This window comes from Triticum aestivum, chromosome 6D (assembly GCF_018294505.1).
Source record: "Triticum aestivum cultivar Chinese Spring chromosome 6D, IWGSC CS RefSeq v2.1, whole genome shotgun sequence".
Classification (NCBI taxonomy): domain Eukaryota; kingdom Viridiplantae; phylum Streptophyta; class Magnoliopsida; order Poales; family Poaceae; genus Triticum; species Triticum aestivum.
The window spans coordinates 195,914,577-195,986,665 of NC_057811.1; the positions used below are offsets into that span (position 1 = coordinate 195,914,577).

Here is a 72,089-nt window from a genome sequence, read left to right on the forward strand (position 1 = left end):
CACAGCATTGCATACATGATAGAGCCTATGGCTGAAGCCTAGGGAACATCTTTCATTTTCTCTCTATCTTCTGCAGTGGTCGGGCATTGAGTCTTACTCAACTTCACACCTTGTAACACTAGCAAGAACCCTTTCTTTGCTTGATCCATTTTGAACTTCTTCAAAACTTTGTCAAGGTATGTGCTTTGTGAAAGTCCAATTAAGCGTCTTGATCTATCTCTATAGATCTTGATGCCCAATATATAAGCAGCTTCACCGAGGTCTTTCATTGAAAAACTCTTATTCAAGTATCCCTTTATGCTATCCAGAAATTCTATATCATTTCCAATCAACAATATGTCATCCACATATAATATCGAAATGCTACAGAGCTCCCACTCACTTTCTTGTAAATACAGGCTTCTCCAAAAGTCTGTATAAAACCAAATGCTTTGATCACAGTATCAAAGCGTTTATTCCAACTCCGAGAGGCTTGCACCAGTCCATAAATGGATCGCTGGAGCTTGCACACTTTGTTAGCTCCCTTTGGATCGATAAAACCTTCAGGTTGCATCATATACAACTCTTCTTCCAGAAATCCATTCAGGAATGCAGTCTTTACATCCATTTGCCAAATTTCATAATCATAAAATGCGGCAATTGCTAACATGATTCGGACAGACTTAAGCATCGCTACGGGTGAGAAGGTCTCATTGTAGTCAATCCCTTGAACTTTTCGAAAACCTTTCGCGACAAGTCGAGCTTTATAGACAGCAACATTACCGTTAGCGTTAGTCTTCTTCTTGAAGATCCATTTATTCTCAATGGCTTGCTAATCATCGGGCAAGACAACCAAAGTCCACACTTTGTTCTCATACATGGATCCCATCTCAGATTTCATGGCCTCAAGCCATTTTGCGGAATCTGGGCTCACCATCGCTTCTTCATAGTTCGTAGGTTCGTCATGGTCCAGTAACATAACCTCCAGAACAGGATTACCGTACCACTCTAGTGCGGATCTTACTCTGGTTGACATACGAGGTTCAGTAACAACTTGATCTGAAGTTTCATGATCATCATCATTAATTTCCTCACTAATTGGTGTAGGTGTCACAGGAACCGGTTTCTGTGATGAACTACTTTCCAATAAGGGAGCAGGTACAGTTAACTCATCAAGTTCTACTTTCCTCCCACTCACTTCTTTCGAGAGAAACTCCTTCTCTAGAAAGATTCTGAATTTAGCAACAAAAGTCTTGCCTTTGGATCTGTGATAGAAGGTGTACCCAACAGTCTCTTTTGGGTATCCTATGAAGACACATTTTTACAATTTGGGTTCGAGCTTATCAGGTTGAAGCTTTTTCACATAAGCATCGCAGACCCAAACTTTAAGAAACGACAACTTCGGTTTCTTGCCAAACCACAGTTCATAAGGCGTCGTCTCAACGGATTTCGATGGTGCCCTATTTAACGTGAATGCAGCCGTCTCTAGAGCATAACCCCAAAACGATAGCGGTAAATTAGTAAGAGACATCATAGATCGCAGCATATCTAGTAAAGTGCGATTACGACGTTCGGACACACCATTACGCTGTGGTGTTCCGGGTGGCGTGAGTTGCGAAACTATTCCGCATGTTTCAAATGAAGACCAAACTCGTAACTCAAATATTCTCCTCCACGATCAGATCGTAGAAACTTATTTTCTTGTTACGATGATTTTCAACTTCACTCTGAAATTCTTTGAACTTTTCAAATGTTTCAGACTTATGTTTCATTAAGTAGATATACCCATATCTGCTTAAATCATCTGTGAAGGTGAGAAAATAACGATACCCGCCGTGAGCCTCAATATTCATCGGACCACATACATCTGTATGTATGATTTCCAACAAATCTGTTGCTTGCTCCATAGTTCCGGAGAACGGCGTTTTAGTCATCTTGCCCATGAGGCACGGTTCGCGAGTACCAAGTGATTCATAATTAAGTGGTTCCAAAAGTCCATCAGTATGGAGTTTCTTCATGCGCTTTACACCGATATGACCTAAACGGCAGTAGCACAAATAAGTTGCACTATCATTATCAACTCTGCATCTTTTGGCTTCAGTATTATGAATATGTGTATCACTGCTATCGAGATTCAACAAAAATAGACCACTCTTCAAGGGTGCATGACCATAAAAGATATTACTCATATAAATAGAACAACCATTATTCTCTGATTTAAATGAATAACCGTCTCGCATCAAACAAGATCCAGATATAATGTTCATGCTCAACGCTGGCACCAAATAACAATTATTCAGGTCTAAAACTAATCCCGAAGGTAGATGTAGAGGTAGCGTGCCGACCGCGCTCACATCGACTTTGGAACCATTTCCCACGCGCATCGTGACCTCGTCCTTAGCCAATCTTCACTTAATCCATAGTCACTGTTTCGAGTTGCAAATATTAGCAACAGAACCAGTATCAAATACACAGGTGCTACTGCGAGCATTAGTAAGGTACACATCAATAACATGTATATCACATATACCTTCGTTCACCTTGCCATCCTTCTTATCCGCCAAATACTTGGGGCAGTTCCGCTTCCAGTGACCAGTCTGCTTGAAGTAGAAGCACTCAGTCTCAGGCTTAGATCCAGACTTGGGTTTCTTCTCTTGAGCAGCAACTTGTTTGCTGTTCTTCTTAAAGTTCCCCTTCTTCTTCCCTTTGCCCTTTTTCTTGAAACTGGTGGTCTTATTGACCATCAACACTTGATGCTCCTTCTTGATTTCTACCTCCGCGGCCTTTAGCATTGCGATGAGCTCGGGAATCGTCTTATCCATCCTTTGCATGTTATAGTTCATCACGAAGCTCTTGTAGCTTGGTGGCAGTGATTGAAGAATTCTGTCAATGACGCTATCATCCGGAAGATTAACTCCCACTTGAATCAAGTGATTGTTATACCCAGGCATTTTGAGTATATGCTCACTAACAGAACTATTCTCCTCCATCTTGCAGCTGTAGAACTTATTGGAGACTTCATATCTCTCAATCCGGGCATTTGCTTGAAATATTAACTTCAACTCCTGGAACATCTCATATGCTCCATGACATTCAAAACGTCGTTGAAGTCCCGGTTCTAAGCCGTAATGTAACACCCACGATGCGGCTATATCTCCCACGTGTCGAGGCACGACTTAGAGGCATAACCGCATTGTGGTTTTGTCGCAAGAAGGGTCATCTTCACACAATCCCATGTAATGAACAAGAATGGGATAAAGAGTTGGCTTACAATCGTCACTTCACACAATACATAAATAAAACATACATCATTCAGAGATACACACATAGGTCCGACTACGGAACCAAAATAAAAGAAGACAACCCAACTGCTAGATCCCTGATCGTCCCAACTGGGCTCCACTACTGATCAACAGGAAACGAAACAACACAACGAACAAGAGCTTCATCGGGCTCCCACTTGAGCTCAGTAGCGTCATCTGCACTGGTCTCATCGGCACCTGCAACTGTTTGGGAAGTATCTGTGAGTCACGAGGACTCAGCAATCTCACACCCGCAAGATCAAGACTATTTAAGCTTAAAGGAAAGGATGGGGTAATGAGGTGGAGCTGCAGCAAGCACTAGCATATATGGTGGCTAACATACGCAAATAAGAGCGAGAAGAGAAGCAACAGAACGGTCGTGATCTAGCAATGATCAAGAAGTGATCCTGAACTCCTACTTACGTCAAACATAACCCAGAAACCGTGTTCACTTCCCGGACTCCGCCGAGAAGAGACCATCACGGCTACACACGCGGTTGATGCGTTTTAATTAAGGTCAAGTGTCAAGTTCTCTACAACCGGATATTAACAAATTCCCATCTGCCACATAACCGCGGGCACGGCTCTCGAAAGTTTATACCCTGCAGGGGTGTCCCAACTTAGCCCATTATAAGCTCTCACGGTCAACGAAGGATAAACCTTCTCCCGGGAAGACCCGATCAGTCTCGGAATCCCGGTTTACAAGACATTTCGACAATGGTAAAACAAGACCAGCAAAGCCACCCGAATGTGCCGACAAATCCCGATAGGAGCTGCACATATCTCGTTCTCAGGGCACACCGGATGAGACATCCTACGAGTAAAACCAGACCTCAAGTTTCCCCGAGGTGGCCCCGCAGTCTACTCGTTTCGGACCAACACTCGAAGGAGCACTGGCCCGGGGGGGTTAAAAATAAGATGACCCTTGAGTCTGCAGAACCCAAGGGAAAAGGGGATAGGTGGTAGCAAATGGTAAAACCAAGGTTGGGCCTTGCTGGAGGAGTTTTATTCAAGGCGAACTGTCAAGGGGGTCCCATAAATCACCCAACCGCGTAAGGAACGCAAAATCAAGGAACATAACACCGGTATGACGGAAACTAGGGCGGCAAGAGTGGAACAAAACACCAGGCATAAGGCCGAGCCTTCCACCCTTTACCAAATATATAGATGCATTAATTAAGATAAGAGATATTGTGATATCCCAACATAAATAGAATCCAACATGGAGCAATCTTCATCTTCACCTGCAACTAGCAACGCTATAAGAGGGGCTGAGCAAAAGCGGTAACATAGCCAAACAATGGTTTGCTAGGAAGGGCGACAAGGTTAGGGGCTGACATGGCAATAAGGGAGGCATGATAAAGCAAGAGGTAGGTAGCGCGGCATAGCAATAGAGCGAACATCTAGCAAGCAAAGATAGAAGTGATTTCGAGGGTATGGTCATCTTGCCTGAAATCCCGCAAAGAAGAAGAACGAGTCCATGAAGAAGACAAGCGGACGTAGTCGAACGAATCCTCACAACTCCGGAACGAAACCGAAGCTAACGAGAGAAGCAACCCGGAAAGAAACAAACAACATAGTAAACAACCACCACATACACATGGCATGATGCAAAAACGAATATGATGCATGTCCGGTTTAATGAGCATGGCATGGCAAAGTGCAACAAACAACACTACAAATGAAGTGGAGCTCAATATGCAACGAGTTGCATATTGACGAAACACCACATCAATTATTTAGTTCACTCTCATTATGTACTCGACCATATTAAATGTTGATTACCATGGCAAGAGGTGAAGCATAATAATCTACCTATTTAGGCAAGTTTAAATGAGGCCGGAGATAACAAACAACAATTCCGATAACTCCTCATGTCAATTAGCAATTTTAATGCAAACATCAATTTTAGACATTTTACATGTTGTTATCATGATGCGGATGACATAATGCAAGGTATATGCAATTTTTATGAAAGCGTGGACATGAGCATGTAATGAAGCGTTTGTTACCGTGGTGGAACAAAAAGGGTGCCACGGCAACGAATCCGAAAATGGTGCCACGGCAACATGTCGGTTCCGGTAGCTCGTGGAGATACCGGCGCAAAAGAGAATTGTGCGGATGTGTGAGACACGCAAGAGAATGGTGGGGTGCTCCCGGATTCCGGGCTCCCACGGTACGATGGCATGGCAACGAGGAGGAACATGGAATGACAACTCGAAAACGGTGCAACCACGAGCATCTCATACAACACACACGCATTCGTTCACGGGCGTCGTCTCGGGGTTATACCTTTGAAGCGTGCGTTTCGGAACGGATCAAGTTCGGTACGAGGTAGAGGAAGTAGTCGTTCTCGCGACGGTAGTGGAAGTAGCGGTACACGCGGAGGTAGTCGAACTTGACTGTTCCGTTACACGGGTCTTCGGCGACGGTAGTGGAAGTAGTGGCACACGTTTGTTTTCGGAGAGGTACTTGACGGGTCCGAGGTCTTTAGGGCGACGGTAGTGGTACACGCAACGTTGAGGTACTTGTCGTTCCGATCTTGGCGGTGTAGATGTGCACGTTTCGTAGATGAACTTGGCGGTCCTCGTTGACCTGGTACTTGACCTATCCAGTCTCCGGGATCGTCGCGGTTCTTCGTGCCTCGTGTAACTGGTGTCCTTTCGACCTTGAGAGAGAAGAAACAGAACGGCCGCAGTGCACGATGGGAAGGGTCCTGCAGCAACAGGAGGTCGATGGCGGAACAGCAGCAAGATGAAGTGGGGCCGGCGTCGGTCTTAGCGTGGAGCAAGGGAAGCAGAGCTTCTGGAGGCTGGAGAGGCCATGGACGTCGGGCGCGCGATGCCACAGGGAGGAGGCGAGACCTCTGTGGCGCGTGGAGAGGGTCGTGGTCGGGCTCGACCACGTCGAGGAGGCCGTGGCGGAGCGAGCGGGAGGCGCTGGACGCGGGCACACACGCGCCCAGCGGGGCACGCGGGAGGCAGGAGGCGAGGCAAGGCGACACGACGGCGAAGGGGCATGGCTCCGGTGGCCATGGAGGCAAGGCGGCGCCATGGGAGGAAGCTTGCAGAAGGGAGGAGGCACGGCGGGTCGACGACGAGCTGGAGAGGGAGCTGCAGCGGGGGTCGCGGAGAGGCAGGAAGCGCGGCGCTCGACGGAGGAGGGAGGCGAAGCAGCTCGGGGCAGCGGAGCGCCATGGCTGAGGGAGCAGAGGAGGGGGCGAAGCAGAGGAGGAGGCTCGCGAGCGGCGGAGCTTGGGCACGGGACGGCGGCCGTTGCCAGAGGCGGGGAGACCGGCTCGTGGAGGATGGAGGCGAGGGGATCGAGCGGGCTCTGCTCGATGCGTGCGTTTGTGTGCGGCGGCAGGAGGAGAACGAAGAGGAGAGAGGGGATCGGGCCAGAGCGTGGTGAGGGCTAGGGTTAGGAAGCTGGTGAGGGCGGCTGGGCCTTAGAGGCCGGCCCAGTGGAGAGGAAAAATTGACCAGAGGCCTGGCCTAGTGGGATGCGGCTGCTGGGCTTCTCTTCTCCCTCTCTCTTATTTCTCTTTTAGCAGAAAAGTAATAGAGAGAAGAAAAAGAAAGATAGGGTTAGGGAAAGAATTTGCACATGCGGGTAATTTTCCTGGACTCACAAAAATATGCTCGTTCCAGGAAAAATAGAGGTGGCCTGATTGGAAGATTATAAATTCAAATGCATTTGAATTTAATTCAAATGATTTGAAAGAAGTGAGGGTTGGGAAGGTCCAAAAATGTTCGGATTTTTGGTGGGGCTCTGGAATAAGATGAAAAAATATAATGCGAGGTTGGAGACCAAGAATTAAGATAACAAAGGCATTGGGATATTTGCAAGTGTGTTATGGTGAACTCCAACTAATGGAATATTTTAATATAGCTCCCTAAATATTAGGAGGATATGTTATAAAGAGAAATCACCATGTGAATTCCCTCGATTTAAATGGACCGAAGATCCATGCAATTTATTTAGGTGGATTTTTATGCAAAGATTAATGACATGATGGCATGATGACATGATGCAATGCAAAAATAAAAGAGCAAGCACCGAAAGAAACACGCGGTGATCACGAAAATATGGAAGTCTTCTGAAGCGTCGGTCTCGGGGCGTTACAACACTCCACCACTACGAGAGGATCTCGTCCCGAGATCTAGGATGGCACCGGAGAAAAACGGAAGAGGAAGAGAAGAGGTAAAACAAGTTGCTTCTTTGACAAGTGAGTGAAACCACGAACCTTGAGAGGTTGGACAACTTGAAAGAAAGAGTACAACGGAGAAAAACAAGATTGCAAACACTCTGTTTGCAAAGAGGAACAAGGAACATTACGAGAACCTTGTAGGTTGAAAAGCAAACAAAAATGGTTACGATGGACAAAAAGGACATGCAAGCACTCTGGTTGACACGAGATGTATAAGGAACGACAAAGATCAATTACGACAACACTCCGGTTAAAACAAGATAGAGAAGGAATAAGAGTGAGATAATTTGGACAGCACTCCGACTGTAAATGGAAGGAATTGAACATGATCTTGACAAGATGAGAGGATACTCGATGAAATTAACAACACATTTTCTCCGGAACTAATGAAAGAATGGCACAAGGGGTAAGAAAGATTTCAGACAGCACTCCGGTTGAGGAAGGAGACAAAACTTGATAAGATGAGAAAACTCGAATGAAAACACGACACTTCGGCTAAACGGATAAGAAAGGAAAAATTACATGATCTTGACAAAACAAGATGATTGGTCGAAGAGAGCAACATCACAATGCCTTTGGGACGAACGAATAGAAGATAGATCGTCGGAATAAGATAACGGAGAATAAAATGATAACTTCCACCACAATTGAATTTGGGAAGCATCCTTCCAAGAAGGTTAGAACGGAGTTGTTGGAAAACCAACAACGAAAAGAACAAGCTTGTAGTGGGCTTATGGAAAACTTCTCAAAATTATGAGGTGACAACCCGCCACTAACGGAAACAAATGATTGGGTTGATATCAACAAGGAGATGAAAACTTCTACACCGAGACGAGAAGGAGAAAATTTGGATCATTGATAACCACCACAAATAGCTACATTCCTTAGGGAAGGCTTTAGGTGAATTATAACCCAATATAACTCCAACAAAAAGATTGATTGGTTGAAAAGATCTCTTGAACGAAACAGAACATGATGGAATTTAAATATGTCACCCTTGAAAACTTGTGAATCATGAAACGCGAAGGGAAATTATCAAGAATGACATAACACCACCTCAAAAGATAAGGTAGAAAGAATTGCACTTCGGAATGCAAGAATGCTTGAGCTCCAACAAGAATCTTGAAGAACACTTCGAGAATGAATTAAATCCTTGATGAACCACCATGTATAGCCTCCATGAAGAACTCCGGTAATAAAAGAATGATCAAACGAAAGGTAAAATTGAAAAGAACTCCGGGAGAAGCCTTGCAATGATTTAGATGGAGCTTTGAAATGATATAATTGAAATAACTTGGAGCTCCGGAAAGAAAAGATGAACAACTTGGAGCCGAAAATTTGATATCATGAACGAACTCCGGAAGAAGGAATTAATCACTTGGGGAAAACAAGAATAAGAATTACATTACGCGTATCCTTCACCAATTTAGATTGATGACAAGCAACGGATCTTGCATACTACTTATTCTCGTAGAAAGGATTAAGATAGATATTGCGCAAACTAGTGAAGGTCTTCATCGAAACACCGGTAGGATTTGGAAACAACGAATGAATTGATATGGTAACGGGGGAAGAGAAATCTTGAACGAACCACCGTAAGAATTGGAAACGAAAGTAGCAAAGGCACAATTCAACGGAAAGAATTAGAAAATGAATGAAGATACTTGATAGAATTTAGATACACGAGAACGAAGAGATCGTGAACTGATTAGAGGATATTTGAACGATGCACCGGAAGAATTCGAGAACGAGAGCTGAAAGCTGAGAACGAAGAAATCTTCTGAAATGATGGCCTTTGGATGATCAAGAAGCGAAAACAACTCATGAAATGCTCCGGATGGGTGAAAAGAATTCTCTTAATCGAAAACAATTATGAGAGGATGGCATAAGCTAGAACTATGAATTTTCAAGAGAACGGACCAAGATTTAGGAGAAATTCTTCTTCGGTCTTCACATGTTGAGAATGATGACGAGAAACACCACCATGAATTTATGAGGCACTCCAGAACCATGAAGAATAGAAAGGTTGAATCAACAATGAAAAGAATTTGAAAGATCTGGGAGAAAGACATATGACTGATGATAATTCATTCTTACGTCAAACTTTGCAATGAATTTGGGAATAACTCCGGAAAGAATTAGAAGAGTCAGGTAAGATCCTGGAAAAAGACCTGTGGGTAAGAGCCCACTGAAAAGAACCACCGTTGAAATGATTACTTGGAAAGGAGATTGCATCGGTTGAATTAAATGGCTCGAATGAGATAACAACCTCAAAATAGTTAGGATGGATCTTGAATGAAAACACGAATCTCCTGAGATATCTTCAACAATCCGGAACAAATGAATGACGAGAAGTGGATGATTAAGAGGTACACCGGCATGAGAAAAGATTTGAAACAGGGAAAGGAATGTGACCAACATTGAAGGCTTGAATTTAGTCCACCGGAGAAGAAAAAGAATGAAGAATGATAAATTTGAAGAACATCTTCATGAGAACCACTTGGTAAGAACATTGATTGAAAAGAATGAAGGGACTTCACATGAATAAAATGGATACTTGGTTAAGAAATCTGAGTCCTTGAAGAAAGAGGGTGGGAGGGCGGGAAAAACAAAGGCAACTTGGGACGGATGAAACAAACAATGTTGGGAAACTGAGAGGTGATCTTGCGGATGGGGAGAATGATGGGATCATCTTGAAGAGAACCACGCCGGTTGGAAAAGAATTAACATGACGATCTCGATGATCAAGAATGATTATCATCCACATAGAAATATGAGAACACCGTTTAGGAAAGGTATGGATTCAACATTTGACTTCGAAGCAACTCGAATACCACGAAACAAAACAACAACAAAGGATTGGCTTGCAAAATAAGCCGGAACAAACATATGATAGAGATTTCGTCCGAAGTTTTTGTGGTGGGGCCCACACGGGCTCGATCGTACAGCACCATCATGTACAAGGCAGTGCACATGACATACGAAGCGTCCCCGAGTCGGCATAGCCAAGGACTCTTTAAGACACTACGAGACCACTGTAAAACCAACCGTGGAAAGGCGGACCACTAGACGTCGAACCCCAATCTCATATCATGCGTCTGTCGGAAAGATATCCTAAGAGCTACTTGAATGTCCGATCATCACGTGAGATGGAGTAGTTTCAATGGTGAACATCACTATGTTGATCATATCTACTATATGATTCACGCTCGACCTTTCGGTCTCCGTGTTCCGAGGCCATATCTGTTATATGCTAGGCTCGTCAAGTTTAACCTGAGTATTCCGCGTGTGCAACTGTTTTGCACCCGTTGTATTTGAACGTAGAGCCTATCACACCCGATCATCACGTGGTGTCTCAGCACGAAGAACTTTCGCAACGGTGCATACTCAGGGAGAACACTTATACTTTGATAATTTAGTGAGGGATCATCTTATAATGCTACCGTCAATCAAAGCAAGATAAGATGCATAAAAGATAAACATCACATGCAATCAATATAAGTGATATGATATGGCCATCATCATCTTGTGCTTGTGATCTCCATCTCCGAAGCACCATCATGATCACCATCATCACCGGCGCGACACCTTGATCTCCATCGTAGCATCGTTGTTGTCTCGCCAATCTTATGCTTCTACGACTATCACTACCGCTTAGTGATAAAGTAAAGTATTACAGGGCGATTGCATTGCATACAATAAAGAGACAACCATATGGCCCCTGCCAGTTGTCGATAACTCGGTTACAAAACATGATCATCTCATACAATAAAATTTAGCATCATGCCTTGACCATATCACATCACAACATGCCCTGCAAAAACAAGTTAGACCTCCTCTACTTTGTTGTTGCAAATTTTACGTGGCTGCTACGGGCTTAGCAAGAACCGTTCTTACCTACACATCAAAACCACAACGATAGTTTGTCAAGTTGGTGCTGTTTTAACCTTCGCAAGGACCGGGCGTAGCCACACTCGGTTCAACTAAAGTTGGAGAAACTAACACCCGCCAGCCACCTGTGTGCAAAGCACGTCGGTAGAACCAGTCTCGCGTAAGCGTACGCGTAATGTCGGCCCGGGCCGCTTCATCCAACAATACCGCCGAACCAAAGTATGACATGCTGGTAAGCAGTATGACTTATATCGCCCACAACTCACTTGTGTTCTACTCGTGCATATGACATCTATGCATAAAACCAGGCTCGAATGCCACAGTTGGGGAATGTAGTAATTTCAAAAAAATTCCAACGCACACGCAAGATCATGGTGATGCATAGCAACGAGAGGGGAGAGTGTGTCCACGTACCCTCGTAGACCGAAAGCGGAAGCGTTAGCACAACGCGGTTGATGTAGTCATACGTCTTCACGATCCGATCGATCAAGTACCGAACGCACGACACCTCCAAGTTCAGCACACGTTCAGCCCGATGACGTCCCTCGAACTCCGATCCAGCCGAGTGTTGAGGGAGAGTCGGCATGGTGACGATGGTGATGTTCTACCGACGCAGGGCGAAGAGATGGTGATACAAGTGCAATATGGATGGTAGATATAGGTTTTTGTAATATGAAAATATAAAAACAGCAAGGTAGCAAGTAATAAAAGTGAGCGTAAACGGTATTGCAATGTGTTGAAACAAGGCCTATGGTTCATACTTTCACTAGTGCAAGTTCTCTCAACAATAATAACATAATTGGATCATATAACTATCCCTCAACATGCAACAAAGAGTCACTCCAAAGTCACTAATAGCGGAGAACAAACGAACAGATTATGGTAGGGTACGAAACCACCTCAAAGTTATTCTTTCTGATCGATCTATTCAAGAGTCTGTAGTAAAATAACACGAAGCTATTCTTTCCGTTCGATCTGTCCTAGAGTTCGTACTAGAATAAAACCTTAAGACACAAATCAACCAAAACCCTAATGTCACCTAGATACTCCAATGTCACCTCAAGTATCCGTTGGTATGACTATACTCTATGCATCACACAATCTCAGATTCATCTATTCAAACCAACACATAGAACTTCAAAGAGTGCCCCAAAGTTTCTACCGGAGAGTCAAGACGAAAACGTGTGCCAACCCCTATGCATAAGTTCACGAGGTCACGGAACCCGCAAGTTGATCACCAAAACGTACATCAAGTGAATCATGTGAAATCCCATTGTCATCACAGATACGCACATGCAAGACATACATCAAGTGTTCTCAAACCCTTAAAGACCGATCCGATAAAATAACTTCAAAGGGAAAACTCAATCCATTACAAGAGAGTAGAGGGGGAGAATCATCATAAGATCCAACTATAATAGCAAAGCTCGCGATACATCAAGATCGTATCACCTCAAGAACACGAGAGAGAGAGAGAGAGAGAGAGAGAGAGATCAAACACATAGCTACTGGTACATACCCTCAGCCCCGAGGGTGAACTACTCCCTCCTCGTCATGGAGAGCGTCAGGCTAATAAAGATGGCCACCGGTGAGGGATCCCCCCTCCGGCAGGGTGCCGGAACAGGGTCACGATTGGTTTTTGGTGGCTACAGAGGCTTTCAGCGGCGGAACTCCCGATCTATTCTGCTCCCCGATGTTTTTAGGGTATACGGATATATATAGGCGAAAGAAGTCGGTCAGGGGAGCCACGCGGGGCCCACGAGGGTGGGGCGTGCACAGGGGGGCAGGCGCGCCTCCCTGCCTCGTGGCAACCTCGAAGCTTCCTTGACTTCAACTCCAAGTCTCCTGGATCACGTTCGTTCCAAAAATCACCCTCCCGAAGGTTTCTGTTTGGACTCCGTTTGATATTCCTTTTCTGTGAAACACTGAAATAAGGGAAAAAAACAGAAACTGGTACTAGGCTCTGGGTTAATAGGTTATGTTGGGGAACATAGTAATTTCGAAAAAATTCCTACGCACACGCAAGATCATGGTGATGCATAGCAACGAGAGGGGAGAGTGTGTCCACGTACCCTCGTAGACCGAAAGCGGAAGCGTTAGCACAACGTGGTTGATGTAGTCGTACGTCTTCACGATCCGACCGATCAAGTACCGAACGCACGGCAGCTCTGAGTTCAGCACACGTTCAGCCCGATGACGTCCCTCGAACTCCGATCCAGCCGAGTGTTGAGGGAGAGTTTCGTCAGCACGACGGCGTGGTGACGATGATGATGTTCTACCGACGCTGGGCTTCACCTAAGCACCGCTACGATATTATCGAGGTGGACTATGGTGGAGGGGGGCACCGCACACGGCTAAAAGATCAATGATCAATTGTTGTGTCTTTGGGGTGCCCCTGCCCCCGTATATAAAGGAGCAAGGGGGGAGAGGCAGCCGGCCAGGAGAGGGGCGCACCAGGAGGAGTCCTACTCCCACCGGGAGTAGGACTCCCTCCCTTCCTTGTTGGATTAGGAGAAGGGGGAAGGAGGAGGAGGAGAAGAAGGAAAGGGGGGCGCCCCCCTCCCTGTCCAATTCGGACTAGAGGGGGAGGGGGGCGCGGCCTGCCCTGGCCGCCCCTCCTCTTCTCCACTAAGGCCCATGTAGGCCCATTAAACCCCCGGGGGGGTTCCGGTAACCCCCGGTACTCCGGTATATATCTGATAACCCCCGGAACCATTCCGGTGTCCGAATATAGTCGTCCAATATATCAATCTTCATGTCTCGACCATTTCGAGACTCCTCGTCATGTCCGTGATCACATCCGGGACTGCGAACTATCTTCGATACATCAAAACATATAAACTCATATATAACTGTCATCGAAACTTTAAGCGTGCGGACCCTACGGGTTCGAGAACTATGTAGACATGACCGAGACACGTCTCCGGCCAATAACCAATAGCGGAACATGTATGCTCATATTGGCTCCCACTTATTGCCCTCTCACTGTAGCCGCATTTTTTTTGCACAGTTGAATGATTTCTTTTGGTAAGAGCAATGTTTGTTCAAAACAGCTTTTAACAAATCTCGACGACGAGATTTTTCTTAAGGGGGGTAGTGTTGTGACACCCCAAAATTTTGACCTTGTTTTATAAATTAAAATTTTGCCAGGAAATTAAACTCTTCCATTTGTCTAGATTTACCCTTTTGATATTGTGGATTTTTACCTCAAGTGGAAACTTTCCTAAAGTATTATTGGACTTGTATGCTCTCTCTATGAAACAATTCTTTATCAGTGGATTTAATTGCAAGATTTGCTTTTCCTGAGCTTTATTCTTTTAAAATGATTTTTCATGAATTTGGAGCCTGTTTTGCACTGCAACCATTTGCAAATGCATTTAAAATTTCCACCAAAATTTGGGGATGTCATGTGATGTTTCCACATCACTTTTATGCAAAAATATCTTTTGGTTATTGGAGATTTTGAGCTCTACATCAACTTTTCAAATCTGGTCCAGTAGGCATTTTTGCACTACAACCTATTTAAATATTCCTTTAAAAATTCTTCCAAGTGTTTGGAGATATCAGTAGATGCATATAATTAAACTTTATGCTAAAACCCAGTGATGTTCTTTGAAAAATTTGAGTGAATCAACCTCTTTTTCATTCTGGTCCAGTTTGGTGATTTGTACTGCAACCCTATTTTATTTTGCTCTAGTGCCCATGACCTTTTTCCTGCTTGTAGCCCTCCCTACAAAACCCTTAAGTCTAGGAGAGTGGACCCATTGGAGGATTTTAAGTGCATGCAATGAGACCTTTTTCTTTCTGTCCAAAACTGAAGTTTTACAAAACTTGCACTAGCAAGTTTCTGGTTTTGCCCAAATGATCTTGCCATCATCACCTACATCCAGGGAGACCATGATCTGGAGTTTTTGGCCACTCCAAGAGTTGCCTAGATGCCCTTAGCATTTTGTCGAACACCTTGTGTTCATGGACAGTTTTGGGCATGTTTCCTAGTTTGCATTATGATCTTGTTCCACTGACCCAGCAACCTTGTCCACTAAGCTCCTAGCTATCCCTATCCTAGTCCTGTTAATTGCCAGCTTCCCTCTCGCACTCTAGGCTGCCCTGGCATTTCGTCGAGCACGTCCCGTGCGTGCTCTGGGCGCGCCCAGAGCGCACGTTTTGCACGCACGCGCACCGAGCCGCCGCGTCGCACTGCCGCCCTCGCCGCGTCCCGCCCCTGGCCCTTGCTCGCCTGCAGAGCCGCGCACTACACTCGCCCACTCTCCACGCCACCCCTGGCGCCCTACAGCGCCGTCGTCAGAGCTTTTGGCGGCACGCCGGCGTCGGCAGTGAGCTCCTGCCACGGACGGCGCCGCCCAAGCCACACCAGCGCGCCAGCTGCCCCTGTGAACAGCTCGAGCTTATCCTGGAGCCCGTCGGCACGCGCTCGTCGCCGCCACGTCGCCCTGCGGCTACAGAGCGACGGTCGCCGGCGTTCTTATCCACGGCCGCCGCGGGACCAGCCTCGAACGCCTATAAAAGGAGACCCCGAGCCCCTCCGAGCGCTCAGGCGACCTCAGGCCTCCCCCTAGTGCTCCCCTAGCCATGGATTGACCGGAAGAGGCCATCTCCCCCACCTCCGGCCGGTTCGGCCGCTGCTGCCTTCCGGTGCCATTCGTCGCAACCAGGCACTCCCTCGCCCATCCAGCGCCACCACTCACTTCCCCTTGTTCTTGCGGAGCTGCCCAGCGCCTCAGCCTCGATCGGAAACCACCGGAGCCCAAAACCCCCTTCACTCCCATAGCCCCCTCCGCCGCGGAGCTCGCCGCCGGCGACTCCTCCCACCACCGTCGACCCAACGACCACCGAGAGGACCGCCCCAGTCTGGCAGGTCCATCCCCGCCCTCGGATACCCGTGGGGAGCTGCCGTTCATCGACGGCGATCGCCGGAGTCCCGCACCGTTCGGACAGAGGAAGAGGAGGGAGAGGGGGGAATAGTCAAACCTGACCAGTGGGCCCCCTGGACCCACTGTCAGCGACCCAGCCCTGCCGACGCGTGTTTTAAGTGGTGACGTGTTTCGCAAACTACGTTTTCGCTGAACAGAAAGCGTAAGCCCCCCGAAACGTTTTCTTTTTCTGTTTTATTTAAAACAGAACTTTGACTGGCTATATCTTTTAAAATAAAACTCCAAATGAGTTGATTCTTTTTCCTACCTCTCTCAAATTTCATCTAGTTTATTTTAAGATTTATTTCAAAAATATTTGGGACAACTTTTTGTACTGTTTTGAAATATTTGTTGTTTGAATGTTTTTCAAAATAGGGAATGGAGAGAGGGAAGAAAACTTTCAAAAAGTGCATCCCTTGCATACTCTTGAAGGCAAGCATTCTAAACTCTGGCATAATATTGTTGTGTGGTGTTTTGATACGGTTACAACACCACTTTGACCTGGAGCATGCGTTATTTCTATGTATCGATTCAGTCACACGCATAAGTGCGTATTGGAGATGCTTTACTGTTAGTGTGGATATGCTGGTAATAGTAATCATCCTCGCGAGCTTTTCATGCATACCGGCAGGAAGCCGGGAGAGTCGTGGTCTTGGGTAGACACGAGCTTGTCCCTAGTTCCTCGTCAAGACGAGTGTGTCCGGTATGGCATGATGAGGTTTGATGAGCGGTGATTCTGTCTGTTAATGGAATATTTTGGTTATGCTAATCATTCGGAGAATACTTGGACCTCCTGAGTCGGTCGTAGGTCGAGTCTTGTTCAGTAACTTCCCCTACTTATTTTGTACTACCACTTGTCCCTGTCGCAGGTAGGGTACGGTTCACTAAGTTGTCAACCCCTTACCAAAGCACACACCGTACAGAGAGGCCATGGTGGAAGATACCGGATGCATCCGGTAGGCATGCCACCTGGTCCGGGGGCATGGGTGTTTCCGGTTGGGACCGAGAGGGGGGCACCCCTTAGAGCGCGCGATATAAATTTGATCCCATGCTACGTCGAGGTTGTAGCCTCCCCACTTAGAGTTTTGCTTGACAGGTGTCGTGGGTGATTCCAGACACCGGTAAGTTAAGCTGGTGTGTGCAGGTCAGGCGTGTTTTCAGTTAAAAGGCCGTAGGCGGAATTAGTCCCGATGGACTGAATAAATCCGTTACTCGTGGGTAAAGAGTACACCCTCTGCAGAGGTCATATCTATTTGGATAGCCATGTTTATGGGTAAGGACTACAGTCTGAGATGGGTCTAGTGACGGTTTTCGGATGGAGAAACGGCTAAACTGGATCATAGTAACGGTGTTCGGATGGAGAAACGGCTAAACTAGAATCTAGTGACGGTCTTCGGATGGAGAAACGGCTAGACTAGAACTTTGATTATGACCTATGACATATGAGGATTATGTTTATTATTATTATGGACTAACCATTTACATTACTTGAATTATTGAGTATCCCTGGGACGGTTCTACCTCCTGGATATTCACTGTGATTATTCTTATATAAGCCCTTTATGTGGCGTCGCTCAGACGCCCGACTGCGGTGTGTTTGTCATTTCTTTATTATTTATAAGCCCTTTATGTGGCGTCGCTCAGACGCCCGACTGCGGCATGCTTGTTATTTAATTATCCTTTATAAGCCCTTTATGTGGTGTCGCTCAGACGCCCGACTGCGGCATGCTTGTTATTTAATTATCCTTTATAAGCCCTTTATGTGGTGTCGCTCAGACGCTCGACTGTGGCATGCTCGTTATTTAATTATTCTTTATGAGCCCTTTATGTGGTGTTGCTCAGACGCCCGACTGCGGCATTGTTAATTTATTTGCACCCTTTCGAGGAGTCATTTCAGACACTCGATCAGCGCATTCTATTTCTATCCCCGTATTGCATGTTCATATTTTACCTGCATGCGTGCATCTCGGATTTCGTTTACTTCATGGCAGACGTTACCATCATAAAATATTTCGGAGTATGATCACCCCCTTGATATATTATACCCGTGTTCTTAATGTTTGCGAGTACATTCAAACGTACTCACTGGCTTGTCCCTGGCTATTGTCTTGGCTAGATTTCTTGCGTGGAGAAGAGCGTTACGACGACAGCCCCGGAACCCTTGTAAAGGTGATAGCAGCCTCGCGGAGATAGGAGTTATCCTGGTCAGCTGTTCTTGTGGGAAATGGAGTCCCATAGACGCAGATGAACCACAAACCGCTTCCGCCATCAACCACTAGCAAACCAAGTGTTGTACTCCTAGGCCACCATGGTCTTGTACTACATATTTTGTACTTTCTTGGAATCCTTGTATCAAGTTGGTGCCTCATCAGCTAACAGTAATCCTGGGGCTGGTGAGCACAAAGGCCATTTTCTGGGAAATTAATATCCCGAAAAACCGGTCGTGACAGTTGTGACGTTTGGTAGCACACAAAGTGTTCCTCCGGTAAACGGGAGTTGCATAATCTCATAGTCATAGGAACATGTATAAGTCATGAAGAAAGCAATAGCAGAATACTAAACGATCATGTGCTAAGCTAACGGAATGAGTCAAGTCAATCACATCATTCTCCTAATGATATGATCCCGTTAATCAAATGACAACTCATGTCTATGGCTAGGAAACATAACCATCTTTGATCAACGAGCTAGTCAAGTAGAGGCATACTAGTGACACTCTGTTTGTCTATGTATTCACACAAGTATTATGTTTCCGGTTAATACAATTCTAGCATGAATAATAAACATTTATCATGATATAAGGAAATAAATAATAACTTTATTATTGCCTCTAGGGCATATTTCCTTCAGGTTAGTCCCAAAAATCATATAAAAGTGCTTAGTAAGCCCATTAAACACCCAAAAGAGATAATATAATAGCATGGAACAATCAAAAATTATAGATACGTTGGAGACGTATCACCCTGCAACTCGCCGGGAATGGAGTACCCGGCGCCGTGCCTTTCACGCCGGAGCGGCAGCTCGTGGCTGCCGAGGCGCATGGCGACTGTGTCATCGTCTTCCTTCGGCTCCCACTCCCACTCCTCCAGCGCATGGACGCCGCTTTCCTCCGGCGAACGGACGCCGCTCGCCGCCCTCAAGGCTGAGCCCCAAGAGATGCAGGTGCGCCGACGCAGCGGCAACTTTGTCATAAACGAGGGTCGCCCCCGCTAGCCTTCCCCTCCTCCCCGTGGCCACCTTCGCCTGGTCAGGCCGAAGAAGGAGCCCGCGACGCCGCCTGTTGTCAAGCAGGAGCACCTTGCCATGTCAGCCGATGAGGAAACCTGCCTAAAGTGAGCGCGGGACGACCACGTCCGCGAGCAGATGTAGCGCCAGCGCTGCGCACTTGAGGAGATCGCCGCTCGGCGTCGCGGCCGTGAGGAGCGCGACGTCGTCACAGCGACGAGGAGGCGTCGGGGCCGTCCAACCCCGTCCGCCACGACGACCCAGGGCAGGGCTGCAGCAGGGACGGCAGCGGCGTGCGGGGCGACGACGACGACGACTACACCAACTTCTACAGGCTCCTCGGCATGTAGAAGGCTCGGGGCGGCGAGCGACGTAGTTTTAGGGTTTAGATCATGTCCTTTAAATTATGTACAAATATGAATGAATTTCGTCCTAATTTCGCCCAAATTCTTCAAATTTTAGCCAAACTATATTTCAAAAAAGGGCGTCTGGGGCCAACTTGAGGTGGCGGGTAGGAACCCGACCGCCCCACGGCGAAAATAACGCCGGCTCGCATCCAAAAGGCACTATTTTACTTCCTGGGGCGTTGAACGAGTGGAGATACTCTTGGGGGTCGGCGTTGGGAGATGCGCTAACCGTCAAGCTGTTTTTTTTTAGACAAACCGTCAAGCTGTTGTCAAGGGCAATGAAATCGTGGCCACAGAATATCGGATCATAGTAACGCGGTCCCAGGCCGTTGGCTTCCCTCCCGCCGCAGGGACAACTGGTGGCTGCCATGCCACTTCGCCACCTAACATGTGTGGCCTCCACGCGCCACCGGATTCTCCTTCCCATACTCGTTCGTCCTTAGCGTCCCCTACCTTGCTCCCTCTACTATCGCGCTTGATCTCCCTCCCCCCATGCTCTTCCCTCTCGTCCTTCCCCGGTCTCCAAACTCCTTCGCATGAAACAGTAAGTGCAGGCGCTGTCCTTCTCATCGCTATGTGTGGTTTCCTTTGCTAGGCATAGACAGCAATGGATCCTGCATCTGCATGCCATGATAGTAGTTCGTACTGCCGAGCGTGCTGTGTTGCAGGTAGCGTGTGTGATTTGTGTGCCAGTTTCTCGAGTGAGACTGTATTTGTGATAGGCCAGTGTTGTTTTTGGGGTCTGCGTTATGAATCACACACTATGTGTTCACTCCCAACAATGTTAAACTAGCGGCTCAAAAGAAAAATGTTAAACTAGAAATAATTTCTCATGGTGTCACAAAGCGTACAACTTCATTCCGTGTGTAGCTGTAATCCCGACAATACTATGCACGTCAGTTATTAGAATAAGAAACTACGGAGTATATACTACCTCCTTTCCATAAAGAGTGTCGCAGTTTTGAACTAACCCAGTTCAAAACTGTGACACTTATTTTGGATCGGAGGGAGTAGTATATAGTTGCTGACATCGACCACCTATATTATCCCCCATGTGCCACCTTTGATGCATTTATTAACTGTTTTTTTTTTACATTTTGTCTAGAAATGACCATCTGTACCTGTATTATGTAGACATAAGTTTGTGCACTGCAAAGTAGACTCTTCGTCTATGTGTATTCATTTGTTTTGACGTGAAACTAATGCCCGTCTTTGACATCAGGTACTGAAATATCAGTTTCACATTGGCTGAAAATCTGCTAAATGAAGGCATAGGGATTTTGTCGGGCCAAAGGTTCATAATCTATAGCACACATACAGATTCGACACATATGGCTAGCCAAATATCTGGTACCATAGCATCTAGTGGGGTGTGCTATAATGATAAACACAGAATGCCGTGTAAGCTGAAAGCACTACGCTGTGTAGCATCGGATTGTTTACCACAAGAGGTAGAGGTAAGGAAGTGGATGAACGGATATCATATCATCAGGTCCTTTCCAAACGATAGGCATTGGAAAACGAATGCAAAGTCCAATGGTTACCTACTCCAACAAGGTCCGAATGTTCGGTGCCATTCTTATGGTTCTCGTAGTGGCAGTGAAACTACAGAGTGCAATATTCCTGAAGATGGCAACAATCCTTACAGGTACACACACACATTCGCACACAAATGAATAATCTGTCAGAATCCATGTACCTTTGTTAGCATGAAAAATAAAGATAATATTGAATACTTTGTCTGTATTTTGTTTCGTTTACACTGAACTCATGCAATATATATGATCGTAAAGCTAACGCCTGCTATCATAATGCTTCGTCCTATTTTTTTGACTTGTAATATTAAACTCAGTCAGCTGAAGACTAAGAAACAATTTCAGTGTCAAAGAAGACTTCCTCTAGTTTTATATACTAGTTTTCATGATTTTAAGAAATGTCTAGTTTCTTCCAACATAAACTGAAGTTCTGTACCAGAATTCTAAAATCATATATGGTAAACTGCACATGGTCATTAAGCAGATATAGTTCGTCATTTTTAGTTCCATATTCTTAATCTTCTGTTGCAGGGATTTTGATGAGCATCGAAGAGGAATGTCACATTTTTCAGATAGTCAAGTTGCAGCTCAGGAAAAAACACTATATTCTACTCAAGGGCTGTCTAAAGCGTGCCAATTTGTCTATAATGATGCAAAGTTTGTGAATGAAAGAGCTCAGAGTGATATTCTTTTGCTTTCACGGTACTCTTGTTCCCTGTGCATCATTGATATTCCCTCATGTAATTGTTTTCGTTGGTAGAAATAATGTATTTATTTGTATTGCTATTCTGAATTTTGATATCTGAAATCCTTTTACTCTTAGTGGCATCACAAGGTTGAACAAACGTGCATCTAAGGATGTTGCTGTATTAGGGTTGGGGTTTCTCAAGCTTGATGGTACATGCTCTTTCACATAACAAGCTATAAGTTTTTCCTTCCATAAGATTTAATTCCTCATCTAAATGTAAGATTGCCTGAAAGCTCGTGCAAGGAAGGACACCCGAAAGATTGATAACAGTGTGAAGGAACAGGCAGCCCACCTAACCAATTTCGCTAGAGTATGTACTAGATCTGTTCGTATGGAATGTTTCATATGCCATCTATGTATTATATTGGTTTCATTATACTTCTAATATGTTAATTTGACCTCTGTACATAATCAGATATTGAAGGAGCGAGCTCATTCAGACTTGAAGAAAGCAGCAGATCAACATTGGAGTGATGGTGCTTTGGAGGTAGGTCTATACTGTTAGGAAATATGCAACTTGTATTTCCAGGAGGCCATAGGCCAGTATATATACATGTACAGGTGTGGAATATATACAGGAAACCCCTTATACAATAGCGTAAATACAAAAGGTTACATGGCTATATATATAATACTCTAACACCCCCCTCAAACTCATGGTGGATTAAAAACACTGAGTTTGGAGAGATAGAAGCCATGCTGCGCTCTAGTCTGGGCCTTCGTCAGAAAATCCGCCAACTGTAACTCGGAAGGCACATACTGAAGAGCAATAACCTGATCCTGCACACCAGTGCGCACATAGAAAGCATCAACACCAATATGCTTGGTGAGCTCATGCTTAACAGGATCGCGCGCAATGCTAATAGCACCTGTCCTGTCAGATAAGAGCAGAGTAGGTGTAGTAACAGAAACACCAAAATCCTGAAGTAACCACCATAACCAAGTCACCTCTGCCGTCAAAAGAGCCATAGCTCGTAACTCAGCCTCTGCACTCGAACGGGAAACTGCAGTCTGTTTCTTCGTCTTCCAGGCAATGAGAGAACCACCAAGAAAAACACAGTAAGCAGAAAGTGAACGGCGATCGGAGGGATCACTAGCCCACGTAGCATCCGAATAGGCCTGAAGCTGTAAAGAGCTGGAGCGAGGAAAGAATAGACGGTGAGAGATTGTGCCCCGAAGATATCGAAGAACACGAAGGAGGTGACTATAGTGAACCGAAGTGGGAGCGGAGACAAACTGACTCAGAATATGAACCGAATAAGAGATATCCGGACGAGTGACAGCTAGATAGACAAGACTCCCAACAAGATGACAATAACGAGTCGGGTCAGGCAAGGGGTCACCATCAGTATCACGGAGGTGAACATTGAGCTCCATGGGAATCTCAACAATGCGCTCATCGGTAAGAGCAGCACGAGCAAGAAGATCCTGTATATACTTTTCCTGGGATATAAAAAAGGCATCAGAGGTAGAAGAGACTTCAATCCCAAGAAAGTAGCGAAGAGGTTCAAGATCGGACATAAGAAACTGCTCACTAAGACGGGCCTTTACAAAGGCAATATACTCGGGATCGTAGCCAGTGATGACCATGTCATCAACATAGAGAAGAAGAAGAGTCCGACCACGAGAAGAAAGGTGGACAAACAATGCTGGATCATGAGCACTCGCTAAAAAACCAGCGGCAGTCACCACAGAGGCAAAACGCTCAAACCAGGCATGGGGGCTTGCTTAAGGCCATAGAGAGAGCGACGAAGACGACACACCATGCCATCAGGAACAGAATACCCAGGTGGTGGCTGCATGTATACCTCCTCACGCAGCTCACCATTAAGAAAGGCATTCTTAACATCAAGCTGAGATACAGACCAGTGGCGTGCAGAGGCCACGGCAAGAAGTGTACGAATAGTGGTCATATGGGCCACAGGAACAAAAGTCTCATCGTAATCACGAGCATGCTCCTGCTGAAAGCCACGAGCCACAAGACGAGCTTTGTAACGCTCAAGAGAACCATCGGAGCGAGTCTTCACCTTGTAGACCCACTTACAAGTGATGGGACGGACACCTAGAGGAAGAGAAACAAGATCCCATGTACCAGTGCGTTCAAGAGCAGCAATCTCTTCTGCCATCGCAAACTGCCATTCAGGATGAACAACAGCCTAACGATAAGAAGTCGGCTCAAGAACAGCAGCACCAGCGGTTGAAAAACCAAGGCGATCAACAGGCGGAAGCGGACGAGGACGCAAGCCATAGGTAGGTTGAGACGAGGAGGATGGCACATCAGCAGACGCATCCACATTATGTGAACAACGAGTGTAATACTGAGGAAAAGATGGAAGAGTACGAGGAGGAATAGCCGAGGTAGAATCAGGAGGTGGAGACGAAGAAATCACCGGGGATGAAGGTGCAGAATCCGGTGACATGCGAGGTGAGGAAACCGTGGGAGATGGTGGCGACAACTCGGCAAGAGGTGGAGAAGTAGAGTGAGCAAGACGGAGAGACAAGGGCTCAACTGGAGTGATAGGTGTGTCGGGAAAAGTGAGGAAAGAGATATCCTCCACTGAAAAAGTCGAGGAAGATGGACGCGGGTAGAAGGGACGAGACTCATCAAAAGTCACATCCCGAGAAATACGCATCCCACGACCAATAGGATCCCAACAACGATAGCCCTTATGCTCATCACTATAGCCTAAGAAAACACACTCAACAGACTGAGCGGTTAGTTTGGTGTGTTCGTGAGGGGCAATAAGAACATAGCAAACACAACCAAACAAGCGAAGCGTCGAATAAGCAGGAGAATGATCAAAGAGACGCTCGAAAGGAACACCACCCTGGAGAGCAGCGGACGGCTGAAGGTTGATGAGATAGGTGGAGGTGAAGATAACCTCAGCCCAAAATGAGGTGGAAGAGAAGCGGCGATCATCAACGCACGAGCCGTCTCAAGAAGGTGGCGATGCTTCCGCTCAGCCACGCCATTCTGAGCATGAGCACCAGGACAAGAGAACTGAGGAAGAGTGCCCTGCTCAGCAAGAACACCACGTAACATCTTGGAAATATACTCGCCAGCGGAGTCAGCACAGAACACACGAATAGGCGAAGAGAACTGAGTGTGAACCATGGCCGCAAAACGCTTATAGATGGAAAGAACCTCACTACGAGAAGTCATAAAATAAAGCCAAGTGTAACGAGAGAAATCATCTATGAAAATAATATAGTATCGATGGCCCCCTTTCGAAGCGAAGGGAGCCGGACCCCATACATCAGAATGGACCAAATCAAAAGGACGCTGAGACACCGACTCACTAGTAGGATAAGGTAACTGAATTTGTTTTCCTAGTCTACAACCCTGACACTCTAAAGAGACATCTCCTGAGACAGACCCCAGAAGACCTCGACGAACTAATGATGACAAGCGAGACCCACAAAGATGACCAAGTCGATGATGCCACTGCTGGAAGGAGCCGGTAGCTGAAGCGACAGAAGCGGATGGACTGGCGATAGTGGTGGCAGCGGAAGGAACATGAAGCCAGTCTAGCTCCCAAAGACCCTGAGAGTCACGGCGGCGAGGGCCAGCCCCAACCAAAGTGTGCGTTCGACGATCCTGAACAGAACAAGAGTCAACGTCAAGGATGACGTGACTACCAGAATCAGTAAGTTGACCAGCAGAAAAAAGATTCATGGTAAGTCGAGGAACATGAGCAACATCAGGAACAGAGTAAGAAGGTGTGGTAAGATTGCCTCGACTAGCAACAGAAAGAGGAGTACCATCGGCAGTGAGTACATGAACAGGAAAATCAAGCGATTTAAGAGAGGACAAATTTGAAGAATGAGAAGACATATGAAAATAAGCTCCGGAGTCCAGAACCCACGAGGATGTACCTAACTGTGTAGAGGGTGGTTGCTCAGTGCGGGAAGCATCAGTCACAGATCTGCAGTACCCGTCGAAGGGGAACCGGAAGCGGCAAGCAGACGCTTAAGTCGTACAATATCCTGCTCAGTCAAAGCGGTGGCTGAAGATGTCGAAGTAGAAGAAGTCCCTGAAGCTGATGATCGCGCCTTACGCAGGTGTTTCTTCTTCTAGAAGCATTGAGACTCAACATGACCATCCATATTACAGTAGCCGCATTGAGGACGAGACCCACCCTGGCCGCCCGTAGGAGTAGGCAAGAGCGGAGGAGCACTGGAGCGGGATGGAGCCGTTGCAGCAGGCGACATAACAGGAACTCGAGCAGCGAGCATAGAGGGAACCTCAAGTAGACCAGCACCACGTAGGCGAGTCTCCTCAGCACGAATATCAGAAAGTGCCTCCATGAGGGAGATACGACCACGAGCAAACAACTGAGCACGCCGGGGCTCAAACTCCTTACGGAGCCGAGATAAGAACTCGTATACACGATGAAACTCCAAATCAGCCCGCACAGCCTGGCAACACTGACAAGTACGGCAACCAACAGTGCGGAGAGAATCAAGCTGACGCCAAATAGCAGAACTCTGTGCATAGAAATCGTCAACACAGGAATCACCCTGCTGAAGAGCATGTTCCTGCCGGACCACAGACAGATATAAGGCATCACCAGAGGGCTGATAGCGCTAACGGAGACGGGTCCACATCTCAGATACGGTAGGGGCAAACTGAGGCAGAACACTAGCAGTGAGAACGGCTGCGGCACGGGCATCCTCATCAAGCCACTGAGTGTAAGCAGAGAGAGCCCCATGATAAGTCTGAAGAGCCTCCTCATAAGTCGAAACCTGCTCATCATAAGCACGGACGGCAGCGTCATCTGCAAGCTTAGCTGCATCCTTCACAGCTTGATCAGCATCGGCAGCAAGAACCGGTGGCGTCGGCGGAGTAGGGTCCACAGGTGGAACCGGTCACGGCGGACAATGGACCTCGCCAGAAAGAACGCCCCAGAGACGAATGCCACGCATATGAATGCGCATGAAGCCAACAAACTCGATGTAGTTAGTGCCATCAAAGATCACCGGACAGCGAGGAACTGTGACATAGCTTGACGGTGTAGACTTTTTTTTTGCGTCAACAATCCGCCAACAGCAGCTTTCGGTCGTGAGGCTTAGAGCCTGGGCGAACCAGGCATACGAGGACAGAGCCAGCAGCAGGAATCCAGCGGCTGGGTTGGTGGCGGGGCAATCTGCTGCCTCGAACGAAGACTGCGGTTGGTGGCGGGGCGATCTGGTGGCTCGAACAAAGACTGCGCGGGGGCGGGGGGATCGATCGGGAGACGCCCGTTCTGCGGGGCGAGAGCGATCGATCGGGAGAGGCCGACTGCGGGGCGACGACGACCAGATAGGGAGAGGCCCAAAGCCCAACTGCGGGACGGGGCGGAGCTAACGGTAGACGACGGCTCGACTCAATCTGATCGATCGGGAGGGGCAAGCGACCGGCGGCTGGATCGAAAGCAATCCAGAGAACCGGAGAGGATACCGGCAGCAGGAGCGGATCAATGGCACGAGTTCCGGTGTGCAAAAAAATGACCTAGCTCTAATACCATGTTAGGAAATATGCAACTTGTATTTCCAGGAGGCCATAGGCCAGTATATATACATGTACAGGTGTGGAATATATACAGGAGACCCTTATACAATAGGGTAAATACAGAAGGTTACATGGCTATATATATAATACTCTAACATATACAAATTCTTTCTTCACTCATTTTGTAGGAAGTAGTTAATAGATTTAAGTAACATACATTTCTCATTCATACTGTCGATAAAGCTGCACCCATATCTATGTCATTGTAGTACCCGTTTAAATTATTTAATAACCATGCTAATATGCTATCAGTATGTTACTGTTTAATACATGGTTTCATGCTGATCTAATACAACAGCTATTTGCAAACCCAGGCAGATCTGCGACGAGCTGACATGGTTGTTCGACGACGTGCCATGGAGGATGCTTTCATGGCTTTAAAGGTAGCTTAATTAAGTGTCCATATAGCTCTAATATCTTTAAATCCTGTGGGTTTCATCACACAGTGACGTTTAATATTAGAGTAGTAGGGTAAATCCATCAGTGCCCACTGGAACCTCCTTATACTTGCTAATTTTCCTCATTAATCATTATTAGATGTACTAATGACAATATATACTGAAAAATCACAATTAGCTAATGCAACATTGAATGAGATATCTAACATAGTTACAACATACAAGTTAAATAAAGTGTAATTGGCAACGGATTATTATTATTTTTTTCTTTTTGAAAAGGAGGACATCAGAATGATGCATGCAGCCATTTTATTTAACTGAAGATCCAAAACAAAGTCTTAAGTTGAGTAAAGGCTCACAGAAGGAGCATAAAACGGACAAAGATAACAAAAACTGCCACAACCGGCGAAAAATAGGCCCAGATGACTGAACACCTATCCTATTATTGGATCGCCATCCAAACCGGTTGTAGATAACCCGTGTTACCGTCTCGGTTGCACCCAATAGGCAAAAGCACCCTTGAATCTGCATGAGTAAGGACCACATACGGATCCATGCAGTGGCTCTATATATAACCTGCAAAAAGTTGATGAAAATTTTCCTATTAAAGATGATATCATTTCTGCAGTTCCATATAGCCCAAAGTAGTGCACATATCCCTATCCGAATATGTCCCGCAATATTTGATTCCACTCCGGTTAGCCACGTCCCAAATAACGTGTCGATACTAATTGGAGGGCTAACGTTGAATGCTATATGTATCGTGCGCCAAAGTAGTTTGGCTAGAGGACAATCGAGAAAGAGGTGTTTTATGGTTTCATTCTGGTCACACAAACAACATCATGAACTACCCACCCATCTTCGCTTGATCAAGTTCTCCTTGGTTAAAATCACTTCCTTGTGTACAAACCACATGAAGATTTTGATTCTTAACGGAACTTTAACCTTCCATATGCGAAGTGATCTCCTTATTGGCCCAGAGTTAATTAAGTCCAAGTACATAGATTTCACCGTGAACCTACCGTTCGTGGATAATTTCTAGTGGATGGTATCTGGTTGGTGAGAGAGTTGAACATCCATCAACCTACGCAATAGATGAAGTCAAGAGAGCCATCGTTCCCCCACTAAAGCCCTCCCGAACTGAATGTTTGGTGGAACCGACTGTAATACTGTAGCTGCGTAGGCCTCCTTACGTTGTACAATATTATATAGCGTGGGATAATGTAGGGCTAAAGGCATCCCCCCTAACCATGTGTCTTCCCGGAATCTAGTACCGTTGCCATTACCAACGTTAAACTTCACCCTCTGAATAAAGGTTTCTTTCGTCTTCATTAACCCCTTCCAGAAAGGCGAGTCATTAAGTCTTACAGTAACTTTGGCCAATGTCTTAGATTGTAGGTACTTACTGCGCAACATTTGTACCCATGTACCCTCGGTCTCAACAGACAACCTCTAAGTTGTCAACCCCTAATTCACCTGTTGGGAAACGTCGTATGGAAAACAAAAAAATTTCTACGCACACGCAAGATCTATCCATGGAGATGCATAGCAACGAGAGGGGAGAGTGTGTCTACGTACACTCGTAGACCGTAAGCGGAAGCTTTGACAACGCGGTTGATGTAGTCGAACTTCTTCGCGTTCCATCGATCGAGTACCAAACGTACGGCACATCCACGTTCAGCACACGTTTAGCTCGATGACGTCCTCCGCCTTCTTGATCCAGCAAGACGGCGAGGTAGTGGATGAGTTCCGGCAGCACGGCGGCGTGGTGATGGTGATGGTGAAAAGCTATCTCCGCAGAGATTCGCCTAAGCACTACGAAAATATAACCGGGAGTGTAAACGGTGGAGGGGGGCGCCGCACACGGCTAAGCAATTGTTCTAGTTGTGCTAGGCGCCCCCTTCCCACATATATATAGGTGGGGGGGAGAGGGGAGAAGCCAAGGGGCGCCCCAAGTAGGGTCGAATCCTACTTGGGGACTTCCCCAAGCCGCCCCCCTTCCATATATGAGTGCGGGAGGAAGGTAAGAGGAGGAGGCGCCCCCCCCCCCCTTTCCTTTCTCTCCCAAGGAGGGAAAGGCAGGAGGGGCCACCCCTCCCCTTTCCTTCCCCTAGGGCTGGCCAGCCATTTAGAGGGGCGCACCAGCCCCCTAGTGGGCTAGTCTGGCCCCTCCTTTGGCCCATTAAGCCCATACACTTACCGGGGGTGTCCGGAACCCCTTCCGGTGCGGTCACCAAATCATATAACTCATATAACACTATATCGTCAACGAACGTTAAGCGTGCAGACCCTACGGGTTCGAGAACTATGTAAACATGACCGAGACACCTCTCCGGTCAATAACAAATAGCGAAACCTGGATGCGCATATTGACTCCTACATATTCTACGAATATCTTTATCGGTCGAACCTTATGACAACATACGTAATTCCCTTTGTCCATCGGTATGTTACTTGCCCGAGATTCGATCGTCGATATCTTCATACCTAGTTCAATCTCGTTACCGACTAGTCTCTTTACTCGTTTCATAATACATCATCTTGTAACTAACTCATTAGTCACTTTGTTTGCAAGGCTTCTTATGATGTGTATTACCGAGAGGGCCCAGAGATACCTCTCCGACACTCGGAGTGACAAATCCTAATCTCGATCTATGCCAACTCAACAAACACCTTCGAAGATACCTGTAGAGCATCTTTATGATCACCCAGTTACGTTGTGACGTTTGATACCACACAAGGTATTCCTCCGGTATCCGGGAGTTGCATAATCTCATAGTCGAGTGAATATGTATTTGACATTAAGAAAGCAATAGCAATAAACTGAACGATCAATATGCTAAGCTAACGGATGGGTCTTGTCCATCACATTATTCTCCTAATGATGTGATCCCGTTATCAAAGGACTACTCATGTTTATGGTTAGTAAACCATAACCATCTTTGATCAACGAGCTAGTCTAGTAGAGACTCACTAGGGACATGGTATTTGTTTATGTATCCATACATGTATTTAAGTTTCTGGTCAATACAATTGTAGCATGAATAATAAACCTTTATCATGATTTAGGAAATATAATAATAACTATTTTATTATTGCCTCTAGGGCATATTTCCATCAGTCTCCCACTTGCACTAGAGTGAATAATCTAGTTCACATCGCCATGTGATTAACACCCATAGTTCACATCACCATGTGACCAACACCCAAAGAGTTTACTAGAGTCAATAATCTAGTTCACATCGCCATGTGATTAACACCCAAAGAGTACTAAGTTGTGATCTTGTTTTGCTTGTGAGAGAAGTTTAGTCAACGGGTCTGTCACATTCAGATCCGTATGTATTTTGCAAATTTTTATGTCTACAATGCTCTGCGTGGAGCTACTATAGCTAATTGCTCCCACTTTCAATATGTATCCAGATTGATACTCATAGTCATCCGAATCGGTGTCAAAGCTTGCATCGATGTAACTCTTTACGACGAACTCTTTATCACCTCCATAACCGAGAAAATATGTCCTTAGTTCTCTAAGGATAATTTTGACCGTTGTCCAGTGATCCCCTCCTGAATTACTTTGGTACCTCCCTGCCAAACTTATGGCAAGGCACACATCAGGTCTGGTACACAACATAGCATACATAATAGAACCTATGGCTGAGGCATAGGGAATGACTTTTATTTTCTCTCTATCTTCTGTAGTGGTCGGGCTTTGAGTCTGACTCAATTTCATCAAGTAGATATACCCATACCTATTCAAATCATCTGTGAAGGTCAGAAAATAACGATACCCTCCGCGTGCCTCAACACTCATCGGACCACATACATCGGTATGTATTATTTCCAATAAGTCATTAGCTCGCTCCATTGTTTCGGAGAACGGAGTTTTAGTCATCTTGCCCATGAGGCATGGTTCACAAGTATCAAATGATTCATAATCAAGTGATTCCAAAAGTCCGTCCGCATGGAGTTTCTTCATGCGCTTTACACCAATATGACCTAAACGACAATGCCACAAACATGTTGAACTATCATTATGAACTTTGCATCTTTGGCATCAATATTATGAATATGTGTATCACCACGATCGAGATTCAATAAACCATTCACATTGGGTGAATGACCACAGAAGGTTTTATTCATGTAAACAGAACAACAATTATTCTCTGACTTAATGAATAACCGTATTGCAATAAACATGATCTAATCATATTCATGCTCAATGCAAACACCAAATAATATTTATTTAGGTTCAACACTAATCCCGAAGATAGAGGGAGTGTGCGATGGTGATCGTATCAACCTTGGAATCACTTCCAACACTCATCGTTACCTCGCCCTTAACTAGTCTCCGTTCATTCTGCAACTCCTGTTTCGAGTTACTTAGCAACTGAACCAGTATCAAATACCCAGGGGCTACAATGAACACTAGTAAGGTACACATCAATAACATGTATATCATATATACCTTTGTTCACTTTGCCATCCTTCTTATCCGCCAAGTATTTGGTCCGCTTTCAGTGACTATTTCTTTTGCAGTAGAAGCACTCAGTTTCAGGCTTGGGTCTAGGTTTGGGCTTTCTTTCCCTTTTTCTTGAAACTAGTGGTCTTATTAACCATTAACACTTTATTATCTTTCTTGATTTCTACCTCCGCCGATTTTAGCTTCGCGAAGAGCTTGGAAATCATTTTAGTCATTCCTTGCATATTATTTGGTGATAGTGACTGGAGAACTCTGTCGATCACTATCTTATCTGGAAGATTAACTCCCACTTGATTCAAGCGATTATAGTACCTAGACATTCTGAGTACATGCTCACTGGCTGAGCTATTCTCCTCCATCTTGTAGGCAAAGTACTTGTTAGAGGTCTCATACCTCTCGACACGGGCATGAGTCTGAAACACCAATTTTCAGCTCTTGGAACATCTCATATGCTCTATGGCGTTCAAAACATTTTTGAAGTCCCGGTTCTAAGCCATAAAGCACGACGCACTAAACTATCAAGTAGTCATCATATCGAGCTTGCCAAACGTTCATAACGTCTGCATCTGCTCTTGCAACAGGTCTGTCACCTAGCGGTGCATCAAGGACATAATTCTTCTGTGCAGCAATGAGGATAATCCTCAGATCATGGACCCAGTCCGCATCATTGCTACTATCATCTTTCAACATAGTTTTCTCTAGGAACATATCAAAATAGGGGAGCTATATCGCGAGCTGTTGACTACAACATAGATATGCAAACACTATTAAGACTAAGTTCATGATACATTAAGTTGAATTAATCAAATTACTAATGAACTCCCACTTAAATAAACATCCCTCAAGTTATCTAAGTGATACATGATCCAAATCAACTGACCCATGTCCGATCATCACGTGAGATGGGGTAGTCATCAATGGTGAACATCTCTATGTTGATCATATCTTCTATATGACCACGTTAGACCTTTCGGTCTCCAGTGTTCCGAGACCATGTTTGTACATGCTAGGCTCGTCAAGTTTAACCCAAGTATTCTGCATGTGCAAAACTGTTTTACACCCGTTGTATGTGAACGTAGAGTCTATCACACCCGATCATCACGTGGTGCTTCGAAACGACGAACTTTGGCAACGGTGCATACTCGAGGAGAACACTTTTATCTTGAAATTTAGTGAAGGGATCATCTTATAATGCTACCGCCATTCTAAACAAAATAAGATGCATAAAGGATAAATATCACATGCAATCAAAATATGTGACATGATATGGCCATCATCAACTTGTGCTTTTGATCTCCATCTTCAAAGCATCGTCATGATCTCCATTGTCACCGGCTTGACACCTTGATCTCCATCGTAGTGTCGTTGCTCGAGGTCATCACGCCAACTATTGCTTCTACAACTATCGCTAACGCATAGTGATAAAGTAAAGCAATTACATGGCGCTTGCACTTCATACAATAGAGAGACAACCCTAAGGCTCCTGCCGGTTGTCGATACTACAAAACATGATCATCTCATACATCAACATATATCACATCATATCTTGACCATATCACATCACAACATGCCCTGCAAAAACAAGTTAGACGTCCTCTATTTTGTTGTTGCAAGTTTTACGTGGCTGCTATGGGCTTTTAGCAACACAATTCTTAACTACGCAAAAACCACAACGTTGATTTATCAAGTTTGCTGTTTTAACCTTCTTCAAGGACCGACCGTAGTCAAATTCGATTCAACTAAAGTAGGAGAAACAGACACCCGCCAGCCACCTTTTATGCAAAACTAGTTGCATGTCAGTCGGTGGAACCGGTCTCATCTGCGTGGACATGTAAGGTTGGTCCGGACTGCTTCATCCCACAATACCGCCGAATCAAAATAAGACGTTGGTGGTAAGCAGTATGACTATCACCGCCAATACTCTTTGTGTTATACTCGTGCATATCATCTATGCATAGACCTGGCTTGGATACCACTGTTGGGAAATGTTGCATGGAAAACAAAAAAAAAATCTACACACACACAAGATCTATCCATGGAGATGCATAGCAACGAGAGGGGAGAGTGTGTCTACGTACCCTCGTAGACCGTAAGCGGAAGCGTTTGACAAAGCGGTTGATGTAGTTGAACTTCTTCGCGTTCCAACCGATCGAGTACCGAACGTACGTCACCTCCGCGTTCAGCACACGTTCAGCTCGATGACGTCCTCCGCCTTCTTGATCCAGCAAGACGGCGAGGTAGTGGATGAGTTCCGGCAGCACGACGGCGTGGTGACGGTGATGGTGAAGCTATCTCCGCAGGGATTCGCCTAAGCACTACAAAAATATGACCGGAGGTGTAAACGGTGGAGGGAGCACCGCACACGGCTAAGCAATTGTTCTAGTTGTGCTAGGCGCCCCCTTCCCACATATATATAGGTGGGGGGGAGAGGGGAGAAGCCAAGGGGCGCCCCAAGTAGGGTCGAATCCTACTTGGGGACTTCCCCAAGCCGCCCCCCTTCCATATATGAGTGCGGGAGGAAGGTAAGAGAAGGAGGCCCCCCCCCCCTTCCTTTCTCTCCCGAGGAGGGAAAGGCAGGAGGGGCCACCCCTCCCCTTTCCTTCCCCTAGGGCTGGCCAGCCATGTAGAGGGGCGCACCAGCCCCCTAGTGGGCTGGTCTGTCCCCTCGTTTGGCCCACTAAGCCCATACACTTACCAGGGGTGTCCGGAACCCCTTCCGGTGACCCGATGACCAAGCGGTGCACTCCGAAACTCTTCCGGTGTCCGAATACCATTGTCCCATATATCAATCTTTATCTCTCGACCATTTCGAGACTCCTCGTCATGTCCGTGATCTCATCCGGGACTCTGAAAAACATTCGGTCACCAAATCATATAACTCATATAACACTATATCGTCAATGAACGTTAAGCGTGCGAACCTTACGTGTTCGAGAACTATGTAGATATGACCGAGACACCTCTCCGGTCAATAACCAATAGCGGAACCTGGATGCGCATATTGTCTCCTACATATTCTACAACGATTTTTATCGGTCGAACCTTATGACAACATACGTAATTCCCTTTGTCCATTGGTATGTTATTTGCCCGAGATTCGATCGTTGGTATCTTCATACCTAGTTCAATCTCGTTACCGGCAAGTCTCTTTACTCGTTCCATAATACATCACCGGAGATACCTGTAGAGCATCTTTATGATCACCCAGTTACGTTGTGAAGTTTGATAGCACAAAAGGTATTCCTCCGGTATCCGGGAGTTGCATAATCTCATAGTCGAAGGAATATGTATTTGACATTAAGAAAGCAATAGCAATAAACTGAATGATCAATATGCTAAGCTAACGGATGGGTCTTGTTCATCACATCATTCTCCTAATGATGTGATCCTATTATCAAATGACAACTCATGTCTATGGTTAGGAAACCTTAACCATCTTTGATCAACGAGCTAGTCTAGTAGTGGCTCACTAGGGACATGGTATTTGTTTATGTATCCACACATGTATTTAAGTTTCCGGTCAATACAATTCTAGCATGAATAACAAACCTTTATCGTGATTTAGGAAATATAATAATAACCATTTTATTATTGCCTCTAGGGAAAATTTCCATCACCACCTTGGTGTTTGGGTCCGCAAATTATATCCCATCTGGACAATCTGTATTTCGTTTTTACTTCATCACATTGCCAGAAAAAAAGAGATCGATAAAAATCTAATCTTTTTCGTACCCCAACCAGAACTTCAAAGAAAGATAAGAGTAACATCGCCATACTAGTTAGAACTGAATTTATCAACACTAGCCGGCCCCCATATGACATAAGCTTGCCCTTCCAGCAGCTTAGTTTTTTCTCAAATCGATCTTCAAGGCACTTTTCACTCCTTATTCGATAATTTCCGATGGTGAATTGGTATCCCTAGGTACGAGAATGGTAGGGAACCCATTTCACATCCGAACAGTTATCTATACGCATCTTGTTCTTCTTTGGCCCTCCCAAAACAGAAAAATTCACTCTTGTAATTAACTATCAGTCCAGACAATTGTTCAAATAGGCAAAGTACTACTTCATGTTTCTAGCCTTTGCGAGATTATGTTCCATGAATATAATAGTATCATCAGCGTACAGTAGTATGGATACTCCCACATCCACAAGATGCGGAACTAGTCCTCCTACTTGGCCATTCTCCTTGGCCCGACCGATAAGGACTGCCAATATATCTGCTACTATGCTGAACAGAATAGGAGACATCGGGTCTCCCTGTCGTAAGCCCTATGCGTCTGAAAATAATGACCTATGTCATCATTCACTTTAATTCCAACACTATCTTTTTGAATGAAGGTGTCGACCTGTTTCCTCCAGGCATTGTCAAACCCCTTCATGCGTAAGGCCTGCTGGAGGAAGGGCCATTTGACCTTATCGTACACTTTCTCGAAAATCCACTTTGAAGATAACCCCATCAAGTTTCTTTGAATGGATTTCGTGCAGATTTTTGTGTAAGACAACCACCCCTTCTAGGATGTGTCTCCCCGGCATGAATGCAGACTGTGTTGGGTGCACCACCGAATGGGCAATCTGCGCCAGCCTGTTCATGGCTACCTTAGTGAAAATTTTGAAACTCACATTGAGTAGGCAAATCGGCCTGAACTGCTCAATGCACACAGCCTCCTCCTTCTTTGGCAACAACGTTATTGTTCCAAAGTTTAGGTGAAAAAGTTGTAGGCTGCCGTTAAACAATTCATGGAACATAGGCATGAGGTCATCCTTGATGATATGCCAGCATCTATTATAAAACACTGCTGGAAAACCATCCGGACCAGGAGCCTTATTGTGTTTCATTTGTGTGACAGCCTCAAACACCTCTTTCGCAGTAAATGGAGCAGACCATATCTCATTCTTGTCTGTGCTAAGCTGGGGTACGTCCCCAACCGCGGACTCATTATATACTGAGCCTGCATTCAGGACAAAAATTTAGAATGAAATAACACTAAACCAATTATCTTCAGTTTTGCAAACACGTTGTATAATTTCTCAGCCTTTGCTTATGCAAGCTTGCAGCTTTTACTGAATCAATTAATATGGCATTCTAACACTATCTCACTGTTGAGGGAATAACTAAAGTTATACTGGGGGTCCCACCTAAGTCTTACATAGCAATCCACGTGGCCGGTCAACAAAAAACAAAAGCAGTCAACACAAGTCAGGGAGGTCAACGAAAGTCCAAGCGATCTACCATGGCTCCAGACAAGCTACCCTGGTAAAGGAAAGTCAAAGAAAGTCTTTATGGTCAACAAGTCAAAAGGAGAACACATAAAAGAACAAGTCAAAGATGAAGGCAAAAGACCAAAGAAGCCCAAAGCCCAAGCAAGAAAGCCTTCATATGGTTGACAAAATCTAACTTCCATGTGCTACAACTCCCCTCCTAGCCCAACTAGGAGCCCATGGACTCATGGACCAAAGATCACCTCGTTCTACCCTCCCACCTCTTTTTAAGCGTAGCATCGGTTATTGTCAAGGACCCATAGGCTATATAAGCCCCTCCATGGGCATGTAAATCATTCACTCTCACTTGAATAAACTCAAGAGGAGAGTCACTCTCCCACCTTCCTAGAGCCCGACTCGACCAGAGGACGGGAATCAGAGTCGGAGGGACTTGGTAAGGCTCGGACTATTGGGAGTCGTGGAACATCGAAAGCGGAAACACTAAATGTTATGTGTGTTGAGCACCGCTCTCGACGACTTCCTCATAAAACACAGGTCACGCTCCAATGACGCCATGAATGGTTGGCATTGGGCATCGGGGCAACCCAACCAATGCACGCAGTTTTGATCGCCAACCAATCAATCGGAGAGGTTGGTACAATGGGAATCTTTTCCTCTCCACATGACCATTTGACCTAGAACCGCCAATATGGTGCGAAGATTTTAGCCCCAGCGCCCAATTGCCGCAATACGGTTAAGGAGGCGCTTAGTGAACCATGCCTCCATGCAAAATCTGAGCCTTGCAAGCTGCGGGCATTCACTCCTAGCCCTGGAAGCGACCTATTTGGCGGCATTCGGCATTCGGGATTCCTCTCTCTCTCTCTCTCTCTCCTCTCTCTCTCTCTCTCTCACCTAGCCCTGGAAGTGGCCTATTTCGGTCTCCCAGGCGGCATTCGGGATTCGGGATTCCAACTGCATGCCTAGATGTGACAGAGTAACGTTGGGTCTCTCTCTCGCTCTATCTCTCTGTCTCTCTTCCTCTCTCCCTCTCTCTCTCTCCCTCTCTCTTGTAGGAATTTCAACAAGTCCGGGGTGACCTTCCAGCAGGAAGATCATGCTGAACTTGGGGGCTATTGACAAGGATATGACACCCGAACACTGCCGGCCAGGCAAGGGACTAGCACATCATCTTCGAGTGGGTTGTGTCAACCACTCGGGCCCAAGAGCCAACTGGATGCCGCACCAACTTGAGATGCAAGGCAATGTGAGATCCACATACGCATGACATGGTCCGGCCCGGCCTGGCGGCACGAGCCCACCTTTAGTCTAACCCGAGCCATGTAACCCCAGCTTGACCAGGTATATAAGGAAAGCTAGGGCCTTCTAGGGAGAGATCCAAGACACACTAGCCCGTGACCATGAATTTGTAATCCGAGAAACATCTCTCTCCAACGATCTTCTCGATCGGTGACGAGCACTCGAGCAATACAACCACCACAGGCAGGAGTAGGGTGTTACCTCTCCAAGGAGGGCCTGAACCTGGGTACATCGCTTGTCTGGTGTGCTACCATCTCTATCTGCCACTCTCAGAGCACATCGACAAGTAGCTAGCCAAGAGATTCGCTGTTTATACTTTGCTACTTGGATAATAGTATATGTGATGCCTAGTGACACCTAGTCCATTTATTCCTATTATATACATGATCACAACTTACTAATATCTATGATAAATGAACAAGGCATTTATTGGGCAAAACAATCACTTATAGTTTAGATCCGGATTATACGAACTAATTTAGTCAATTATCCTTACTTGCCATATCATGCAGCTATTACATCAATGGCATCCTGTTTATTGATCCTTATACTTGCATGTAATATTATAATATTTAATACAGTTTGTCCGGGATATTCATGACATGATGGCAACCAAACTACAATATCAGTAAGTTTTTCTTATGAATTGTAGATGCAAGTTCTGTAAAGCAAAATAATGTTTAAGGAGTAACTTATCCCTATTGCATATTCACTATGGATTAGTCTTATTTAAACTATATGTTTACTCGCAAACTTCCAATGGATGGTTCATTTCCCTTGCAAATTTGACAAGGTTCATCACACTGGAGAAAAATGGGAAGATTCTTAAGTTGTTCCCTCGTGAAGTTTCTACTGATCAAATTGCTGCCATAGAGGTTGTATGTTCAGTAACTTGTTACTTGTAGCAGCATGGTCGTTGCTTTGCTAACATTTCCTTAATTTTTTTGTTCACAGGATGCATATCTTAATATGGCATCTGCCTTATCTGAGGCTGATGGTATCGACTACACCAATCCTGAGGAGGTGAACCATGTTTAAACTCATATGTAAAACATGAACTTTGCTATATTCATGTTCCAATAATCTTTTTTCTGTTTATGAAGCTTGAATTATTAGTAGCGGCTCTTATTGACCTGGATGCTATGGATGGGAAAAAGAGTGTTTCCTTGATAGTTGAATGTTCAAGCTCTCCAGATGTTAATACCAGGTGCATAGCAGCATTTTGTGACTTTATTTTACTGCATTTTCCTTTCTTTAATCTAATCTGTAACCAGGTGCTATTTGTAGTTTACGTTCATCTTCTCATAATCAGTTATAACTTTTAGACTAATAAGCTATTGCAGAATCTCATTGAAACACAAATTTGTCCGTGCATCAAAACATACAATTTCATTTTGGTCACATCACTAAAGACTACCACACATGGGTGCCCTACTTACTCTATACCAGAACGCCCGCCGAAACTAGTTCTGGAGCTGCTTTTACGGTTACTGTGCAAGTCGTTAGGGTGGCCCGATCTTCATGAAATGGAGGCGGATTTAGGAAGAACATGAGGGAAAATGGGAGGAATCACAAGAAGTACTAGTACTAGTTGATCAGGTAGTACTAAATCTCCGTGGAACGAGCGGACAAACTGAGCTTGATCTCCTCGTAACTTGAAACCGTGGTGGATGGTGACTTGATTCACGCGTGGGACAGCAGCAACTGCGGCTCGGCGGTTCGCATGCGACTTGACAGTGGCGCACCAAAAAACAATCTGCCTTTGATCCGGTAAATGAGACTAGGCTGGATTTCTGCAGCGGTGCGAAGCGAATCTTCCAGTCGGTCTCGGCGACTTGCAGCTGGCGGCGGCGCACACGACGAAACCCTAATTCTCTTGTCTCAATCTCGTATCTAAACCTTGCTTTGTATACCACTTGTTAGATAAAACGGGAATAAACGAGACACGAGAGCACATGGATTTTTACGTGGAAACCCTTGCGGGAGAAAACCACGGACGCATGAAGGCGCAATCACTATGATGGAGGAGTACTACAAGCACGAGATGACAGACCGTCTTTAGGTGCGACTATACATGGGGTATATATGAGGGCAATACATGAGAGTCCTTGGAGGACAAGTAAGAGAGTTGTACTCGTATGGGTCGGTACGACCGCAAAGGCCCATACTATTTGTACTACGTCTAGTCCAATACGGTAGAATTTGGGTCATAATTTAACAGTGTGCTCTACCTTGAAGTGCCGGTGTCACTATGCCACTAGACCTTGTCTGGTTGAGGACGACACTTGTACTCGAAACACAAGTTGGAGCAAAGTTCTTCACTTGCCAAGCTGTGGCAACTACCACCATCAATGATCACTTTGGTTGTTCTTCCATTGATGCCGGCCTTGGTATTTTTTTTGAAAAGGAGGTCATCCCCCGGCCTCTGCATCGAAAAGATGCATGCGGCCACTTTATTAGATCAAGTTCAACAAAGTAAATAGTCTGGTATGCAAAGTACAGCTCACAGAAGGAGCGAAACAAAAATAAGCAACTCAAAGCCATAACCGGCTGGACGGAAGGGCATTAAGGACCTATCCTATTATGCGACCGCCATCCAAACCGGTTGAAGATAGCCCGTGCTACCATCTCCCACCGGTTGCACCCAGTAGCCAAATGCTCCCTGGATCCCGTAGGAGTGAGTAGCGACCACGTATGGATCCATGCTGTAGCCCTGAAGATAACCTTCAAGAAGTTAATCATATGAAGTCTGTTAAAAATCATATCGTTCCTGCAGTTCCATATAGCCCAAAGAAGTGCGCATATTCCAATCCGAATACTAGACGCAATCTCAGGGTTCACTCCATTTAGCCACGTCCCAAACAACGCGTCAATACTAGCTGGAGGAAAAATATTAAAAACGATATGAACGGACCGCCAAAGTAACTTCGCGAGAGGGCAATCAAGAAATAAGTGTTGAATTGTTTCATCATGAACACAAAAGCAACATCGTGAACTGCCTACCCATCATCGCTTTAGTAAGTTATCTTTGGTAAGGATCACTTGCTTGTGCACAAACCACATGAAAATTTTAATTCGCAAGGGAACCTTGACTTTCCAAATGTGTATCGATCTTGGGATTGGGCCAGAATTAATGAGGTCTAAGTACATTGATTTGACCGTGAACACTCCATTACCCGTTAGCTTCTAGCTCAAGGTGTCTCCCTGATCTGAGAGTTGAACGTCCATCAACCTTCTCACTAAGTGTAACCAGGAATTCCATCGTTCTCCTACTAGAGACCTCCTGAATTGGATATTCAAAGGTACCGTCTGCAAAACCGTTGCTATGTAATCCTCCTTACATTGAGCAGTATGATACAGGGAAGGATACTGGAGAGCTAGCGGCGTGTTACCTAACCAAGTATCCTCCCAAAACCTTGTTGTTGTACCATCCCTAACAATGAACTTCACCCTATGGAAGAAGGTTTCTTTCACTCTCATGAGCCCCTTCCAGAATGGGGAATCATTAGGTCTTACGGTAACCTGAGCAAGGGTTTTAGAGTGCAAGTATTTATTTCTCAGGATTTGTGCCCACATACCCTTCGATTCCTGTGATAGTCTATATAACCACTTGCTCAACACGCATTTATTTTTAATCTCGAGGTTCTCTATCCCAAGACCCCCTGGTCCTTTGGTCGACAAATAATATCCCATCTTGCCAGGCGATACTTTGTCTTAACCTCGTCTGACTGCCAGAAAAAAAGAGATCGATAGAAGTCTAATCTCTTTCGTACCCCTTTAGGCACCTCAAAGAAAGACAAAAGGAACATTGGCATACTCGTGAGTACCGAATTTATCAATACTAGCCGTCCTCCATATGACATAAGCTTACCCTTCCAGCAGCTTAGTTTCTTCTCGAATCGATCCTCGATACATTTCCACTCCTTATTAGTTAACTTCCTATGATGTATAGGAATGCCTAGATAGTTGAACGGTAATGACCCCAGTTCACAACCGAACAATTGCCTATAGTTGTCTTGTTCATCTTTGGCCCTACCAAAGCAGAACAATTCACTCTTGTGGAAGTTTATCTTTAGACCAGACAGTTGTCCAAACAGACACAACACTAGTTTCATATGCCTCGCGTTAGCAAGATCATGCTCCATGAAGATAATAGTGTCATCCGCATATTGTAGGATAGAGATGCCCCCTCCACCAGATGGGGAACTAGACCACCTACCAAGCCTTTCTCCTTGGCCCGACCTATGAGAACTGTCAACATGTCTGCCACAATGTTAAACAGAATTGGAGACATCGGATCTCCTTGTCTTAGGCCTTTATGCGTTTGAAAATAATGACCAATGTCATCATTCACCTTTATCCCAACACTACCTTTCTGGACAAAAGAATCCACCTGATCCCTCCATGCCCCATTAAAGCCATTCACGCGCATGGCTTGCTGTAAAAATGGCCATTTAACCTTGTCATATGCCTTCTCAAAATCTACTTTGAAGATCACACCATCGAGTTTCTTCGAATGGATTTCATGTAAAGTTTCGTGTAAGACAACAACCCCTTCTAGGATGTGTCTTCCAGGCATAAAGGTTGTCTGACTTGGTTGCACTACCGAATGGGCAATCCGCGTCAATCTATTGGTGGCCACTTTCGTAAATATCCTGAAACTTACATTCAAGAGACATATGGGCCTGAATTGCTCGATGCGAATTGCTTCCTCTTTCTTTGGCAGCAACATTATCGTGCCAAAATTTAGATGGAAGAGCTGCAGATGCCCATTAAAGAAGTCATGAAACATAGGCATAAGATCATCTATCACAATATGCCAGCATTTCTTATAGAATTCTGCCGGGAACCCATCTGGTCCTTGAGCTTTATTCGGTTTCATTTGAGCGATCGCCTCAAAAACCTCCTTCTCAGTAAAAGGTGCAGACAAAATCTCATGCTCATCTGACCTCAACTGAGGAATACCCTCGACTACATGCTCATCTAGGTCCACCGCGTTGTCCACCGGAGACCCAAAAAGTTGCTTCTAATAGTTGGATATATATAACTTGAGATTCTCATGACCCACCAACTATTACATCTTGGTATGGAAGACGTGACATCGTTGATCATTATCATCTTCTTGTTCAAGAATTAAGATCTTGGAGACAAGGAGAGCTGGACTCGAATCATTCTCACAAAAGACATGAACATCTTTGGCTTTGTTTACTTGTTGATGTTGAGCAACACGTTGCAAAGCTTCCAATTGTCCTTCACTCATAGATTCGTATTCTTCATCTTCATTGATCACCATAATGTGCTTGGTGGGCACACATAGTACTTCTACCCACGGCCTTTGCATGTGAAGCACTCAATTTGGCTTGTTTTGTCAGTAGAGTCCCTTGGAGCACTTGCACTTGTGTAGTTCCAGGCTTGGAAGAACTTGTAGGAGGGCGACTTGAAGAAGTCGTCAGTGCTTTGCAGCTTGAAGGAGCACCAATAGAGGGTGTAGCTCGAGTATAAGGCGCCATGGTTGGTTTTGCCTGAGAGTTTATGTCATCTTGGACTTGACATTCCTCCTTTGTTGCTTGGTGTACCAACTCATGCAAGTTGTTGTAGGGTTGAAAGCCCGCAATTTTCTTGATGAGGTGATTAGGGTGCCATTGTTTGCTCATCAAACTCCTTGACATTAGTGTGGATCATTGCTATTTCCATCTCCTTGTAGTACTCTTCGATGGTCTTGGTCCCTTGCTTGAGAACTTGGAGCTTCTTGAAGAGGTCGCATCTATAGTGTGTGAGCACAAATCTTGCTCTCATGACTTGCTTCTTCGCATCCCAAGTGGCAATGAGGGCTTCTCCTTTCTCTTGTCGAAGTTATTGTACTTGTCCCACCATATGAGTGCATTCTCGTCGAACTCGAGGGAGGCCATGGCAATCGCCTTCGGCTTGTTGAAGTCGTGGACTCGAAGATCTTGTCCACCTTGAGGGCCCATGATATGTATTCCTCGGGGTCAATGCCGCCGGATAACTTAGTCATTGTGAACTTGAGCTTGCCAAGACTTTCCTCTGCTTTATGATGGTTGCGAGGTTAACATTGTTCTTGTTATGGAGACGTGGTTTTTCTTCATGCTCTTCATTGTGCAGTTGGCCATCAATGCAAAGTGCATTGCCCATGCGTCGCATCTTGTGTCGTTGCTCAAGGCAAGCTTCTCCCTCTTGTCCACTTCTCTTGCTTGATGGGTGTGCTCTTCATATTCATGTTTTTTAGCACGAAGAGCTTGATGCGCTTGATTTTCTTGATTGGCTTGACGAGCTTCTTCTCGGTGGTGCTCATTGCTCTCTTCATCCTGTAGGTGACACTCTTCTTGTTGATGGCGCCTTTATTCTTCGTGACGCATTTGGCATTCACGGTTTTTATTCACACGTTGCTCTTGAGTTTCACAGTGTCCTCGTTCACGTTCTAGGATTCGGTCTTGTGGTCTGTTGCCGCGAGGAGGGTTTGGAGCGCGGGAGGGCTCGGGGTCTTCCTGGTCATGGTGAGACCGGTTTGAACTTGAGCCGGATGGTAGCTAGGAGTGAGCCTTTTCTTTGTATGGATCTACAAATAGCAATTAAAATGAATAAGTAGATTGCTGGAATTACTGCAGGAAAGGACAGAGTTTACTAGTTGACTCACAAATTCAAATTCATCCCAATTCCTCTCACAATTGGATAATGAAGAACAAAGATTAACAATATGATTTGCGAACCTTTGTTGCTCAGTGGCCCGACCACTGAGCTGTGTTGTGTTCTATACTATTTTGGTGTTATATGTTGAAATAGTGTCAATTATTTTCTTTTGCTCCTTGTAGGAAAGCTTTGGCTAATGCATTGGCTGCAGCTCCATCCATGTGGACCCTAGGGAATGCTGGGATGGGCGCATTACAGGTTAGCATAAATCCCTCATCTGTTATCAAAAGGTGAACCATATAACTGTTGGGTTCTTCATGTCTGAATTTCTTATACGTGGCTTGAACCACTGAGATCCCCAATCAATCTGTGCTCTGTTACTCTGTCAGATTGTAAATAGGTGATGTTCCGGACATTTGACATGACATGCAATTTTGAGTAAATTTACATTTTTTTCCAAAGAAAACGCAAAACATGCATCTCGACGCATTTGATGGAAACACTAGAGTTATAACTTTACAAGTCTATATGACTAGACCAAAACAACAGCTACCCAAATTAATGTGGGCATGTGAATCAGAGGCTACTCTAATACTCCCTCCAGCCCATATTACTTGTCGCTGGTTTAGTACAGTAATATGGATCCAAGGGACTAGAATATTTATGCCCCCGTCGCAACCCATAGGCAATTATCTAGTTCTCTTTTAAGATGTCATCTATTCTTACGCTTCTCCACCATGAAAACTTCAAGCCATTGGATCTATTTGTACGCTTTTCCACCATCAAAGCCCCATCCCTTTCAAAGAGAAGCCCTGTCTATATAATTCTCACTTATCATTACATGAGCTGTAGTTATTGGTTTTACTTTGGAAAGTTAAGTTGTTTCAGTGTTTTCCTTTAAATATCGAAAATGATAAGTACCTAACGTCAGGTACGAGCGCATGGAAAATCGAACGTTTTTTATGGCAATTCTAGTGATGCAAGGATGGCAATTTAGTTGACACACAATTTTCTGTCAAAAAATAAACTGAAGCACGAAGTTGGCATGCCAACTAAAGTTGCCATCTTCGTGTCACTAAACTTGCCACCGAAAACGTTTGATTTGCCATGTGCTCGTACCTGACGTTCAGTGTTATCAGATTCCATAAGTATTGGTCAACCCTTCTTTTAACTGCAGAGATTGGCTCAAGATTCCAATCCCGCTGTAGCTAGCTCTGCAGCAAGAGCCATTGGCGAACTCAGAAAGCAGTGGGAGCTTGAAGAGGGTGACAGTCTGAGGTTTGTCATGAACCAAAACTTGATTTCCGAAGAGACTGACAGCGACAGTTGAGTAGCAGATGATATCACCACGTGAGGTGTAAATCAGATGAATGGCTCAACACGTACATACTGTAATAGGAACCGAAAAATGTGTAACTGAGTCGACTGCATTTCTCTGTGTTACGTCGCAGCATAAAATGTGCTGCTTGTTGACTACCTCACGAGAAGGCATGTCAAGGTACCTGGTAAGTGCTAAACAAATGTGAAGTGGTGTAATGAGAACTCATTTCCTCCGACCCAATTATTATATACTCCCTCTGTCCCATAATATAAAACGCTCTTATATTATGTGACGAAGGGAGTAGATGAATTTGGCCAGAGGTCTTGCAAAGTCATCCTTTTTATTTAGGTTTGCAATTTCTTTTGAGAGAAAAAATAGGACTCTGCTGCATTTTTTATTGATTTTCAAATAAATGGTACAAACTATATTTACAAAACCAAAGAAGTGCGAGAATCCGGAGATGGGCACTGGTGGCTCACCGGAGTATACGGACCGCAAGAGGATGACACAAAGATGGAATTCCTTGCTGATCTTCATGATGTGCGAGAATCCCGTGTTGGCCCGTGGTTACTGGGTGGCGACTTTAACATGATCACTTCGGCCGCTGACAAGAACAACTCCAACCTAAACCATCATGTCATGAGTCAATTCGGGCGCTTCATCGCCGACGAGGAACTACGTGACCTCTACATGCATGGCCGCCGATATACATGGTCTAGCGAGCACGACAACCCAACTCTTGTTCGCAACGACGAGTGCTCTGTACCTCGGGATGGGAAATTGCGCACCCTCACTGCCTTTCCTCTGTGGCGTCCGACCATTGCCCACTGGTCGTGGACTGCGTCGCAAACCCTGCCGGCGGGAAGATTTCACTTCGAGAGATTCTGGTTGAAGTTGGAAGGATTCCAACCCATGGTTGCTGAGGCTTGGAGTTCTGTGCCATCGGATCCTAACCCCTTCAGGCGCATCGTGGCCCGCCTAAAGACGACGGCAAGACACCTCCAGAGGTGGAGTATGAGCCATCGGGAATGTTTCGCTGCAACTCAAGGTTGCGCGTGAGCTCATTGACCACCTTGACGCCGCCCAGGACATGCGCCCGCTCTCGCAATCCGAGTCTTGGCTCCGGTGGAGACTAAAGGCATCCTACCTTGGCCTTGCCTCCCTCGAGCGATCCATCGCAAGACAACGGACCTGCCTTTCTTGGCTGCGGAGTGATGATGCCGCCATCTCCTACTACAAAGTTCACGCCTTGCACTGGAAGTAGCGCAACCGTATGACGTCCGTCCGTGTGGGCGACCATGTGGTGACCGGGCACGAGGCCATGGCTGAAGCCGCTTACAATCACTTCTCTAATGTGCTCGGAAGCGCCACGGAGCATGACATCACGCTTGATCTCCGCGCCTTGCGCGTCCCGTAGTTTGACTTACATGAGCTTGAGTCGCCGTTCTCTGAGGACGAGATTTGGAATGCAATCAAGAGCTTACCTACTGGCAAGTCGCCTGGCCCCGACGGATTAACCTCTGAATTCCTTGTTGCATGTTGGGACACGATCAAGAATGACTTCTGTGAGGCATTTGGCAAGTTCTATACCATGAATGGAAGGGGCTTCCAAAAACTCAACGAAGCCCTCCTCACCTTGCTCCCAAAGTGAGCGGATGCACAAACGCTCTTCGACTACCGGCCCATCAGCCTCATCCACATCTTCTCTAAGCTTGTCGCGAAGGTGCTCTCCCTTCGACTGACGCCACGATTGGGTCCCATGGTATCCACCAATCAAAACGCGTTCATTGCAGGGCGTTGCATCCATGATAATTTCCTGCTGGTGCAACAAACTGCTCGTCTGCTTCACAACCTCAAGACGCCACGCATGCTCCTCAAGCTCGATAGTGCACGGGACTCGACGACGTCTCCTGGCCATTCCCCTTGCAGATACCGCAACATCTTGGCTTCGGTCCCCGGTGGCGGGAATGGATGTCCATACTCCTCTCGACCACTTCCACGCGAGTTCTCATCAATGGGCACCCGGGGCCACCGATCGACCATGCGCATGGACTCCGGCAGGGCGACCCGGTCTCCTCGGTGCTCTTCACTCTGGTCATCGACGTGCTCAACAAAATGCTACTCCGCGTGGTGGATCGATGCCTTCTCCGACGCCTAACCTCTCGACATGCGACCTCGAGTATATCTCTTTACGCGGACGACGTCGTCATCTTCTGTCACCCGGACAACCACGACATTACCACCGTGCGTGCCATCCTACACATCTTCGGCAAGACTTCCGGGCTTCATACAAACTTCGCCAAGTGTTTTGCCACGTCGATCCGGTGCGACAAGGGTAACATCGCGACGATCACATACAAGATGCGGTGCCCGATAGCCCACTTCCCCATCATATACGTTGGCTTGCCCCTCTCCGTTCGCAAGACCTCCACAACTAGCTTGCTCCCTATCGTCGACAAGCTCGCCCGCAAGCTCTCCACTTGGCGAGCTTCCATGTTGTCCAACGGCGACCGTCTGGCTCTTGTGCGCCACGTTCTCAGTGCTATCCCTACGCAGTTCCTCACCACCTTCGCCCTCAACCAATCCATCCTCAAGAAGGTCAACCGGATCATCTGCGGATTCCTCTGGGCGGGAGGCACCGAGGCCAATGGAGGCCAGTGCCGTGTTAACTGGCAGCGAGTTTGTCAGCCGATCTCTCTTAGCGGGCTAGGCATCAGGGACATCCAAAGGACCGGCATCGCCCTCCGTGCACGGTGGCTTTGGCTACAATGCACCGACCCCTCTCTACCCTGGAGCCACTTACACATACCCCACGACCCTGATGTGAGCGCCATCTTCAGAGCGTCTACAACCTGGGACCTTGGGTCCGGTGACACCTGTAGATTCTGGGCCGACCGCTGGATAGACGGCATGTCCGTGGCTGAGATCGCCCCTCTTGTCCTCGCCCTCGTCCCTCGATGCCGCCGCCGGACCCACACCATTCGCGAGGGTCTCCACCTCAGATCTTGGGTCCAAGACACCCATGGAGCACTTGGACCGACGACTATGGTGCAATATGTTGATCTTTGGCGTCGCGTTCGCCATGTTGACCTCTCGGACGAGCCAGATGTGCTCAAATGGCACTGGACCACCTCCGACACCTACTCAGCAAGCTCATGCTACAAGGCCCTCTTCATCGGCGCCTGCGAGGACCCCCACTGGAAGCTCACATGGCGACCGTGGGCACCGCTGCGCGTCAAGTTCTTTCTCTGGCTTGCTCTTCAAGACCGATGCTGGACTGCTGATTGTCTGGCCATGCATGGCCTGCCACATGACGCGACATGTGTTCTATGCGATCCGGATTCAGAGACCATGCAACACCTACTGACTGGATGCCCTTTCTCCAAACAGATATGGCATGAGATCCTCAGCCGGGTGAGATTCTCGGTGGACATACCCAATCCCGACACACCCTTCCATACTTGGTGGAGAACTTCGACTGGCAACACCATCGCCCAGATGAGGAAGGGCCTTTCGACCCTCATCATACTGACCGCTTGGCGCTTGTGGAAACACCGCAATGGTTGCATCTTCGACGGCGACCGGCCATCGATATCCCTCCTCTCCGCCAGCATCAAAGACGAGACACACCTTTGGGCAAGGGCAGGTGCCACTGGGTTACAAAACATCATCCCTGGCGCGTAGTTAGCCAACTTTCCTAGGGGCTGAGCAACCCCACACTCTGTTCTGCTCCAACGCTTTCATTCATGCCGCATGCGTACATGGCCTTGTAAGCAGTTGTAATCTCATGCTAAAACTCTCTTCTCCTATCAATGAAAAGATACGCATCTTGCGTATTCGCAAAAAAAACAAAGAAACTTATAAAGAAAAAGTCTGTGCGAAGGAATTTTTTTCTTGAAAAGTAGGATTACCACGGCCTCTGCATCAAAATGGCAACGTAGCTCGATACAAGTTCGCAAATTGAGCTGAAATAAAATAAAAGCCACAATCAGCAATAGGACAAGATGACTATACATCTATCCTATTGTTGGACCGCATTCAAACCGGCTGTAGGTATCCTGTGGTATCGTCTCAATGGTTACACTCATAAGCCATATGCTCCTTGTATTCTACACGGCTAAGTAACGACCACGTATGAATCTAGCCAGTTGCCCGGTTGATGACCAGCAAAAAAATTGTGATGTTTTGTTTGTTCAAAGTAGCGTCATCTTGACAACTTGATATAGCCCAAAGTAATGCATACAGCCCGACTCGAATATGCGCCGCTGTTTTGGGCTCTACCCCATTTAGCCAAGTCCCCAATAAAGTGTCAATGCTATTAGGAGGACCGACATTAACTGCCACATGTATTGTATGCCACAGTAAGTTGGCTAGTGGGCATTTGAGAAAAAGATGTTGGGTGGATTCATCTTGATCACATAAACAACAATGTTTACTACCCTCCCAACTATGCTCTGTCAAGTTATCTTTAGTCAAAATCAATTCCTTGTGAACAAACCACATAAAGACCTTTATTTTTAAATGCATTTTAATTTTCCAAATGTGAAGTGACTTTGGGATTGGACCAATGTTTATGAAATCTATATACATAGATTTCACGGAGAATACCCCTGACACTTTCCAGTGTAGTGTATCCGGCTCATCAAAAAGGTTAACATCCATCAACCTAGGCACAAGATGTAGCCATCTATCCCATTGTTTCCCCACTAGGGATCTCCTGAACTGAATGTTTAAGGGAACTGATCCTAGTAGTGTATTTACAAAAGCGTCCTTACATTGTACAATATAAGGGTTGGATATTGTATGGCCAGTGGCCTCTCACCTAACCATGTATCTTCCCAAAACCTAGTAGTATTACTGTTCCCTACAAAGAATTTGGTCCTATTGAAAAATGCAACCTTTGTTCGCATTAACCCCTTACAAAAAGGTGAATCATTCGGCTACGCCATTACTTGTGCGAGGGTCTTGGATTGCAAATACTTCTTACACAATAATTGTATCCACACACCCTCCTCCTTTACCGATAGGCTGTATAGCCATTTACTGAGCAGGCATATGTTCTTTGCCTCAAGGTTTTCAATCCCTAAACCCCCTTGGTCCTTCAGCCTACAAATTATATCCCACTTGGCCAACCTGTACTTGGATTTAGTCTCATCGCTTTGCCAGAAAAAACATGATTAATAAAAGTCCAACCTTTTTCGTACCCCCACAGGTACTTCAAAGAAGGACAATAGGAACATCGACATACTTGTAAGCACGAAATTTATCTGAACTAGCCTACCTCCATAAGACATACCCTTGCCCTTCCTGCAGCTCAGTTTCTTCTCAAATCGATCATCTATGCACTTCCATTCTTTGTTGGTTAGTTTTCGGTGATGAATTGGGATTCTCAGATAACTAAACGGAAGAGACCCCAACTCGCATGCAAACAACTGTCTATAATTTTCCTATTCTTCCTTGGTGCGCCCAAAACATAATAGTTTGCTCTTGTTAAAATTGATCTGCAAACCTGACAGTTGTTCGAAAAGACACAAAACCAGTTTCATATTTGTAGCCTTTGCCAAATCATGTTCAATGAAAATAATTGTATCATCTGCGTATTTTAGTATGGACACCCCACCGTCTACAAAATGAGGGATGAGCCCACCCACCTGACCGTCCTCTTTGGCTCGACCAATGAGAACCGCCAACATATCAGCCAACAATATTAAATAGGTAGGAGACATCTGATCCCAATGTCATAGTCCCTTTTGCTTCTGGAAATAATGAGATATGTCATCATTTACCTTGATCCCTATGCTGCCTTTTTATAGAAAGGATTCGACCTGCTTCCTCCAAGCCGCATCAAAACCCTTCATATGCAAAGCCTGTTGCAAAAATGGCCATTTAAATTTATCATATGCCTTCTCGAAGTCCACTTTGAAGACAACTCCATCTAGTTTGGCATGAATTTCATGCAAGGTTTCATGTAGAACAACAACACCCTCCAGGATAAGTCGTCCCGGTATAAAAGTCGTCTGAGTCGGGTGCACCACAGTATGTGCAATCTGTGTGAGATGATTAGTACCAACTTTTGTAAATATCTGAAAGCTCACATTAAGCAGACGCATTGGTCTGGAATACTGTAGTGACCCGACCCAAATGGATCGGAGTCTCTGTGCTTAAGGGCCATCCCTGGATCGGTATGCTGGCACACACAGTACTTAATGAAAAATAATAGAGTTCTGTCACACACTTTATTACATCGAGGTCCTCAAAAGAGTATTTATTACATAAATATGGTTGAAGGCCATCTAAATAAAATAACCGTGGAAGCATCGAAGGTAGATGAGTCCATCAAACTCCATGGCAAATGCAAAGTGCGGACAACGACCTATCGCACCTTAATCCTCGTCGGAAAACCCTGCAACGTGTGACTTTGCAGCCGTGTAGGTTAGCACATGGAATATGCTGGCAAAGTGACACTATAGAATAATAATGAAATTTCTACCTCTATATGCAATATGGCTGGTGGAGGTTGTAAGTTTATTTTTGCGTAAAGCTAATTTTTCCCTACATGAAAATTATTTAAATTATTACTACAAAGTTTATGTCGATATTGAGATGGTTCCTCCAACTCAAACCAAAACCCAAGTTATTAATAGCCCAATTCATTAATTAAAAATATGGTGATGAGATCACTCAATAATTCCACTTCTAGACACTCAAATTGTCCATAACCTGGGACACAACTAATCATGATTAGTTTTTACACTTTGCATGGGTTGCGCACTTTCCCCACAAGACTCGACCACCTCCATGATCGGAAGATTGAGACGAAGTCTTTCAGTATGTGTTCCCCTTAACCCTGGATAGGCCGGTACACCTACATTCCCCTACATCTCCTAGCCTATGATAGAGGCGAAGGTGCCCTGTCTTTCGATGAGATGGTAACTAACGCTTTGGAGGAAGTCGACTTTGACGATCGAACTACGAACGTGCGAAGACATCGCCCCTTAGCAATCGCTAAACCAACTTTGAGAGTTTATTAACCATGCTAGCATGATCAACCTGACCACGAAGGTGTGTTTCCTGTAGGCAAATGAAGAACAAGTAAGAAACTGAGATTGCAATCTGGATATCGCGAATTTAAGAGGAAAGCTTTATTGATCAAAGTGGGGTTCTGTGACGTCTTTGTCTGGTCGTTGAACATAAACGAAGTACGCGAGTTGCAGCTATGGCGAACTTTAATCTAAAGAAAACCCAAAGTCTAAACGGTGCCTTAAGGGATGTATTTGTAGGGGGAAAGAGAGGGAATTTCGTCCCCCCTTGGCAAGGTGGGACTAAAACACCTCCCGAGTCGTTTCCCCTTACGAACTCTAAAAAATAGCCCATAAGTAGTATTTAAAAATTACATGAGCCTGGCCCAAAAAATAAGGTGGCGCATCACCTATATTAAGTTATGGACCAAACTTATGAAAGGCTATCTTGTATATTTCGTCCATGTCCATCATGGTGGCTCCAAAGTGATGAAAACTCCACTATAAACTTTGTTCTTGCTCCCCTTGCGCGCGCCATCTTCTCCATGCTTGATCATGCTCCAATATTCATCGTTCTTGTCCATGCTTGGCCCTTCATTTATAAGCAAAAAATGTATCCAATTTAGGAAGCATCATTGTGACGCCCCCATTCGATCGTACACTAATCATACACGCAAACGTGTACGATCAAGATCAGGGACTCACGAGAAGATATCACAACAACTCTAAAAATAAAATAAGTCATACAAGCATCATAATACAAGCCAGGGGCCTCGAGGGCTCGAATACAAGTGCCTGATCATAGAAGAGTCCGCGGAAGCAACAATATCTGAGTACAGACATAAGTTAAACAAGTTTGCCTTAAGAAGGCTAGCACAAACTGGGATACAGATCGAAAGAGGCGCAGGCCTCCTGCCTGGGATCCTCCTAAACTACTCCTGGTCGTCGTCAGCGGCCTGCACGTAGTAGAAGGCACCCTCGGTGTAGTAGGAGTCCTCGTCGACGGCGGCATCTGGCTCCTGGGCTCCAGCATCTGGTTGCGACAACCAGGTAGAAGGGAAAGGGGGAAAAAGAGGGAGAAAAGCAACCGTGAGTACTCATCCAAAGTACTCGCAAGCAAGGAGCTACACTACATATGCATGGTATATGGGTAAAGGGCCATATCAGTAGACTGAACTGCAGAAAGCCAGAATAAGAGGGGGATAGCTAATCCTGTCGAAGACTATGCTTCTGGCTGCCTCCATCTTGCAGCATGTAGAAGAGAGTAGATGGTAAGTTCACCAAGTAGCATCGTATAGCATAATCCTACCCGGCGATCCCCTCCTCGTCGCCCTGTTAGAGAGCGATCACCGGGTTGTATCTGGCACTTGGAAGGGTGTGTTTTATTAAGTATCCGGTTCTAGTTGTCATAAGGTCAAGGTACAACTCCGGGTCGTCCTTTTACCGAGGGACACGGCTATTCGAATAGATAAACTTCCCTGCAGGGGTGCACAACATAACCCAACACGCTCGATCCCATTTGGCCGGACACACTTTCCTGGGTCATGCCCGGCCTCGGAAGATCAACACGTCGCAGCCCCACCTAGGCACAACAGAGAGGTCAGCACGCCGGTCTAAATCCTATGCGCGCAGGGGTCTGGGCCCATCGCCCATTGCACACCTGCACGTTGCGTACGCGGCCGGAGAGCAGACCTAGCAACCTCCATTTCAAAGGAAGTTGCGTTACGCGGTCCAACCCGGCGCGCGCCGCTCAGTCGCTGACGTCACGAAGGCTTCAGCTGATACCACGGCGTCGAGTGCCCATATCTTTCCCGCGTAGTTGGTTAGTGCGTATAGACCAAATGGCCAGACTCAGATCAAATACCCAGAACTCGTTAAGCGTGTTATTTTGAAGTAACCGCGGACGCCGACCAGGGCCAGGCCCACCTCTCTCCTAGGTAGTCTCAACCTGCCCTGTCGCTCCGCCATAAAGTAATAGCCGGGGGCTGTCGGGAACCCAGGCCCACCTCTACCGGGATGGAGCCACCTGCCCCTTCAGCCTCCATCTCCGAACAGTATCATAAGTAATGTAATAGTATAAAGTATATAGCCCGTGATCACCTCCCGAAGTGATCACGGCCCAGTAGTATAGCATGGCAGACGAACAAGAGTGTAGGGCCACTGATGGAACACTAGCATCCTATACTAAGCATTTAGGATTGCACGTAAGGGTAACACTGTAGCAACAATGACAGGCTATGCAACAGAATAGGATTAACCGAAAGCAGTAACATGCTACACTACTCTAGTGCAAGCAGTAGAGAGAAGGAATAGGCGATATCTGGTGATCAAAGGGGGGCTTGCCTGGAAGCTCTGGCAAGGAGAGGTCATCGTCGATGTAGTCGATCACGGGGGTATCGGCAGCGGTCTCGGGGTCTACCGGAAAGAAGTAACGGAGGGGGAACACAATAAATAACAGAGCAATCAAAGCATCACAAAGTATACTAGGGCAATACGCAGTGCTAGGGGTGACCTAACGCAGTACTAGGCGATACTGGCGAAGGGGGGAAACATCCGGGAAAGTATTCCCGGTGTTTCGCGTTTTCGAACAAACGAACTAGAGGGGGAAAGTTGCATGTTCGCTATGCTAGGGATGTGTGGCTGACAAGCGGACTGCATATTTGGATTCATCTCGTCGTTTTGAGCAACTTTCATGTACAAAGTATTTTCATCCGATTTACGGTTTAGTTTCTATGATTTATCAAAGTTTTATGCATTTTTGAAATTTATTTAATTATTTAAATCGAACATTATCCAGAACTGTGAAAGGTGATGTCAGCATGACATCAGCATGACGTCAGCAGGTCAAACCCCGCTGACCAGAGTCAAACTTGGCCTGTGGGTCCAGTGGGACCCACCTGTCATTGAGACAGAGGTGAAATAGGGTTTATTTTAAACTAATTAGGATTAGTTAAGTGTGGGCCCCATTAGTCAGTGACATATTAGTGTGATAATTAACTAATTAGGTTAATTAATTAGGGTTAATTAATTAATATATTATTTATTATTTTTTTTATTTTTATAATTCTTCTTTTCTTTTCTGAAGGCGGGCCCTACGTGTCATAGAAACAAGGGCCTATCGGGCAGGGTTAGCGGGTAGCGGGCGCTGGCGAAACGGGGCGAAGCCCCGGGGTGCGGGTGTAGCCCGCCCAGGCGGCGCGGGAGAGCTGGGCGCGGGCGCCGGCGGCCAGGGGCCACACGAGCGCCGGCCGGAACAGGACGATAGGGTGGAGGGGACCGGAGCCGTGGGTGCTCGAGCGGGACTGGCCGGAGCTGCGATGCCAGGGGTGTGCAGGCGAGGCAGGGAGGGGCGTGGGGGCGAGGTCGGGCCATGACGACTGCGGGAATCCAGGGGCGCAGGCGACGGCCACGGCGCGAGCGGGCAGGGGTGGTCGCGGTGGCGCAGAGCGGGCAGGGGTGGTCGCGGGCGTGCGATTGGAGGCGGGCCGTGGCGGACGCGCGCGGCGCAGTTGGGAGCTGGCGCTGGCAGACGAGGCGCGGCGCGCGCTAGGTCGAGGGAGCGAGCCGGGCGCGGCCCTGGGTAGTAGCAGGCGTGGGCGAACGTGCCCGTGCGGGAGCACGCCGGTGGCGACAGCGCGCGGCGGTGATGCTTCGGATCGATGCCTTCGGTGTCCAATTGGACGACCGGGAGGTCCTAAGGGCAGCGGGCATCGAGAGAGAGAGAGAGAGGGGAGAAAGCGAGGGCTCACGTTGAGCCGGTAGGGAAAAGGGCAGCGGGGGTCGGGGTGGTCGATGGGGACGACGGCGTCGGAGGACGCAGACCGGCGGGGAGGAGGACGGAGACGACGGGCGACGTCGGGGAGGTAGGCAGGCGAGGGAGGCGTGGTCGAGGCGACCTCCAGCGGCGTCAGGGGCGACGGGCGACGGCGTCGAGTCGCGGGCGGTGAATGACGCGGTGGGATCGTGCCCCCGATCTCGATCCAGATCGGGCGGAAGGGAGAGAGCGAGTGGGGGGGGGGGAGTGGGTGTCGGCGCTAGGTCACGGGGAGGGGAGGAGGCCTAGTAGGCCAGGGGGTGCAGGAGTGGGTCGGCCGGCCCCTTCGGCCAACTGGGCCAGGGCCCAGTCGGGGGGGGGGGTTGTCTTTTATTTATCTTTGTTTTCTTTTTATTTAATTTTTTTGTTTCTATTTTCTTTTAGTTACACATTAATTTTAGTTTAGTAAAATATGACAATAGCCCCTAAAGTAATGTTCCAGAATAACCCACTGTCATGAAAAGTTTTTACCCCGAATTAAAATAGTTTAGCAATTTATAAAATACCAAAGGCATTTATATAATTGTCTTTGCTACTGTTTAAATCATTTTAGAGTATTTGAACATTTTATAAAAGTGTAGTTTCTCCGCCATAATTACCTATGCATTATTTGGCTCACTCCGAACATTTTAGTTTTAATATTTGAAAACTTTTATTGTTTGCCTTTTATTAAAATTTGAATTTGAATCGTTTCGAACTAAGTGAGTTTATTAACATAAATCGAGGTGACGTGGCACCATTAGTAGAGGGTTACTGTGGCTTAATTATCCGGGCGTCACAATTCTCCTCCACTACAAGAAATCTCGTCCTGAGATTTAAGAGGGGAGTAAGGGGGAAAGTTCTGGTTACGATATTCTAACGGATCTTCTCGAAGAAGTTAATCCCTTTCGTTGATGTCTTCAATTCTTTATTCTAATGCATCATGATAAAGTTGTCGTCCTTTCTTCGGGAACTCCATCGTACTTACGAAAGGATAAGGGGGTATTACGGAAGAACGAACCGTTACAATGTTTGCTTATCTAGTAGATAACATCAGGGAAGGCGGCGGAAAGTAACTCTCGAATTGAAACTTAAGACATTATCGAGAGCAAAGTGAGGAGGTATTATGGGAAGTTTCGAGCGGGCATGCAATCGTTCGATGCCTGAAACAGGGCATGACAGGGGGTTCAAGGCAACGGGAATAAGGGTTGTGTCTGATACCAGATTATATCACTAGGCAGGTGGCCCGTGAATTACATACGAAGTCAAGCTCGAGGAATAACTTTGGCAACAAGGTGTACAGGGAGTCAGGTTTTGATCCTATGGAACTGTGGGTTATGGCCCACCATGTGTGTTAAAGTAGAAGGAGCGGTGACATCTTGCACGATCATGATAGCAAGGCGTGTCAGAGGGTAGTCTATCAGTTATGTCAGCAACAACGTTGGTACCAAGGGCGAGGGACAAGAGAACCATTTTCCTGCTCGTTGAACGAGGCGGACCAATAGGCAAGGTTCTCGTCCATCGGTGGTCACCGGAATGCTATCAACAAAAGCAACAGGGTCTTACTGACACAGTTGTTCACCAAGGTGTTTACATAATCAGAAGAATATTACTGCTTAGATCATATAGATCACCAGAAAGGTTAAAAAAACAATGGAAAGGAAAAGGTGATCTTCATATTAAACAGAACAATGGAAAGGAAAATGTGTTTAAACACAAATCTCAGGGGTATATCCTTCCCAAGGACAAACAGAGCATGATATCCATGACAGGATATAACGTAGAAAACCTTTTAGGAAAGGGGAGAGAAATTTCATGACATTACCCATACAACGTTGTTTGGATAATTGATAAAGAGAATTTAGCATTGTGCTTCAAATGCTCTTATTGATGATCGGAGTAGCACAGACATGCTTCAAGATAGCATTGACATGGTCTTCAAGCAAAGGTCAGCTTTGGATACATGAAGGATTCATCAGGAACAACTGGTGGAATAAGTCTTACAATTTCCTCATGGAAGAGTGTTTAACCTGGCTGAAAAGGAAACTATAACAATAGAGCCTCCGGCCAGGTGTGCTAGGCATGACATCACCTTACCGGGTCATATAAAGACCAATGTTATAACTCTTGAAAATATATTCCAACCATCATATCTGACCGAGATTTAGATCTGATTGGTGTCAGGATACCTCCTACTCCGGATGCCTGAGAAGAAAAAGGTGTGACACAAATTGACGAGATGACATTGTAAGATCCTCGGGAAATGAACTATGGAAGTGAGTTCTGAAACAAGAGTTCATCATTAAACCAAGGAAATGACGAGGGGGTGGCTGATGGACTCAGCGACAATTCACCGAGATTAACAAAAGATGATTTCCGCAATTATGTGAACAAGGAGATAACATTTGTTAGATCAAATGATATAATGATGTATGCTCGAGGAAAACATACACAATTAAACATTGGTTGAAAGGTGCACCCGAATTATGGGCTTAGGTAGCAAGATCAATGTTAGAATGGTGTTTCGACAACCAAAGTCTTAGAATGGAACTATCAATCATTAACTTCAATGTAATAGGGTTGCTAGAAGTACAGAATCCAAGCAACACCATTCACTTGTTGGTATCCCGGTTAGAATAAACACGGGAAGCAAGAAAAGAATGGTGATCGTGATAAGTATCACTTGTATCAAGAATTCTCAAGTGGTGGTGAAATTAACACGACATTCTTGACATAAAAGATGGTAATACTCCAAGGTAAAGAAGAGCAATTGCTGGATAGCAAGGAACTCAAGGTATAACACAAAACACAAACAAGTTTGTGTTGGAGGGAAGGCAGTAGAGTGGTCGATGATCACACTAATCATCGAGGGCAAGGATGGTCTTTCTCAACATAAATTCAATTGATATCCTGCAAAAGCTCAGAATGCTGATGATTGATACGTCTCCAACGTATCTATAATTTTTGATTGCTCCATGCTATATTATCTTCTGGTTTGGACATTATTGGGCTTTATTATTCACTTTCATATTATTTTTGGGACTAACCTATTAATCGGAGGCCCAACCCAGAATTGCTGTTTTTTGCCTATTTCAGAGTTTCACAGAAAAAGAATATCCAACGGAGTCCAAACGGAATGAAACCTTCGGGAACGTGATTTTTGGAATGAACATGATCCAGGAGACTTGGACCCTACGTCAAGAAACAAAAGAGGAAGCCACGAGGTAGGGGGGTGCGCCTACCCCCCCAGGCGCGCCCTCCACCCTCGTGGGCCCCCTGTTGCTCCACCGACGTACTCCTTCCTCCTATATATACCTACGTACCCCCAAACGATCAGATACGGAGCCAAAAACCTAATTCCACCACCGCAACCTTCTATACCCATGAGATCCCATCTTGGGGCCTGTTCCGGAGCTCCGCCGGAGGGGGCATCGATCACGGAGGGCTTTTACATCGACATCATAGCCCCTCCGATGAAGTGTGAGTAGTTTACCTCAGACCTTCGGGTCCATAGTTAGTAGCTATATGGCTTCTTCTCTCTTTTTGGATCTCAATACAATGTTCTCCCCCTCTCTCATGGAGTTCTATTCGATGTAATCTTCTTTTGCGGTGTGTTTGTTGAGACCGATGAATTGTGGGTTTATGATCAAGATTATCTATGAACAATATTTGAATCTTCTGAATTCTTTTATGTATGATTGGTTATCTTTGCAAGTCTCTTCGAATTATCAGTTTGGTTTGGCCAACTAGATTGATCTTTCTTGCAATGGGAGAAGTGCTTAGCTTTGGGTTCAATCTTGCGGTGTCCTTTCCCAGTGACAGTAGGGGCAGCAAGGCACGTATTGTATTGTTGCCATCGAGGATAATAAGATGGGGTTTTTATCATATTGCATGAATTGATCCCTCTACATCATGTCATCTTGCTTAAGGCGTTACTATGTTCTTATGAACTTAATACTCTAGATGCATGCTGGATAGCGGTCGATGTGTGGAGTAATAGTAGTAGATGCAGGCAGGAGTCGGTCTACTGTCTCGGACGTGATGCCTATATACATGATCATACCTAGATATTCTCATAACTATGCTCAATTCTGTCAATTGCTCAACAGTAATTTGTTCACCCACCGTAAAATACTTATGCTCTTGAGAGAAGCCACTAGTGAAACCTATGGCCCCCGGGTCTATCTTCATCATATTAATCTTCCAACACTTAGTTATTTCCGTTGCTTTTTACTTTGCTTTTATTTTACTTTGCATCTTTATCATAAAAATACCAAAAATATTATCCTATCATATCTATCAGATCTCACTCTCGTAAGTGACCGTGTAGGGATTGACAACCCCTTATCGCGTTGGTTGCGAGGATTTATTTGTTTTGTGTTGGTGCGAGGGACTCGCGCGTAGCCTCCTATTGGATTGATACCTTGGTTCTCAAAAATTGAGAGAAATACTTACGCTACTTTGCTGCATCACCCTTTCCTCTTCAAGGGAAAACCAACGCAGTGCTCAAGAGGTAGCAAGAAGGATTTCTGGCGCCGTTGCCGGGGAGGTGTACGCAAAAGTCAACATACCAAGTACCCATCACAAACCCTTATCTCCCGCATTACATTATTTGCCATTTGCCTCTTGTTTTCCTCTCCCCCACTTCACCCTTGCCGTTTTATTCGCCCTCTCTTTTTTGTTCACCTCTTTTTCGCTTGCTTTTTGTTTGCTCGTGTGTTGGATTGTTTGTTTGTCACAATGGCTCAAGATAATACCAAACTGTGTGACTTTAGCAATACCAAAAATAATGATTTCCTTAGCACTCCGATTGCTCCTCTTACCGATACTGAATCTTGTGAAATCAATGCTGCTTTGTTGAATCTTGTTATGAAAGATCAATCCGCCAGCCTTCCTGGTGAAGATGCGCTACTCATCTAAATAGCTTCGTTGATTTGTGTGATATGCAAAAGAAGAAAGATGTGGATAATGATATTGTTAAATTGAAGCTATTTCCTTTTTCTCTTAGAGATCGTGCTAAAGCTTGGTTTTCGTCTTTGCCTAAAAATAGTATTGATTCTTGGAATAAGTGCAAAGATGCTTTTATCTCTAAGTATTTTCCTCCCGCTAAGATCATCTCTCTTAGAAACGATATTATGAATTTTAAGCAACTTGATCATGAACATGTTGCACAAGCTTGGGAGAGGATGAAATTAATGATACGTAATTGCCCCACTCATGGTTTGAATTTGTGGATGATTATACAAATTTTTTATGCCGGATTGAATTTTGCTTCTAGAAATCTTTTAGATTCGGCCGCGGGAGGCACTTTTATGGAAATCACCTTAGGAGAAGCTACTAAAATCCTAGATAATATTATGGTTAATTATTCTCAATGGCACACTGCAAGATCTACTAATAAAAAAGTGCATGCGATAGAAGAAATTAATGTTTTGAGTGGAAAGATGGATGAACTTATGAAATTATTTTCTAGTAAGAGTGTTTCTTCTGATCCTAATGATATGCCTTTGTCTACCTTGATTGAGAATAATACTGAATCTATGGATGTGAATTTTGTTGGTAGGAATAATTTTGGTAACAACGCGTATAGAGGAAACTTTAATCCTAGGCCTTATCCTAGAAATTCCTCTAATAATTATGGTAATTCCTACAACAATTCTTATGGAAATTTTAATAATATGCCCTTTTAATTTGAGACTAGTGTTAAGGAATTTATGAATTCGCAAAAGAATTTCAATGCTTTGCTTGAAGAGAAATTGCTTAAAGTTGATGAATTGGCTAGGAACGTTGATAGAATTTCTCTTGATGTTGATTCTTTAAAACTTAGATCTATTCCTCCTAAGCATGATATCAATGAGTCTCTCAAAGCCATGAGAATTTCCATTGATGAGTGCAAAGAAAGAACCGCTAGGATGCGTGCTAAGAAAGATTGTTTTATGAAAGCGTGTTCTTCAAATTTCTATGAAAATAAAGATGAAGATCTAAAAGTTATTGATGTGTCCCATATTAAATCTTTGTTTTGCAATATGAATCTTGATAATTATGGGACTGAATATGATCCACCTTTACCTAGAAGGCGTTCCAAAAATTCGGAGTTTTTAGATATTGATGCAAAAATTGGTAAAAGTGGGATTGAAGAGACATTAGAAGCTAATAAACCCACTATTTTGGATTTCAAGGAATTTAATTATGATAATTGCTCTTTGATAGATTGTATTTCCTTGTTGCAATCCGTTCTAAATTCTCCTTGTGCTTATAGTCACAATAAAGCTTTTACTAAACATATCGTTGATGCTTTGACGCAATCTTATGAAGAAAAACTTGAGTTGGAAGTATCTATCCCTAGAAAACTTTATGATGAGTGGGAACCTACTATTAAAATTAAATTAAAGATCATGAGTTCTATGCTTTATGTGATTTGGGTGCTAGTGTTTCCACTATTCCCAAAACTTTGTGCGATTTGCTAGGTTTCCGTGATTTTGATGATTGCTCTTTAAACTTGCACCTTGCGGATTCCACTATTAAGAAACCTATGGGAAGAATTAATGATGTTCTTATTGTTGCAAATAGGAACTATGTGCCCGTAGATTTTATTGTTCTTGATATAGATTGCAATCCTTCATGTCCTATTATTCTTGGTAGACCTTTCCTTAGAACGATTGGTGCAATTATTGATATGAAGGAAGGGAATGTTAGATTCCAATTTCCATTAAATAAGGGCATGGAACACTTCCCTAGGAAGAAAATAAAATTACCATATGAATCTATCATGAGAGCCACTTATGGATTGCCTACCAAAGATGGCAACACCTAGATCTATCCTTGCTTTTATGCCTAGCTAGGGGCGTTAAACGATAGCGCTTGTTGGGAGGCAACCCAATTTTATTTTTAGTTTTTTGCTTTTTGCTTCTGTTTAGGAATAAATATTTGATCTAGCCTCTGGTTAGATGTGCTTTTATGTTTTAATTAGTGTTGGTGCCAAGTTAAACCTATGGGATCTTCTTGGATGATAGTTATTTGATCTTGCAGTAATTTCCAGAAACTTTCTGTTCACGAAAATAATTGTTAAAAATCACCAGAACGTGATAAAATAGTGATTCCAATTGCTGCTTATCAATAAATAAATTTCCTAGGTCTTCCTATTTTTGCTGATGTTTTGGAGTTCCAGAAGTTTGCGTTAGTTACAGATTACTACAGACTGTTCTGTTTTTGACAGATTCTGTTTTTCGTGTGTTGTTTGCTTATTTTGATGAATCTATGGCTACTAAAATAGTTTATAAACCATAGAGAAGTTGGAATACATTAGGTTTAACACCAATATAAATAAAGAATGAGTTCATTACAGTACCTTGAAGTGGTCTTTTGTTTTCTTTCGCTAACAGAGCTCACGAGATTTTCTGCTGAGTTTTGTGTTGTGAAGTTTTCAAGTTTTGGGTAAAAGATTTGATGGATTATGGAACAAGGAGTGGCAAGAGCCTAAGCTTGGGGCTGCCCATGGCACCCCCAAGATAATCTAAGGACACCATTAAGCCAAAGCTTGGGGATGCCCCGGAAGGCATCCCCTCTTTCGTCTACTTCCATCGGTAACTTTACTTGGAGCTATATTTTTATTCACCACATGATATGTGTTTTGTTTGGAGCGTCTTGTATTATTTGAGTCTTTATTTGTTAGTTTACCACAATCATCCTTGCTGTACACACCTTTTGAGAGAGACACACATGATTCGGAAATTATTAGAATACTCTATGTGCTTCACTTATATCTTTTGAGTTATATAGTTTTGCTCTAGTGCTTCACTTATATCTTTTAGAGCACGGTGGTGGATTTGTTTTATAGAAACTATTGATCTCTCATGCTTCACTTATATTATTTGGAGAGTCTTAAAATAGCATGGCAATTTGCTTTAATTAATATCATGCAAAATTTGATGCTTGATAATTGTTTTGAGATATAAAGGTGGTAATATCATAGTTGTACTAGTTGAGTAATTGTGGAATTGAAAAATACATGTGTTGGAGTTTGTGATTCCCGTAGCATGCACGTATGGTGAACCGTTATGTAACGAAGTCGGAGCATGAAGTATTTGTTGATTGTCTTCCTTTGTGTGGCGGTCGGGATCGCGCGATGGTTAACTCCTACCAACCCTTCCCCTAGGAGCATGCGTAGTAGTACTTTGCTTCGAGGGCTAATAAATTTTTGCAATAAGTATATGAGTACTTTATGACTAATGTGAGTCCATGGATTATACGCACACTTACCTTTCCACAATTTTCTAGCCTCTTCGGTACCGCGCATTGCCCTTTCTCACCTTGAGAGTTGGTGCAAACTTCGCCGGTGCATCCAAACCCCGTGATATGATACGCTCTATCACACATAAACCTCCTTATATCTTCCTCAAAACAGCCACCATACCTACCTATCATGGCATTTCCATAGCTATTCCAAGATATATTTCCATGCAACTTTCCACTGTTTCATTTATCATGACATGATCCATCATTTTCAGATTGCTTTGCATGATCATGTAGTTGACATTGTATTTGTGGCAAAGCCACCGTTCATAATTCTTCTATACATGTCGCTCTTGATTCATTGCATATCCCGGTACACCACCGGAGGCATTCATATAGATTCATATTTTGTTCTAAGTATTGAGTTGTAATTCATGAGTTGTAAGTAAATAAAAGTGTGATGATCATCATTATTAGAGCATTGTCCCAAGTGAGGAAAGGATGATGGAGACTATGATTCCCCCACAAGTCGGGGTTGGACCGGGGTATTGCTCTGCAGAAGACAAGTGCTTAAACTTGCACGAGAAATGGTATTTAAAGGAGAACATGGTCGGAACCACGATTGCAAAGGATCAATTCACCGATACCAAATGATATTATATCAAGGAAATAGTTATTATTACAAGAAGCTTCCATGATAGGATCTACATCGTGTCCATGGGCATGAACACAAGCTCAAGGTCGACTCCCACTTCTTCAATGTATAACCTTCCATTCACCTCTCGCTTTTCGAAAATGACATTAGTTGTTGAAAGTTTTACCTGGTGCAATACCAGATAAGTATGACCCGTGAAATCTTTCGGGTTCACACAGATTAAGGAAGGCATAGGTTCAACCCACCGGGGCATCGTAGAAAGATATACCACAAACTTCAGGAGTAAATAACACAAGCTCGAAAGTAGAGCATGGTTGACAAAGCAGAGGATACAATTTACCAAAGGCATTATGTATCCGAGGAAAGGCTCACAGGCTTATTGCATATGAAGGACGCTGTCGGATAAAATCCAACAAAGGATCTGGTGGTCCACAAGGGATCTGACGTGAGCATCGGTACTCCACTAGAGGAAGAAGAATGCAAGGAGATCAGATTATAGAAACAACTGACTAACTCAAAGCTCAAATGCAAAGAAATTATGATTTCTAAATCAAGGGATCCGAAGCAATGCTCTGATTAGGGATGGATAAGTTGAATAGCCTTAGGGGTACAATCGACGGCAATTGGATTGGTTGAGAACCAGCTCGCGTTTAAAATGACGTCTGAGCCGGAAGGATAATTTTCAGGGAATAACTGATGATTGCGTGCATTCACACACATGTTGAATCAACAGGATCAAAATGTCAATCACAAGGATTTTAATGGTTATTGCTAGACAAATGGAATTGTCCAGACTGCAAGAAGACAAGTATTTGCAGAGCAATAGTTGGCAAAGGAGTACCGGAAGATCGGGTAGTATTTCAATGCATCTAGTGAATACTATGAACAACTAGTAATGAACGGTTCCTCGATAAGTGTGAAGAAACAAATTGTAAGGATATTTTTTTTGCGGCAAGGAACCGCAAGGCAGTGGCACAAGGGATTCTTGGAGCAACGACGAGTATTACAGGGTATCTTGTAATAACAAGACCAACTGGGGATGAATGTAAGAATGGCAAGGGCATGTAGTTATCCATAAGGGTTGACGGTGGAAGGGGAATTGCAAAAGCGATGAGCACAAGTTCTCGGTAAAACATCGGAGAGTATCTTCGGAGTCTTCTGATAAAGCAGGCGATCATCTGGAATGTAAGGCGCTCCGGGAGAAATTATTATTGGGAACCTAGAGTCACAGCTAGTAAAATCGTTTAACCCGAATAGAAGAGATGTTAGAGTCCCAGAGTATAGGTCAAGGAATAAAAGATCCTAATACCACCCAATGGCGACGTGGGCCCATGGGCCGCACATCCATGTTAGTAAAACAGCTTTCATCGACTAGACTCAACTTCGCCCAAGGAGTTTGGAAGGGGGATTCCTACAGTCAGTCGGCTCTGATACCAACTTGTGACGCCCCCGATTCGATCGTACACTAATCATACACGCAAACATGTACGATCAAGATCAGGGACTCACGGGAAGATATCACAACACAACTCTAAAATAAAATAAGTCATACAAGCATCATATACAAGCCAGGGGCCTCGAGGGCTCGAATACAAGTCTCGATCATAGCGAGTCAGCGAAAGCAACAATATCTGAGTACAGACATAGGTAAACAAGTTTGCCTTAAGAAGGCTAGCACAAACTGGGATACAGATCGAAAGAGGCGCAGGCCTCCTGCCTAGGATCCTCCTACACTACTCCTGGTCGTCATCAGCGGCCTGCACGTAGTAGAAGGCACCCTCGGTGTAGTAGGAGTCGTCGTCGACGGTGGCGTCTGGCTCCTGGGCTCCAACATCTGGTTGCGACAACCAGGTAGAAGGGAAAGGGGGAAAAAGAGGTAGAAAAGCAACCATGAGTACTCATCCAAAGTACTCGCAAGCAAGGAGCTACACTACATATGCATGGTATATGTGTAAAGGGCCATATCAGTACTGAACTGCAGAAAGCCAGAATAAGAGGGGGATAGCTAATCCTGTCGAAGACTACGCTTCTGGCTGCCTCCATCTTGCAGCATGTAGAAGAGAGTAGATGGTAAGTTCACCAAGTAGCATCGTATAGCATAATCCTACCCGGCGATCCCCTCCTCGTCGCCCTGTTAGAGAGCGATCACCGGGTTGTATCTGGCACTTGGAAGGGTGTGTTTTATTAAGTATCCGGTTCTAGTTGTCATAAGGTCAAGGTACAACTCCGGGTCGTCCTTTTACCGAGGGACACGGCTATTCGAATAGATAAACTTCCCTGCAGGGGTGCACCACATAACCCAACACGCTCGATCCCATTTGGCCGGACACACTTTCCTGGGTCTTGCCCGGCCTTGGAAGATCAACACGTCGCAGCCCCACCTAGGCACAACGGAGAGGTCAGCACGCCGGTCTAAATCCTATGCGCGCAGGGGTCTGGGCCCATCGCCCATTGCACACCTGCACGTTGCGTACGCGGCTGGAGAGCAGACCTAGCAACCTCCATTTCAAAGGAAGTTGTGTTACGCGGTCCAACCCGGCGCGCGCCGCTCAGTCGCTGACGTCACGAAGGTTTCGGCTGATACCAAGACGTCGAGTGCCCATATGTTTCCCGTGTAGTTGGTTAGTGCGTATAGACCAAATGGCAGACTCAGATCAAATACCCAGAACTCGTTAAGCGTGTTATTTTGAAGTAACCGCGGACGTCGACCAGGGCCAGGCCCACCTCTCTCCTAGGTAGTCTCAACCTACCCTAGCGCTCCGCCACAAAGTAATAGTCGGGGGCCGTCGGGAACCCAGGCCCACCTCTACCGGGATGGAGCCACCTGCCCCTTCAGCCCCCATCTCCGAACAGTATCATAAGTAATGTAATAGTATAAAGTATATAGCCCGTGATCACCTCCCGAAGTGATCACGGCCCAGTAGTATAGCATGGCAGACGAACAAGAGTGTAGGGCCACTGATGGAACACTAGCATCCTATACTAAGCATTTAGGATTGCACGTAAGGGTAACACTGTAGCAACAATGACAGGCTATACAGCAGAATAGGATTAACCGAAAGCAGTAACATGCTACACTACTCTAGTGCAAGCAGTAGAGAGAAGGAATAGGCGATATCTGGTGATCAAAGGGGGGCTTGCCTGGAAGCTCTGGCAAGGAGAGGTTGTCGTCGATGTAGTCGATCACGGGGGTATCGGCAGCGGTCTCGGGGTCTACCGGAAAGAAGTAACGGAGGGGGAACACAATAAATAACAGAGCAATCAAAGCATCACAAAGTATAATAGGGCAATACGCAGTGCTAGGGGTGACCTAACGCAGTACTAGGCGATACTGGCGAAGGGGGGAAACATCCGGGAAAGTATTCCCGGTGTTTCGCGTTTTCGAACAAACGAACTAGAGGGGGAAAGTTGCATGTTCGCTATGCTAGGGATGTGTGGCTGACAAGCGGACTACATATTTGGATTCGTCTCGTCGTTTTGGGCAACTTTCATGTACAAAGTATTTTCATCCGAGTTACGGTTTATTTTCTATGATTTATCAAAGTTTTAGGCATTTTTGAAATTTATTTAATTACTTAAATCGAACATTATCCAGAACAGTGAAAGGTGATGTCAGCATGACATCAGCATGACGTCAGCAGGTCAAACCCCGCTGACCAGAGTCAAACTTGGCCTGTGGGTCCAGTGGGACCCACCTGTCATTGAGACAGAGGTGAAATAGGGTTTATTTTAAACTAATTAGGATTAGTTAAGTGTGGGCCCCATTAGTCAGTGACATATTAGTGTGATAATTAACTAATTAGGTTAATTAATTAGGGTTAATTAATTAATATATTATTTATTATTTTGTTTTTATTTTTTATTTTTATAATTCTTCTTTTCTTTTCTGAAGGCGGGCCCTACGTGTCATAGAAACAAGGGCCTATCGGGCAGGGTTAGCGGGTAGCGGGCGCTGGCGAAACGGGGCGAAGCCCCGGGGTGCGGGTGTAGCCCGCCCAGGCGGCGCGGGAGAGCTGGGCGCGGGCGCCGGCGGCCAGGGGCCACACGAGCGCCGGCCGGAACAGGACGACAGGGTGGAGGGGACCGGAGCAATAGTTGGCAAAGGAGCACTGGAAGATCGGGCAGTATTTCAATGCATCTAGTGAATCCTATGAACAACTAGTAATGACCGGTTCCTCGATAAGTGTGAAGAAACAAATCGTAGGGATATTTTTTTGCGGCAAGGAACCGCAAGGCAGTGGCACAAGGGATTCTTGGAGCAACGACGAGTATTACAGGGTATCTTGTAATAACAAGACCAACTGGGGATGAATGTAAGAATGGCAAGTGCATGTAGTTATCCATAAGGGTTGACGGTGGAAGGGGAATTGCAAAAGCGATGAGCACAAGTTCTCGGTAAAACATCAGAGAGTATCTTCGGAGTCTTCTGATAAAGCAGGCGATCATCTGGAATGTAAGGCGCTCCGGGAGAAAGTATTATCGAGAACCTAGAGTCACAGCTAGTAAAATCGTTTAACCCGAATAGAAGAGATGTCAGAGTCCCATAGTATAGGTCGAGGAATAAAAGATCCTAATACCACCCAATGGCGACGTGGGCCCATGGGACGCACAGCCATGTTAGTAAAACAGTTTTCATCGACTAGACTCAACTTCGGCCAAGGAGTTTGGTAGGGGGATTCCTACAGGCAGTCGGCTCTGATACCAACTTGTGACGCCCCCGATTCGATCGTACACTAATCATACACGCAAACGTGTATGATCAAGATCAGGGACTCACGGGAAGATATCACAACACAACTCTAAAAATAAAATAAGTCATACAAGCATCATAATACAAGCCAGGGGCCTCGAGGGCTCGAATACAAGTGCTCGATCATAGACGAGTCAGCGGAAGCAACAATATCTGAGTACAGATGTAAGTTAAACAAGTTTGCCTTAAGAAGGCTAGCACAAACTGGGATACAGATCGAAAGAGGCGCAGGCCTCCTGCCTGGGATCCTCCTAAACTACTCCTGGTCGTCGCCAGCGGCCTGCATGTACTAGAAGGCACCCTCGGTGTAGTAGGAGTCGTCGTCGATGGTGGCGAAGACTACGCTTCTGGCAGAATAAGAGGGGGATAGCTAATCCTGTCGAAGACTACGCTTCTGGCAGCCTCCATCTTGCAGCATGTAGAAGAGAGTAGATGGTAAGTTCACCAAGTAGCATCGTATAGCATAATCCTACCCGGCGATCCCCTCCTCGTTGC

The 72,089-nt window shown here is 45.4% G+C and overlaps 1 protein-coding gene across 8 annotated transcripts; it reads left to right on the top strand.

Moving 5' to 3' along the window:
- The first annotated feature begins 20,246 nt into the window (after nt 1-20,246).
- Nucleotides 20,247-47,370, top strand: LOC123144441 (senescence-associated protein OSA15, chloroplastic). 8 transcript variants are annotated; one of them, XM_044563577.1, is made up of 15 exons: nt 20,247-20,489; nt 21,168-21,593; nt 22,012-22,182; nt 22,304-22,377; nt 22,450-22,538; nt 22,644-22,715; nt 28,094-28,162; nt 39,758-39,804; nt 39,970-40,051; nt 40,131-40,199; nt 40,280-40,383; nt 45,424-45,504; nt 45,620-45,691; nt 46,007-46,082; nt 47,002-47,370. In XM_044563577.1, exons 2-15 carry the CDS (start codon nt 21,277-21,279, stop codon nt 47,152-47,154), a joined length of 1,476 nt encoding a protein of 491 aa, XP_044419512.1. In that variant the 5' UTR covers nt 20,247-20,489; nt 21,168-21,276; the 3' UTR covers nt 47,155-47,370. The 8 variants fall into 8 exon arrangements, with proteins under 8 accessions (XP_044419512.1, XP_044419516.1, XP_044419519.1 ...); XM_044563581.1 differs by having other exon boundaries at nt 20,343-20,489; nt 45,600-45,691; XM_044563578.1 differs by having other exon boundaries at nt 20,353-20,489; nt 22,462-22,538.
- The last annotated feature ends 24,719 nt before the right edge of the window (nt 47,371-72,089 follow it).

Coding starts and splice junctions, on each gene's coding strand:
- LOC123144441 (XM_044563577.1), top strand. CDS start 21,277: ATGGCTAGCCAAATATCTGGTACCATAGCATCTAGTGGGGTGTGCTAT. Junction 22,183..22,303: donor GATATTCTTTTGCTTTCACG/GTACTCTTGTTC, acceptor TTTTACTCTTAG/TGGCATCACAAGGTTGAACA. Junction 28,163..39,757: donor ATGCTTTCATGGCTTTAAAG/GTAGCTTAATTA, acceptor TATTTAATACAG/TTTGTCCGGGATATTCATGA.